The 60,193-nt window shown below is 38.9% G+C and overlaps 2 protein-coding genes across 2 annotated transcripts; one reads left to right on the top strand and one right to left on the bottom strand.

Moving 5' to 3' along the window:
• Positions 1-5,781: 5,781 nt before the first annotated feature.
• On the bottom strand, positions 5,782-47,127 carry cnnm1 (cyclin and CBS domain divalent metal cation transport mediator 1; the record flags this gene model as incomplete). The annotated part of the gene is made up of 10 exons (XM_079841921.1): positions 45,624-47,127; positions 32,550-32,693; positions 29,429-29,569; positions 29,028-29,197; positions 28,761-28,860; positions 25,292-25,437; positions 23,334-23,574; positions 11,912-12,016; positions 10,975-11,085; positions 5,782-5,861 (listed from the first exon to the last, which is right to left on the bottom strand). The coding sequence occupies exons 1-10, from the start codon at positions 47,065-47,067 to the stop codon at positions 5,782-5,784; spliced, it is 2,682 nt and encodes an 893-aa protein (XP_079698047.1). The 5' UTR covers positions 47,068-47,127.
• A 4,605-nt stretch (positions 47,128-51,732) lies between these two features.
• On the top strand, positions 51,733-57,404 carry LOC307142176 (inactive heparanase-2-like). Its single transcript, XM_079842794.1, has 3 exons — positions 51,733-52,187; positions 55,759-55,913; positions 56,382-57,404. The coding sequence occupies exons 1-3, from the start codon at positions 51,937-51,939 to the stop codon at positions 56,642-56,644; spliced, it is 669 nt and encodes a 222-aa protein (XP_079698920.1). The 5' UTR covers positions 51,733-51,936; the 3' UTR covers positions 56,645-57,404.
• Positions 57,405-60,193: the final 2,789 nt, after the last annotated feature.

Here is a 60,193-nt window from a genome sequence, read left to right as displayed (position 1 = left end):
AAAACACGTTTTAAAAGTAAAATACATTGTGTATGGTTTTAAAATGTGTGATTTATAAACTGCACACAGACTAGCACTAGAATTTACTCTTGCTTATTCAAATTATAAGCATGCCAATTTTAAACTTGGGGTTGACTTAAGAAACTATAACTTTTGGTTCTTTGCAAATCTGTAACCATGTAAGTTTGGGGAGCAAACGTTTTTGAATCGGCCATTTTACAGGCACAAATCGCACTTATGAAAGTTGGGCCTTCAATAGATTCTGAGTGATCAAGTGGCATTATCTGAGCACGCTCCATGATAAGCACATTCAAAGAATGTGTTCTGCCTCAAAATAACAACCAGCAAAGGTTATCCTGAAATAGCCCAGGCAGCATTCAAACCTCAACAAACTTTCTTTTCACTCATGTACAGTGTTGGGGTAACGCATTACAATGAACACGCGTAATCAGATTCCTCCTTTTCAAGTAATCAGTGAAGTAATGCATTACATTTCAATTTACAACACTAAAGTTACTTTGTCAAATAAGCAACGCGAGTTACTTTGTTTTCCCATATTGACTGACACCTCTTCTGTCCCCATGTTGAGAAAACTGGAGTAAGTGCAGAGGCGTTGTGTGCGCTGTGTAAACATTTACTCATCTCACTTGCACAAAAACAGATTCAGTATTCCTCAAAATGATTAAGAACAGTGAAATGCAAGCTATTACGCAAACCTGCAAATTGTTAAACAACACAAATATACTTTATGTATTTAATTTCACTTTATAAACCAATGTCTTTGCTGCTGACCTTCGATGATCCATTTCAACCAAACGAATAAGCAAAAATAACTTTTGTTAAAAATCACCTTTCATTAAAGGGTTCAGTGCCTAGAAAAGCGCTATATAAATGTAACAAATTATTATTACAAGAGAAGACTGGCTTTAGTTTGTTGCCCAGCCCTATCTGCGAGAGGTGTCAAAGCTTGCGATGCTCCTGTACATCGCGTCAGGGGTACGAATTTCGAATTGTCGAATTGTGGATACGGCTTTCTGTCGGAAGTTAATTATTTTAGTTTATAAAGTTTATAAAGTTTTAAATATGGATATTTTTCAATTCGCTTCAGAAGGCCTTTATTAACCCCCGGAGCCGTGTGGAGCAGTTATATGATGGATAGATGCACTTTTATGGACTTCATAAACAAAACAACAATTCACTGCCATTATAATGCTTGAATTAGCCAGGACAGAACATGTATTTTTGTCTCATGTGGATGAAAGACAACAACTCCCAGAATGCACTTGCTTCGCTGCCCAACGAAGCCACTCCCAAGCCACAGCTACTGGTTATCATTTGCCCACCATTACACCGCCCCCACGTCGTTTTGTTTTTCCTAGTAATACAATCATTTAATTTAGGTTAGAGAACAGACACTACAATTAAAAACTGAACGTGTCTTTTCAATAAAGTGTGAGTGAGCCGAACGAAATGAACGGCACAAACGCAGCAGGAGTCGGATTTCATTCATCACGAGAGCGAAGAGCTGAGGTAAGCGCGGCAGCCATTCTCGGCGCGTGTCCGGTCTGGCGCGTTTTCAGATCGCATATGGAAGCTTAACTTTCATAGGAATTCTTTGAAAAGTTGAAATACTCACTTCACTCCACAACGCTCCGTTATTAATGCCCGATCCGAGCAGCCGTGCGCATTTACATTCTGTGCGTGAGATCCCTCCCCTGTGGGCGGGTTGAAAACATGCAGAACTAGCATCCTCTACTGGCTGTAGTCTTTAGCCTCTTGCCAAAAATTCCTCAGATGACACAAAATGACGATATTTACGTAATCTGAGAATTTTTTTCCAGGAATATAATGCATAATTCTCTCGTCTCAGGGGGATATGAGGGAGGAAAGTATGATAAATCGAATATACTACCGGGTTTCTACTGATACAAAGCTTAATGCTAAATTGCTGAAGTAACCCTTTAAGGCCAGTGCACCGATGGTGCGAGGACCTTCTTGGAATTTATTTATTTTATTGCAGAAGTAATAGTGTTGAACTTTCTTCTCCTGCATCCTATTCTTCTGAAATCCAGAATGGCAGCACAGCTGAAAGGTTTGTTTGAGCTGCGCCCTCTACTGTACAGATGTTAACTTGCATTTCCTTCAATCTGAAGCTTATTTAATTTTTCTGTGTTAAAAGGCCTTTTTGACCAAAAAACTAACAAACAAGCAAGCCCAGCCCAGATGAGAAAAAGTAACACAAAAGTAATGTAACACATTACTTTCCATAAAAAGTAACTAGCACATTTAGTTACCTTTTTAGAGAATAACACAATATTGTAACGCATTACTTTTTTAAAGTAACTTTCCCCAACACTTTTCATGTAACCGAAGAGGAATTTGATGATTTTAATCTAAAACGTTCTCATGAATGAAAGCTCAGGAAAGCTTGGTTAAGTCAGCATGAAACAAAAGTTGCGATTGTCTTTCCCCCCCTATTGTAACGTATATCTGAGTGAAACTGCTTCTCGAACAAGAAAAAATTTATGGCGGGGCTTGATTTTGTCCATCAGTAATTGATTGTATGGTTGTGGTTGCTATTGGCCGATCTCATGTGAGTGACAGGTTGTCCCGCCCTCATGCCAGTAAACATCCTCAGAGATGTCACTGAGGGAAGGGAAGCTATTTTGATGAAAGATTCCGAGGCCATGTAAATTTAAACAAAATGATGTGCACAGAAAAATCATTTATAACAAATACTGCAATAAAAAAGTCAATTTTGATTTCATGATGACTTTAACAGAGTTCATTGTACTTCATTTGAACAAAAATGATGTTTTCCAAGACAAATTTGATTCAAATTGTAATTTATTAGGAGGCTAGTGGTACTTTCATACTTAAATACCACATCAAGACTTAATAGAACATTTGATATTCTCTTTATATATATATTATATTAGGGCTGTCAAAAGATTAATCGCGATTAATCGCATCCAAAATAAAAGTTTGTGTTTACATAATATATGTGTGTGTACTCTGTTAATTATTATTTATATATAAATACACACACATTCATGTATATATTTAATAAATATTTGCATGTATATACTATATACATTTATATAATCTATAATATATATAAATATAAATGTTTTATATATAAAAATAATATATTTTTCTTAAATATATACATGCTTGTGTGCGTATTTATATATAAATAATAATTAACAGAGTACACACACATATATTATGTAAACACAAACTTTTATTTTGGATGCGATTAATCGCGATTAATCTTTTGACAGCCATAATATATATATATGTGTCCTTTTTTTGGGAAATTCCTTCACAATTCATCAGGTGCTTTCAAATAGAACTTTGTAAACTCTGTAGAAACATATATCTATCCTTTGGCCAACCCAATGTACAGAGAGCGAGAGCTGGAGAGGATTTTCTCCACGTCTTTAGCAAAACCCCACCGTTTAAGGCTTAAATATACACGTCGTTTAATGTGTTGTATGAGTCATATCTTGTCTTGTCAATCAGTAGGTGTGTTTGTTTGGAGGGGTTGATTCAGACGTCGGTATGCGTCACTTAGTCCACCCTGCAATGCAGCACTGTGACGTAAAAAGGGCTGTTCCTCTATCTTTCTCTCTGTCAGCATGTGCTCTCCGTACAGTGGGTTCAGCTCACAGTATTGCACAACACAAAGTGTCCATGTGGCCTGAAAGCAAGCAGGCACATTCAGTTCACTCCAGATCAACAAGATGCAAAGCAACTTTATAAAATGAGCTAACCTGGTTATTGCTATTAAATGTTACTAGGAATAAATATCATGGGGAAAGAAACAGACATCCAGTTTTTTTTCCAGCCTGAGTCTTTGTGCTTTCTGTGGTCGACTCCCTGGTGGTGCCATATAGGTCACTGCTAGCAAAAAGGGAAAAAGAGTCTCGCTTGTCGCCCAACAGTCTATATCACCAGTGTCTGCTGCAGGCATGCTGGGGAAAAGGTATTAACTTGACATACTCTGTAAAAAACAGCCTTTCATGCAAAACACATCCAAGCCTATATAATCCTATGGCATAATGTAATCATGTGACCTGTTGTTGGCAGGGATGAGCTGATTGGTTATGATCATGGCATGCTGGGAAAGTCATGGCAGTGAACCAGTAATGGGTGCTAAGACATTCTTCTGATATTTAGGTGATTGTACACTACTGTTTGAGGTCAAGATTTGTGTGTTGTTTTTTATCTGTTATGCATCATTTATTACTGTTGTAAAAACAGTAAGATTGTGAAATATTTTTACAATTTTAAATAACAATTTTCTATGTTTATTTATATTAACATGTAATATGCTGATTTTGATGATTATCAATGTTGTAAACAGTTGTGCTGCTTAATAATTTTGCAGAAACCATGATTTTTTTCAAGATTCTTTGATGAATAGAACCTTTACTTGAACAGCATTTATTTGAAATAAAAATTTTGTTACATTATAAATGTCTTATCCAATTTATCCTTGTTGAATAAAAGTATTAATGCAAATGAAATTTCCTTCAAAACAAAATTGCACTGACCCCAAACTTTTGAACGGTAGTATAAATATGAATGCCACTTAAAAAGGCTCTTGAAATATGAAGTTTAGAGATTAAATTCACATAGCATGCTCATGAAATGAAACGTGGGTGAGTATTCTATCGTTTTCCGTTTTGAAAGGGCTCAAAAGCAAAATAATAGGCTTCTTGCATGTTTTGGATATTGCTTATGGTTTTATATATCTCTAAGGTGACATTTTAATATCAACGCTTCAAGTTTGTTCAAGTTATGGCTTGCGCATATTCTAACTATCTATATTTCATACAGTAAACACAATGCTGATCTAATAATAATACTGCTGTTTAAGAAAAGCATGCCAATATAATAAATGTTAATTTTAGATAAATAAATCTATTGTCAAACACATGTGCTTGGACCATTAGCACTGGCAAAACTATTCAAATATGGCCTAAAATAGTTTAAAAATAAAAATGAAAAAGCCATATTACTTTGTACCCTGTGCTCTCAGCCAAACAGAAGTGCAGCAATCAAAGCAAAATGATAAGAAATTAACATTAAATATTCCTTCTTTTTAAAATAGAAAATAGAAAAAAAAAAGAAATCTGACAGCACTTACCTAATATAGGTATTTTTTCCTCTTTCAACCATTTAGCTATTCAACAGAATATGGAATAAATGGGTCTGATCTGTCTCAAAGTGCTTTGATATTAATAAATTCATCTTAATTGATTTTCAGGCACAGCCTGACATATACTTCTGACTTAATATGATATAAAATCGCACAATAAACACTTTGTCTCAAGATAATTCTACCGACAGATGACCACGCTTTGTGACGTAGTAAAGGTTCTGCCGTCTCATTGGTAAGATGGTTGGCTTCAGGTCTCCAGGCTTGTGCTTGCTGGCTTTGCCTGGGTCAGAGGACCTGTCATTACCACAGTGACTGGAGATGACATCATCATACACCGCCATCAAAACTGTAGTATGTCACCGGTTAAGTAGCATCTTGTGTGTCTTGCTGCATGTTAGAAATTTCAGGTTTGTTGTAACAGGCATTGAGCGTCGTCCAGTTGCAATGCTGAAGGCAAGGTTTTATGATGCTACATCCTGTTGTGGTGGTCTGTGTACACCGGTTTGTGCTTTCTCTCTCTCTCTCAAGATCCAGAGGAAGGCTGGAGAAGATTTCACATTTGTCGGAGAAGCAGGAGAGCGCGAGAGAGAAGCAACCCCATAGAATGAATGCTAGGTCTTCACTTGTGAATGTTCAGGATTGTCTTCCAAAGGTTTATCTCCATCACGGGACTTCTTTCTTTTTCTGTTGCCTGGAGAGAAGAAAGTGAAATATAAAATGCCTAGTTTTGAACTGACATGAATATCTTAAATGAAAAGCTGTCAGTCGATGGATCCTTTTGTATACAACTGATTGATCGTGACCCTGGCATGGTTGTGTGCAATTCAAAACGAATTAAGACTGCCGTAAAATGTTCAATTAAATCCCTGAATTTTGATTCAATTTTAACTGTGGAAGCAAACATGTTGAATTAAAGGGGTCATTCAGCCTTTGATCAACTTTTCATTCAGCCTTTGATATATAAAAGTTCATCATGATATAAGAATATCCTGTAAGTTTTGGAGCTGAAAACTTCTTTTTTAGTAAAAGAAAAGCTTTTATTGACACCAGGCCCAGCAAACGCTCAATCTCAGAATATGCCAACCCTTGACAGAATAGTGGACCTTATAGTGAAAGACGTATCAAAACATCTCTCACCTTCAGTAAAAATATACAAACACTCTAGTGTAAAAGCATCCATGTTTCAGCATGGCAATAGTAAATCTGATGCTTTTTTACATCTGTCTGCTAATACACCAGATGTTATTGTGATTAATGAGGAGCTCAGTGAGGTTGCAGACACCTTTGACTCTAGCATGGAGGAAGCCTTTATGACCAAGGTCATTAAATACCAGCCGCTCTTAAACACCATCTTAGAGATCGGTTATCGGGGCAGACTACTCGTGTTCATATTTGGCAGCTTAGGACAAGGACACACACATAGGGTGGTGGTAAGAGGGCTTCAACAACTTGGGATGCCCAAAAAGAGGGCCAAATGGCTAGCGAAGTACTGTGCCCTGTCTGCTATCATAGGCAGCCGCCATATATGGCGGAGAGACTTTTAATTATACCAATAACACCTGAGAGATATGCTCTGTAAAGCTCTGCTTTATGCCACTGGGCCATGATTTTGTACATGTATTTAACTGCACCTATACTGTTTATGTCCCTGCAAATCATTTCTTTTAAGTGAACTTAAATAAATTGTTAAAATGTGTGTGTGTGTATGTGTGTGTGTGTGTATGTGTGTGTGTGTGTGTGTGTGTGTGTGCGTGGACTGGTAATCCCTACGTTATGGGGACAAAATGTGCAAGATGGCAATATCCAAAATCCTCATCCTTGTGGGGACATTTTTTGGTCCCCATGAGGAAAACATCTTATAAATCAGACTAAATGTAAACATGACAATGTAAAATTGCAGAATGTCTCCTGTGATGGGTAGGTTTAGGGGTAGGGGCAGTGTAGGGGGATAGAAAATACAGTTTGTACAGTATAAAAACCATTACGCCTATGGAAAGTCCCCATAAAACATGAAAACCCAACATGTGTGTGTGTGTGTGTGTGTGTGTGTGTGTGTGTGTGTGTGTGTGTGTGTGTGTGTGTGTGTGTGTGTGTGTGTGTGTGTGTGTGTGTGTGTGTGTGTGTGTGTGTGTGTGTGTGTGTGTGTGTGTGTGTGTGTGTGTGTAAGTGATGCGCAGTTTGCGGATATATCCTCCGATCGGGCGGGCCAAGTAATACAAAATAACATTGATATTAATTGCGGGTGGATGAGAGATAAATAATTGTGTTTGTTTGATAAAGACATTTTGCGAGCCCTGTGGGCGATTCCGGTTGCCGTTTCACCACATTGGAAGTTTTCAAAACAATGCCCCACATGTACTCACGGGGAGAGCCGAAACTCATTATTATGCAAAACTGTTATCCAATCATAGCAGTGGGCGTTAACTTCCAGGTCTTCAGTGCGACACGCACGTTAAAAACCAAACGTTCCAGGAGAGAGGCTCAAAACCAGGGTAGAAAATAGCCTATTACTTATTCATTATGATGTTTTTGAATGTAAAAACCATGCGAACGTCATACTTTGACCTCAGACAACAGTATAGGCTGTTCATGACCCCTTTAAAATTTGAATGTGAATATAATGAAGTAGAATTAAAATCAAGTGAAATTCAAGAATTTACTAACAGTACATTTACATGTCAACGATGTACTAAAAACTGAAAAGTTGTTCCTTTGTATTTTTCGCAATACACATACATGCACATGACATTAAGTTTTTTGTAGTTTACACAGAGATGATAAAACTTGTACTTTGAAACCCGTTATCAAAAGTTTGCATTTTCATTTCAGGTCCCCAAAACATGTTGTGGTGTAAATTAATGGCCAAAATGCATAAAAAGTTTTCAGTTTTTAGTTGAAAAAGGTGTCGTTAAAACGGAGTTTGATTTGTCAGTTTGAAAAATTCATGTTTGAAACAAAACATTTATTTATTAAATATTATATATATTATATATTTATGTAGTTTTTGACCTGAAGATTTTAAATGAAAAGTTGTCAGTAGTTAAATCATTTTGAAATATTGGTCGTATACGACTGATTGATCATGATCGTGATTTATCAAATAGGACATGATCCTGATAGGGATAGGCCTGCTTTATTCAAAATTGAATTAGGAATGCCTTTGATTTTTAAACTTGAACAGATGAAGCAAACAGAAAGCTTCCTTCGTAAATATGACCAAAAAAGGCTGTGAAAATAAATATGCATTGTTTATCCTTTTGACCTTCACTAGCTATGTTTCCATCCAAAGTTGCGAATATAATTTACGTGCAAAAATGCAATATCGCATAAAACATGTGCGAATAAAGCACCGTTTCCATCCAGTGAGCCGAAGAGAACATAATCGTCACTTCCTGATAAACTACCGATAAAAAATCCCTAAGAAACATGGGAGAAGCCACCATATATAATCATTTTCGTATATAATAAATTATTTGCGTCTCAGAGAAACTTGTGCATCTCAATAAACGTGTAGTCATGCTTTCAGAGGCAGATAAACCAAGAGCGAAATATACTGAGCATCTTTGACAACAGACTTCTGAAAGACCAAAACAGCATTTCAGATGCTGTGCAAACAAGATTTTTACGCTGGTTAATACAGTTATGCTGTTACATCGCGAAAGTCACATGATTTTTTTTAATGCGCATCAAGGAATTTATTCGGTAAATGCGTTTCCATCGTAGTTTATGCGCATGTTTTCGTATCGGATAGAAAATGTATCCGACTCAAACAAGCGCATATGTTTTCATGCGCATCTTGGCGTTTTCATTCAACATTTTTTGATGCGATATCCCAAAATGCGCATAAAAATAGGTGGATGGAAACATAGCTATTGAAGTAAAACAATAGACTGGGTAAACCCAGCCTGATCTGCCGGCAATTTGATTTCGCCCTGCAACTCAGTCTGGAAACCTGTACATTCATTTCTACTGCTTCTGTTACACTTTTGCGGGAACCAATCACAGACTGGCTTGTCCCCCTGGCGCGCTATTGGCGGGTTTAACACGATGACGGATTGAGAAGCGATGGGTCGTTGCCCGTTGATCACGCCTCTTGTGGTCTCATTGGTTGAAGGACTATCCAATTGCGTACAGAGTCGTTTATCAGGCCTCTTGTGCAGTAGAAAATACAGAGCAGACTCCCCAGACCAATGTTCAATCTTAAATTGAGCTTGGTCTGGTGATAGCCAGACAAGTAAAACAATTGAAAGTGGGGGGAAATCACATTTGGAAATAAATGTTTTTCTCCAACTTACGTTGCCACAATTATTGGCAGCACTATAAATTCTTATGAGTAAAATATCTCTGAAGTATTTTTCCATTCATATTTACAATTTCTAGCACACCAGGGTGACTAAGAGCATGAAATTGTCTAGCTATGACTATGCTAGGACTTCTTGTTTCACATGAGTATAAATATGAGGAAACAAAGGCCAAGGTCCCTTAAATCATCCATCACAACCAAAGTAAAACCAAAGAATACAGTTCTGATGTGCAGCAAAAAGTTTGTTGAGCTTCACAAAATAGAAAGTGGCTAAGAAAATAGCTAAAGCATTGAAAACATTTCGGTTACTTATGTAACCCTCGTTCCCTGAAGGAGGGAACCAATTGGTATTCCAATACGTCGGTAACGTCGACGTAACGTCGAACATGACCAACTGAAAGGGAATCCCCATTTACAATTAAGAAGTTCCAATCAACAGGAAATGTTACGAATCTGCCTGAACAAGGACGTGTGTCTATCATCCTAATGCACGGTGAGGAGGAGCGTTCGAGTGGTCAAAGACTCTCCAAGGATCACGGACAGAAACAAATAAGTAGAATAAGTTGAGTCTTGGGGTCAGAAAGCTGCAGAAAAAAATATCAAAAAGCACTTACATCACCACATGTTGTTTGGGAAGGTTTCAAGGAAAATCCAAAAAACTCTTCTGTTGTCAGACATGACTGGCACTTCAAAAGTGACTGGATTCTATGGTCAGATGAAACTTTAAAAAATAGAACTTTTTGGCAGCAAACCCACCAGGTGGCTTTGGTGCAAACAGGGATAAAAAGTACCCCATGCCCACAGTTAAATATACCGTTGGATCTATAATGCTGTGGACCTATTTTTTGGTTGGAGGTCCTGGACATCTTGTTCAGATACATGGCATCATGGATTCAAGCAAATACCAACAGATAAAAAATCAAAACCTGATGGCTTCTGATAGAAATCTTTCAATGGGCTGTGGGTGAATCTTCCATCAGGCCATTGATCCAAAACAAACATTAAAATCAACACAAAAATGTGTCACTGAGCACAACATGAAGCATCTGCCATGGCCGTCTCAGTCCCCTTACCTGAACCCTATCTGCCTGAACGAATCTGCCAAATATATAAATGTAAGTAGGAAACATCACTGAAATTGATGATGAAAGTTTTGCCGAAGCACCAGCCTCCCACACAATTTTTTTAACAGCAGGGATGATGATAAAAAGGATTTTCCAGGAGCAACAAAGGCTTCTGGCCCAGAAACATGTCCTACTTGCGTAAATCACATGGTTCTAAGTGACTTGTCTTTTTTATTAAGCAGATGTGTGGGCTGTAGTTTGCCTGGCTGGTTGCTAGGAAACAGATGGAGTTTGAAAAGGTGTTTGTGTGTGTGTAGCTGTAAACTCAGGTGTTGCGTCATTACGGGGCAGATTCCCAAATTTAGGACAAATTTTCAGCAGAATATAGGGATGGTTGTGTGTTTGATTCAGTTAGGTGCATTGCAGCTGATACACACTTAGTTTCCGGAGCAGTTTTTTCCCCAGGTTCTCATCCGAGCCGCCCAGAGAGTAAGAGCTGATGAGCTGGGATGTAGACAGGCCTGTCTCCATGGGTACGGCCGTAGCATCTGAAATAGATCGGACACACTGTGACAACAGGCCATGATTACATGACAAACTGAGCTGGCAAGCGATTGGTTAGTCTCTTCTCTTCTCTTCTGCATCCAAACTGATTCATTGATTCTCGATTGAGTAATTCCTGTTAACCTCCAGTCATAACAAGCAGAGCTGAAATGGACAGTCTAGCCTGATGTCAACATTCCTTTGCAGGTCATATAAACAGAAACTAAAGCTTATGCATTTCCTCTCCCTGCAGTCTGTCAAACATCCCTCTCGCTGTCAAACAGCTACACCAATGTTTGAAAGTTTGGGTGCATTTACTCAGAGAGAGGACCACCACCCTTCTTAAAAGGACAGTTCACCCAAAAATGAATATTCTGTCATTATTTACATACCCTGTCAAGTCATTTTCTAACCTGTATGCTGTTTCCCCCTTGTTAAACAAGCACAGAAGAAACGTCAATCTCTTACTGCATAAAAGTATTATAAAAGTAGTCCATACAACTGTACATTATTAAAAAAACTATAGTCTAAATGAATCTGAAATATTATGATAACATGAAAGAGTTGAAACCTGAATATTCTTCAAAGATTCCCATTTTGTGTCTATGGACAGCATACAGGTTTACAAAATAAAATAAAATAAATAAATAATTACTGATTAACTGATTTAGTATTTCAAAATTATTTATGAAATAATCACAAACATGTTCACCCAATGCTCATTTTGTTCCAAATACACATTTTTTAGCAGCTTTTATATTCATTTTTGGACTTAGTGAGGTAACCACTGTATAATGGTGCATAATATTGCTCATCCTTCATTTCACCCACCAGTTCCTTCTTTTCTCTCCACACGATTGTCTCTTATATATGGGATGTTATCCATACGGAGGAACACAGAGTCACTGGGGCTCTTCTGTCCATCTGACTTACTTCCTACAGGGGGAGACAGAGAGCCACAGTCAGCTGATCACACAGGAAATAGGAATTTGAAGTACTATGTAGGAGTGTAAAAAAGTTATAAACAATGAAAGCCATTTAAAAGCTTTGAAATCAATTCTAGGAACGAAATGTCTTTTGACAGGAAAATGAAAATGACACAATTTTCTGTCCTATGTTGACACTGGAACAGCATAGGTTCCTACTTTGACTATTTCTGCCATATAAAGCTAGTAAGCAATTCTGAGTACAGTCACATTTCCTATATTGAAACAGGAAGTTGGGGTGGGATGTGGGATGTATTGAAGGCCTTGACTCTTTTTTTCAAACAGCCATTAGACTTTATCCCAGCAAGCAATTTTGCGTTTAAAAGACGTCTAATAGCCGTCCAAACACAGCCTTGACGTCTAAAACAAGAAAACGTCTAAAACAAAATTTGGGCTGTCAAAATGTAATAGGCATCTAAGCATAGCCCAAGAATAGACTAGTCATCAACCGTAGCTACGCACAGGCTACGCATAGAACATGTCAAAGAAATGAAACCAAACTTCTTGTCACTGTTGACTTTGCTTCAGTGTTAATTTTGACAGCAAATTTTTATTTAGTTTTAGTCATAGTCTTTTGACTAAAATGTAGGGTTGCCACCTTTGGTGTGGCAAAATAAGGGACACCCATTCACAACCCCCCCCCCCCCCCAAAAAAAAAAAAAAACACGTCATGAAATGATTATTTCTACATTGACAACTTGACATCTCAATAATAAACTATAAGAAAACATGAGATCAAGTATGTGAACTTGCAACAGAACACATTTTATATTATTTTACATTTGATTATTTTATTTATTTCTAAAGAACTCTTTAGTAGTCTATTTGTTGCACTTTAAAGGGACAGTTCAGCCCAAAATGAAAATTCTGTCACAATTTACTCGCCCTCATGATGTTCCAAACCTGTAAGAGTTTCTTTGTTCTGCTGAACACAAAAGAAGATATTTTGAAGAATGTTTGTAACCAGGCTTCTTTGGGGGCACCATTGACTTCCATAGTAATCTTCCTGTGTGTTCAACATAACAAAGAAATGTATACATGTTTGGAACAACTTGAGGGTGAGAAAATGATGACAGAATTTTCATTTTTGGGTGAACTGTCCCTTTAAGCAGCCATTCTGAACCAGTAATCACTTTTTTGAATTTCAAAAATGTAATTTTTTAAAATTAATTTACTTAAATTATGACTATATTATCATGTAATTATTTGTCCCATTTTTATCTTAATTTTTTTTAAATGTCATAAACTTTATATGACAGGATTATTGGTTATGTATGATTAGCTAAATTATAAATTAATAATTACATATATTAGGCTATAATCTATTAATTAACCTGTCTAAAAATAATAATTCTGTCTGCCAAGCTCTGATAATGTTTGGAATATTATATGAATATATTATCCATAAAAAAAACTATAGGCTACCTTTAGAAGCACAGATGTGTCTGTCACCGCTGTTGCTTTAAGTCAGTCAGTCTGAGCAACTGAAATGCTTCTCACAAAGTGTGCAGCTGGCCTGAGGTTCATCATGAGTTACTGGACAGACCCATTGATACCTGTTTGGAGATCCTCTTGCGTTTAAACGGTGAACGCACGCGACGCGAGCTCGACATGTTTTTAAAAAACGCGCAAGTTTACAGGCACACGGCACAGGGCATGTTCTCGAGACTCCGCCGCTATGACAACAAAGCCGCTAAAACGCAATCACGCACAAATTAGCTCCTGTACTACTTATTGTGAAATTGATTTGTTTATATTTGCTATCAGTATTCTCCACACTGCAAAATCCTTGTGTGTTTATTGAACTATGTGTGTGGACCTATGTAAAATACGGAACAAATCGCGTCCCGTATTGGTTTGATACGGAACGCGTCATTTTGCTTGTAAATACGGGACGATTCCGTATTTTACGGGACGGGTGGCAACCCTACTAAAATGCCATTTAGTTTTAGACATATTTTAGTCACCTGAATTGTTTTTAGTTTTAGTCTAGTTTTAGTCGACTAAATATCATAAGATTTTAGTCTACTAAATCTACAGTAGATTTAGTCTCCTAAAATCTAATGAGTTTAGTTAAATTGTAATACATTAAGCATTTAAGCATTACATAACCGCTGTCACTTGAACTGACATTTTGACATAATTTTGTTTTTGACATTAAATATACACGAAAGAGAGCTCAATTCACTTTTTTGTCTGTTTTTTAAAAACAGCTATATAGTTTTTATAACTTTGTATTTCTGTTTTAGTCAGTAGGCCATGTCAGGTTAAGCTAAAACTTCAAATAAGTTTGTTTATTTTTTTTTATTTTTTATTTCAGTTAACATTTATTTAATTTCAAGTAATGAAGTTTTTTTAAATGGTTTTAGTTAACTTTTATAACCCTGATACTTTATAGAATATGTGTCAAATACTGGTCTTTTCTTCTGACTATAAATTAAATGGGAATGAAATTAAATACAGTTTATTGTGTAACCAAAAACGAATATATAATAAGTGACTTTTAATGATAAACAAGCTCGAAAAACACCGGGACTCTTATTTTGAAATGTCTGCGCCTCTATTGCAGTTGCAGGAGCACATTCAAGTTCAGATGAGATCAAATATGCTTTGTTACAACCGTCTAAAACATATTACTATATAAACATCGTAAAGTAAAAACTGTCATTATTCATCAACATTAGTTCATAAACAATTGCATGGCATAAATGTGCGCAAATGTTCATTGATTGTGAGCTGCTCTGGAGCACTGGTTAGATCAGCACGTTCAAATCAAATGTGCTCATCTGTTACACAGGATATCTACAGGATATCAGTTCTGACTGGATCTCTTCCCTAATCCTCCCTCCCTAACATTTTCGTCTCGTTTATTTGTTGACGAAAATGACAGTTGATTTTCGTTATAGTTTTTGTCATCCAACACTAGTTTTTATTTAGTTATCGTCTCGTTTTCGTCAGTGAAAAAAGGTTGTTGACGAAAATTAAGACAAAAATTAATTATTCGACAAAAATTACTCTCACCCCTCGCCAGGGGGCAGCAGATTGGGCACCGAGGACGCCCCCCGGGCCTTCTCACCCACTCTCTGCCCCACCTGGAGTATTCAGGCAACACTCCGGGCCGCCTCCGGGCCTCCCGAGTCGGGTCTGAATATTCCACCTCGCTGTACGTCTGTGGTGCCGTTGGTCCCGCTAGTTCGGTCTCTGGGGGCCTGGTTAGGTCTCCCCAGGCCGTCTCGCTGGCTCATCCGTACCATCAGACTCGGCTATGCGATTCAATCCGCACGCCGGCCTCCCAAGTACAGGGGCATCCTCTTCACCTCCGTGCGGAGCAGCGATGCCCATGTCTTGCGGTTCAAGATCGATGCCCTGCTGGCGAGGGCGCGATCGAGCCGGTTCCTCCTGCCGATATGAGGTCGGGGTTCTACAGCCCCTACTTCATTGTACCCAAGAAAGGGAGTGGGTTAAGGCCAGTCTTGGACCTGCACATTCTGAATCGGGCCCTGCACAAGCTCCCGTTCAAAATGTTAACGCAGACACGCATTTTCCAATGCATCCGTCCCCGAGATTGGTTTGCAGCGATCGACCTGAAGGACGCGTACTTTCATGTCTCTATCCTTCCTCGACACAGACCGTTCCTACGCTTTGCATTCGAGGGGAAGGCATATCAGTACAAAGTCTTGCCCTTCGGGCTGTCCCTGTCGCCTCGCGTCTTCACGAAGGTCGCCGAGGCAGCCATTGTTCCGCTCAGAGAACGCGCCGTTCGCTTACTCAACTATCGCGACGACTGGCTTATACTCGCCCAGTCTCGGGAGCAGTTGTGCGAACACAGGGACATGGTGCTCAGTCACCTCAGCCCGTTGAGACTTCAGTTCAACCGAGAGAAGAACAAACTCTGCCCCGCACAGAGGATCTCTTATCTCGGCATGGAGCTGGATTCGGTCAGCCGGACAGCGCACCTCACTCCAGAGCGCGTCCGGTCAGTGTTGAACTGCTTGAATACGTTCAAAGGCAGGACAGCGGTCCCACTGAAATTCTTTCAGAGGCTCCTGGGGCATATGGCATCTGCAGCCGCGGTAACGCAGCTCGGATTGCTTCATATTAGACCGCTTCAACGCTGGTTGCACGACCGAGTCCCGAGATGGGCGTGGCAGAGCGGTCAGTACCGGGTCTTAGTTACTCCTTACTGTCGCCAAACCTTCAGTCCGTGGTCAGACCCCTCGTTTCTCCGGGACGGAGTGTCCCTAGAACAGGTGTCGAGTCATGCTGTGGTCTTCACGGATGCCTCATCCACAGGCTGGGGGGCCACGTACAACGGGTACGCAGTTTTGGGTCTGTGGACGGGGCCCCAACTGCGTTGGCATATCAATTGCCTAGAGTTACTGGCGGTACGTCTTGCCCTGGCCCGGTTCAAGAAGTCGCTTCGGGGCAAGCACGTACTGGTCCATTCGGACAGCACTGCGGCCGCTGCGTACATCAACCGTCAGGGTGGTCTACGCTCCCGTTGCATGCTCCGGCTCGCCCGCCATCTCCTCCTGTGGAGTCAGAAGTTTGTGAGGTCACTTCGTTCCATTCACATCCCAGGTGCGCTGAACCAGACAGCCGACGAGCTCTCTCGCCAGTTGACACCTCCGGGCAAATGGCGACTCCACCCCCGGAGCGTCCAGCTGATATGGGACCACTTCGGAGTTGCACAGGTAGACCTGTTCGCTTCTCCGGACTCAACCCATTGCCAGTGGTACTACTCCCTGACCGGAGGTACCTTAGGCACAGATGCACTGGCGCACAGCTGGCCCCGGGACCTACGCAAATATGCGTTTGCCCCAGTGAGCCTTCTCGCACAGACACTGTGCAAGGTCAGGGAGGACGAGGAGCAGGTCTTGTTAGTTGCGCCCTACTGGCCCAACCGGACCTGGTTCCCAGAACTCACACTCCTTGCGACAGCCCCTCCCTGGCCGATCCCCCTGAGGAAGGACCTGCTTTCTCAGGGGCAGGGCACTCTATGGCACCCGCGTCCAGACCTCTGGAATCTCCATGTCTGGTCCCTGGACGGGACGCGGAGGTTCTAGGTGGCCTACCACAAGCAGTGGTAGACACCATCGCTTCAGCTAGAGCCCCCTCTATGAGGCGCCTCTACTCTCTGAAGTGGAACCTGTTCGTCGAGTGGTGCTCTTCCCACCGGGAAGACCCCCGAAGGTGTTCGATTAACGTTGTGCTTTCCTTCCTGCAGGATGTGCTGGAGCGAAGGCTGTCTCCCTCCACCCTCAAAGTATACGTCGCAGCAATAGCGGCGTATCACGATGCAGTAGACGGTAAATCCTTAGGTAAGCACGACTTAATCGTCAGGTTCCTCAGAGGTGCGAGGAGACTAAATCCTCCTCGTTCTACCTCGTTACCCTCTTGGGACTTAGCCCTGGTGCTCAGAGCACTTCAGGGTCCTCCATTTGAACTTTTGCAGTCTGTTGAGCTAAAAATCCTGTCCATGAAGACAGTTCTCCTGATTGCATTGGCTTCAATCAAGAGGGTAGGGGACCTGTATGCACTCTCGGTCGACGAATCGTGCCTAGAATTCGGGGCGGCCAACTCTCACGTTGTCCTGAGACCCCGGCCTGGATACGTGCCCAAGGTTCCTACCACTCCCTTACGGGACCAGGTGGTGAGCCTGCAAGCGCTGCCTTCGGAGGAGGCAGACCCAGCCCTAGCTTTTTGTCCCGTCCGCGCTCTTCGCGCTTACGTTGACCGGACTCAGAGCTTCAGATCCTCACAGCAGCTCTTCATCTGTTACAGAGGCCAGCAGAAGGGAAAGGCTGTCTCCAAGCTGAGGTTGGCCCACTGGATAGTGGATGCCATTGTCTTGGCTTACCAGTCCCAAGACGTACCTTGCCCGTTCGGGTTGCGAGCACACTCAACAAGGAGTGTTGCTTCTTCCTGGGCGTTGGCTCAAGGCGCCTCGCTGACAGATATATGTAGAGCTGCGGGCTGGGCGACACCTAACACGTTTGCTAGATTTTATAGCCTCCGTGTAGAGCCGGTATCTTCCCGCATTCTCGCCCCCAGTGGCCAGCAGCGCTAAGTGCCCGTTCTAGTGTCGGCTTGCATACGCCACTCCCGCCCTCTGGGCCGGATACGTGCGTCTATTCTGCTCCAGTTGCGTTCCCCGGAAACGGCTAACCCTGTGAGTTCCTCCGTCACCCCTTCGGTGTCAGACGTGGCGGCCGTCTGATGCCAGGCCTGCACCCGTATGCTTGTGGAACGTGTGTGTAGGCTGGGTTCCATATGTTGCGGTCCCCTCACGGCTACCCCATATGTGTATTCTCCACGGTACCAGCTACCCTACTCGGCTAGCCCCGTGTCTTTCCCTCGACAGAGCTTCCTCTGTCGTCTCTGGGTATGTTCTCCCCCCCCCTGGAACCAGGTTGGGTCCATTCCAGAGACTGCCATTTGTTGCACTACCCTGTTAGGTTAGTCCTTATGTGTATTCCACCTCTCCTTCCATTGAAGGACGTGGCTCCGCAGCGTACCATCTCCCGAGATGGGCACGCTTTCCCAGCGTTTTCCAATAGTCACACTGAGTGGGTCTTGCAGGAACAGCAGTGACTGTCCTTCCCTGCCTGGAGCCCTGACTCACACTCTAACATAGGAGTGGTCCAGCGAGCTCAGGCAGGATGCTGGAAGGGCCAGCCTCCTGGCGTGTTGGTAGGGATCCCAATTCGTCGGTCAGTTCCGACGTACGTCGAACGTGACCGACTGAAAGGGAACGTCTCGGTTAAGTATGTAACCCTCGTTCCCTGAAGGAGGGAACGGGGACGTACGTCCCGTCGCCAGGTGCTGTGCTTCAGCTGAAGGCCGAGTCACTTATCTCGGCTCCTCAGTTGAAAAGCAATGATGCGGTATTCCACTTCCGTATTTATACCCGCGCTGCGGGGCGGTGCGTGGAATGTGTGAACCGCATGCCAATGTCCATTGGCTCGTTTTAATCACTCGAAGTAGGTCGGTCTCTGGAAACAGATCCCAATTCGTCGGTCAGTTCCGACGTACGTCTCCGTTCCCTCCTTCAGGGAACGAGGGTTACATACGTAACCGAGACGTTCTGTTGACATTAGACAACTAACGTTATGCGTCGCTCCGTTGCTCTGATTGGTTGTAGGTCTATCCAATTGAGGTCTTTCCTGGTTCGATTGAAACACGCCCCATAATCACAGCCCAACGGAGCAGTATCAGACTCAAATTCTGACTAGAGTTGAGTATGACGACGTCAGGCTATGACTTTTGTCCACTGTAGTGGACATTACATTTTTGTGATTTCCTCTGACATCATTCATGTCACAGTTTTAAGTCTGGATGTCTTGTACAGAGCACATTTGGGGCTTTGCAGAAATATCAAATGTTTGGAGGTTTTACCAGGACAACAACTTATGGAAATATGATAATATTTTGTAATTATAATTCAAATTATTTGTTGTAAATCAACATCTCAGGAAAATGTTATGGGGTTTCTAATCAAAATATGACTTTCTGTTACAAAACAGGGCATTGATTTCATAAATGTCCACTGTAGTGGACGCCAGGATCACAGAGTCTTCATATTTATCAGGCATTTTGGAGACACAAGAAGTGAATAGGGAAATAAATTATATATCAATATTCCTATGAAATATTAGATATTATTATGAAAATGTTGCCAATTATTACTCCCATTTTTACACTTCTATTTTCATTACATGTTGCATCAAGAACACATGAATATGCAAATTAGATGCAGTGTATAGATACATTGTATTGAATGGGAAAATCCAAGTATTGCCATTTTAACCACATATTGCATAAAGTAAAATTGTAAATCAATGCATTTCGTTATATCGTTCATAACATAGTTTATAATCATATTTAAACAAAGTTTGGTTAAAAAAAATCCTGAAACTTAAAAATTGATTGAATTAAAAATAAATCCCACTGTTTTTGCCTATACATGCAATTTCATGTCATTTTATTTTTTAAATAACTGGTGTCAACTACAGAGGACATATCATAATATATGAATAAAATATAATTATTTTTCAAAAAAGTTTTTTTTCCCCATTTGTTTCTTATGCTCTAAACAATGTAAAAAAAATACTAAATTCAAAAATAAAAATATATATATATTTCTGGGTCTCAGGAGGTTTTAACAGGTCCACAGAGACGGTGAAATGTCATTTTTATCACAACCTGGGATTAACCACATTAACAGTTTGTACTGAGCGATGAAAGCAATGGAGACACTTTTTCTCACCACTTCCTGGGTGATGAAATACAAAATGATCCTGCATTTCTCTTTAGATGATATCCTTTTGGCTATATCAATTTGAGGCAAGATCTGAGGGAGATTATCAAATGATTTGCTGATTTTGTATGTGTGAATACAGTTGTATCATTCAACTGGTGGCATGTGGGATTTATAATTCTGACTGAGGAGATATTTTAAGCATTTATTGGATTAAAAAAATATATTCATCAATATTTATGGTCAATTTTTTGATGCAGAGCAATAGGCCTATATCTGTATATTTTGTCTATTTTGTTTCGACAGTTTTTATGAATACACAGCCTCGGACAACCTCAAGCCTTCAAACGTGGATGAAAAGCCAAACAATTTTGGATTTTATGTAAAACTGCAATGAATTTCAACTTTGATTGTGGAACTGCTATGTCGTGAAGTTTGCTATCAGTACTACATGCACAGTACATTAAATATTTACAGTAGCCTTTGATATAAAAGCAAACATTGATATGATTTTGTTAAACAGTGTAATCTGATTAACCTGCCTTTGATCCTGTGTACACTTTAAAACAGACTTAATTTATTAGTGGAAACTGAACTTTGTTGTGTCTCTGTTGGCATTATAAATGATTTCTATCTTAAGAATCGGAGTTAAACCTTATCACACATAGTCTGATTACTTTTACTGCTAAGAGGATTAGAGTTCGGCCTAAGCCATCTGTCTTGTTTTGCGCTTGGAAGCTGTAAGAAACCTCTTAATTCTATCACATGTTTCATCATTATCATGCATTATCTGCATCCTCAGTTTTCAAAAACATTATACAGGCCATATGTGCTTTTTTCGAACATTACCTCTCATGCACTGTGTAATATTGTCAGGGTTGAGGTAAGGGATGAGTGAGGACTCAGGCTTTTTATTAATAATAAAATAAAACAACAAAAACTATCTCAAGGGGGGAAAAAACAAGCCTTGACTTAACTCAAGGAGCAGGGAAACACAAAGCACGTTCAACAACGATCCAGCACAGGACTGCAAACACAAGGCCTCAAGAAAAACTGCACCGGCTGCATTAGCCGCTCTCGCGGCAATTTGATGTCATACGTCACGTGGCCTCGGCGCTGTCTCAAGTCAGATGAAATTTCGACCCGGCATGCACTGCTTCAAGTCAGCCGCAAGGGGGTAATCCAGCACGACAATGTATAAAAGGCTCCATTACCTTGTATCTTACACTATAATCCAGTAGAAGCCGTTTTTGTAAAAATAGGCTAACGATTGCGTCATAACCATGCTACTCTGTCGCGCAGTAGAGAAATTACCGTATAGACAGGAGTAGAAGCTCGCAGGCAATCTTTTACTCTCTATGAGGCAATCGGGGGGACGTGGAGGCATAAAGTCAGATAAAGTCAAGGGAGAAGCATGGGGAGAAGCCCATAGAAAGCCAAAAGCAACAGGACAAAATATTTCAACAACGTGATTCAGATTTCACTTTGCACAACTACTAGAAGACTTCCAACTGTCAGACTGGTTGCTCACGTCACATCTACGTCGTCAAGCTCAGTCTGAGGCTGCTCAGCCATCAGGAAGTGAGTGCTTCTAACTGACTTCACTTTTCCTCGTCGAAGCCTATGGGGTCGCTGTGTCCATTTCTTTTACTGTCTATGGTCAGCCGCCGATCGGTCTGCGCATCGCTGTATGAAGTCGAACAAGCCTATAAGCTGCATGTTCACACAAAACATGACAACATAAAAAAGCACGCAGCCAGTGAAAAAAAACAGCCGCGTGCTACACAACACAAAACATAACATGAACATAAGAGCTCACGACAGAAAACAAACAAACGGAGCATGAATGTCCGAATCCCAACACAAAACTGAAACCAAACTAGACCGAAGTGCCACGCCCCACACACAAAACTCACAAGGACAGAAGAGCACAAGACAAGACAAACAATACAGGAGTATCAGGGCTCTGTCACAAACCAAGAGTAAGCTAGACCGAAGTGACAGAACCCTGACAAATAGAGATGTTTGTGAATGTAAATGGTCTGCAAAGTTTTAAAGATCAAAGTGCATAAAACAAGTTCTTGTCTCCTAAAAGAAAGAATCGATTCTGAATTGCTGAAACGAGTCACCAGAAATTCCAGTCTCACTTCCTGTTGAATACCTACGTAACAAACATTTGCATAATGCCAGCCTATGGTTTTCATTGGCTTCCCGCAAACAAAGTCTACTTTAAAACAGCCCCAAACACTGTAGTTTGTAGCTGAGACAGGAAGAGTTTGCGCGTTGTCGACATATTGAGGAGTTTTCTGATCTGCTAAAGCAAATGTTGCACTTCTAAAGGATGAGGACTCGAATTGATACGGTAAAACAGACGCCATTGTTACTGTTCGTATCACTGTGTATCCTATCCAAGCGCTGAGGAAGATCTGGAGCCGAAATTCACATTTGGTTATATTTTGTTTCCCTCACGAGCTGTAAGCAGAAGAGCAATCACAACAGACTGGGCTAAACATCTGACCTATCAGAGCAGAGTAGGCTCTCAAAAAGGAGGGGTTTAAAGAGACTGAATCTTCATACAAACGGTTTTTTTAGACTCTTTGAGACATGTGTTGTTGTTGTTTTTTTACCTTGGATGCACATAAACCTATTGCAGGAGACTTCCAAAACAAAACTAGGAACCTTTAAAATAGCACAATAGGGGCACTTTAAGACGGCTGACATTGATAGTTATGCTTAAATTAGGCTATATTCAAACTGTATAAAACAACTTTCTTACTGTTCCTCAAACAGTGGCTTGACACTGTGGTTATGCAATCATTGCCAGCCTTTAAAGATGAGCTCAAATGATCTGTCATATAAATCTTTTGCTGGCTGCTCATATAAATCTAGCTCAGGAGTAAAAATATATTTCAGTGTCAAATTGTTTTCATATTTATTTGCTGCCTGACAAACAGCCAAACGAACCTGAGAAAGTCAGACTCTATAAATGGAAGGCGAATGCACTCACGGACGATGCGGTTTCTCTCATTGAGGGTGGTGGTGCTGTCCGGCTGTCTGTAGAGGTGGCTGTGCTGGTGGAATCGGGTCAGACAGGGCCGCGGCTCAGTCAGCGGGAGAGCGATGCTGTTGGAACGAATCTCAGGGATTGTCATTCTCTCCCCAGGAGCTTGACTGTCGGCATCAGGTGTTTGGGGAGAGCTGTCCATGCGTGTAGCTGTCAGGGCGTTCTGATAATGGTTACGAGTGATCTGGAATGAATGACATAACATATTGACACAATTTTACAATACATATCTCATGATAATATGTTTCTAATATAGTATTGGAATATTTAAATACGCATTATTTATTATTATTATAAAAAATTATTTGCTTTTCTAATACACTACACTCTAAAAAATGCTGGGTTAAAAACAACCCAAGCTGGGTTGAAAATGGACTAAATTGGGTTGTTTTACAGCAATTGGGTTGTTTTAACCCAGTGAATGTGTTGTTTTAACCCGGCGGTTGGGTTAAATATTTGCTTAAAACAACCCAATTGAATTTTTTAGAGTGTACTGATCAATTGTTTTGATCAATCATTGTTTTGTTTTTGAAACAGCCCAAAGGCTGCATGCATTTATTTGATCGAAAATACAGTTAAAACAGACCTATTGTGAAATATTATTACAATTTAAAAGAACTTTTGGTTACACTTTAGTATGGGGAACACATATTCACTATTAACAACGACTTTTGCCTCAATAAACTCCTAATTTACTGCTTGTTAATAGTTAGTTGTCACAGTTATGTTCCGTCATGGACTATCAGTTGTTTTCATTGGTCACATGTCTTCCTTTGTTCTATTTTCCCGCCACAATCTGTCACCATGGACACTGATCACATTCATCACAGCTGTTCTTCATTTTAGTTAATCATCTGTGTATTTAAGTTCCTGCTTGTTTTCAGTTCATTGTCTGGTATTGTCTGTGCACAAGAACACTGTTTCGCATATTGGCTTGTTGGTATCTTATTATTAAAACCCTGAGTTATCTTCATCTTCTTTGTCTTCATCTTCCTAGAACCTGAGCTTTACATTCGTTTTTTGTAGTGTTTAAGTTTAGGGATGTAGAATAAGGTCACACAGAATAAGGCTTTACTATGTGCTTTATAAGTATTCATGAACAACCAATATCCTAGTAATATGCATGCTAATAAGCAACTAGTTAATAGCGAGAATTGAACCCTAAAGTTTTTTGGTAACACTTTACAATAAGGTTGTATTAGTTAACATTAATTAATGCATTAGTTAACATGAACTAACCATGAACAACACCTCTGTTTAGCATTAGTTAATCCAGCTGTTCATGGTTTGTTCATGTTAGTTCACAGTGCATTAACTAATGTCATCAAGATTTTAATAATGCATTAGTAAATGTTGAAATTAACATCAACAAAGATAAATAAATGGTTTATAAGTGCAGTTCATTATTAGTTTGTTAACTAATGTTAACTAATGAACCTTATTGTAAAGTGTTACCAGTTTTTCTATTTTAATATATTTAAAAATGTAATGTATTCCTGTGACGCAAAGCTGAATTTTCAGCATCATTACTCCCGTCTTCAGTGTCTCATGATCCTTCAGAAATCATTTTAAAATATTGATTTGATAATAAGAAGGAAATTGATGGGATTGGTTACATGATTGGGATGGTAGGAAATGGGAGACTGTCTTTGGTTCACTGCAGTTTTAAGGGGAAAATACTCAGCATTGCTGTTGACTGATGAATTTGTGCAAGCATATTAAAACACCACATAGACATATAAACAACATTAAAACCATGATTTTCTACCACAGGGTGTAATAGATAATATATTTTGACATTGGGTTATGTGAACCATAATATAACCTAGAATTTTCTTTGTGTATTTTCCCTCATCCAGCAGCCTGAAAAACTGAATTTCTCTCAGCATAGTCAAATTTACCTTAATGATCTGTAAGTCTGTGAGCTGGCGAACTGAATAGTCTGGTATATACGGTCCTCCACTGATGCTCAGTTGACCCAGGCTGCCTCCATGGATTGTAGTATCTGAATGATTGAGACCGCTGCTTCGTGATGGTGACCTGTGGACTGGATCAAAGTAATTCAGTTGATTATTGCTTAAATTATTGTCACAGATATTTAGATATTTAGTGTTGGTCTCCCGTTTGCTGCCAAAACAGCTCTGACCCGTCGAGGCATGGACTCTACTAGACCCCTGAAGGTTTGCTGTGGTATCTGGCACCAAGATGTTAGAAGCAGATCCTTTAAGTCCTGTAAGTTGCGAGGTGGGGCCTCCATGGATCGGACTTGTTTGTTCAGCACATCCCACGGAAGAATAGCGATTGGATTGAGTTCTGGGAAATTTGGACCCCAAGTCAACACCTCAAACCATTCCTAAACCATTTTTGCTTTGTGACAGGGCGCATTATATTATAATATCACATTATCACATCCATGTGATGTAAAAGGAAACGTGATCCACCTTCTTCCATTGCTCCGTGGTCCAGTTCTGATGCTCACAATTTTGCCGCTTTTGGCGGTGGACACGGGTCAGCAAGACTGGTTGGTCCCTGACTGGTCTGCGGCTATGCAGCCCCATACGCAACAAACTGCGATGCACTGTGTATTCTGACACCTTTCTATCAGAACCAGCATTAACTTCTTGAGCAATTTCAGCCACAGTATCTCATCTATTTGAAAGGACCACACAGGCCAGCCTTCGCTCCCCACGTGCATCAATAAACCTTGGCCGCCCATGACCTTGGCGCCGGTTCACCACTGTGCCTTCCTTGGACCACTTAGATAGATACTGACCACTGCAGACCGGGAACACCCCACAAGAGCTGCAGTTTTGGAGATGCTCTGACCCAGTCGTCTAGCCATCACAAATTGGCTATTTTCAAACTCGCTCAAAACCTTACGCTTTCCCATTTTTCCTGCTTATTACACATCAACTTTGAGGACAAAATGTTCACTTGCTGCCTAATGTATCCCACCCACTAACAGGTGCCGTGATGAAGAGATAATCAGTGTTATTCACTTCACCACATCATAATGTTATGCCTGATCGGTGTATAGGCATTGTATATTTTTTACACTTAGCTATGGCGGAATCATTCAAATGAATGAGAGCAAAAACCTTGTCCTGCACCACACGGGATCTCTGTGGTTTCATTTTAGATGCCCATGTGATGCCATATCTCATTAGCAAAGAATGAGGTCCTGCACGGAGTGTATTGAAAAGTGTGTTTGCATCTGCGGTGTGGCTTGAGAGAGATGAGAGAAATCTCTCGCTGAGAGAGATGCAGAGAAAAACCTCAGACTTTGACACAGACACTTTAACGCACATTTGTTCTAAATTAATCCCTTCAACAAGGGCTAAAGGCTCCATCCTTGTAGTTATTTTAACATTTTCCTGACGCTAAGCTTGTGCGATTTACATCCTTATATAATAACGTGCTAATTTTTGCCTGAGTGGGCAGACGAGAGTTCTCTCCCACTGTAATTACCCTCTACTCTGCTCTCCAAAGATTTACATAGCCGCTCTGTTTAGTTTTCCGCCTTAATTATCTCTCGATAACGTTGCTAGAGGGGTCACGTATGCTCCACGCTCTCAATGCCTCTCAGAGTTTTTAATTGCTCATTAATATTTTTACTGCAGGAATATCTTGTTCAAGATATTCTGGAAACTCTGTGGATCTGTTCAGCTCCAATGATGAATTCTGACAATAATAAAGTGCCTGCATTATGCTTTTTTAGATATTAGCTTTTTCATGTAGTGTGTAATATAGCTGTTTGTGAATGTAAAAGGTTGACATCCAGGCCCGTGGCAAGGGGTGTGCAAGGCCCTGTGCGAATTTGATGTGTGATGCCTAGATTGGGGGGGGGGGGGGGTTGCTATAGAAATGGCGGTCTACTGTTGCTATAGTGATGAACAATGCTTGTTTGTGTTGTGGATATGTAAGAATTTTGCTTCGCTTCGTATATATAGTTTAAAAGCTGTGTAACTGAACTGCGTACATATTTTTTACGCTTAAATTATGATTTGGTCAAACGTGTTTGCAAAACAGTCTGAATCCACTCGCATTCTTTTGGACTGCTCTCTCACTGAATCACCTGAAGTGATTTGCAATCAGTAATCAAGCAGACAGTTTGGAGAGAACAACCAGCGTTTTTCAGTTGTTTTCCTCTGTGAACATAAAGGATGTCTGACTATTTTGTTGGTTTCTGGAGTTTTCAGATTTAAAAATGTTTAAAATATCTAGAGATAGAATAGGCTACACTTGTTCTGCAGTACCATTGCTAAGAAATCGTCACCTCTCAAGTTCCCACATCCAGAGTCTGCTCTCAAGTCCATTCCAGTCTGGGAAATTCCTGAGTCCGTTCCAGTGAGAGTAATCACTGAATCTGTTCCAGTCTGAGAAATTCCAGAGTCCATTCCAGTGAGAGGAGTTCCCGAGTCCATTCCAGTCTGGGAAATTCCTGAGTCCGTTCCAGTGAGAGTAATCTCTGAATCTGTTCCAGTCTGAGAAATTCCCGAGTCCATTCCAGTGAGAGGAGTTCCAGAGTCAGTTCCAGTGAGAGAAATTCCAGAGTCTGTTCCAGTGAGTGGGATCGCCAAGTCCGTTCCAATGAGAAAAATTCCTGAGTCTGGTCTATTGAAACAAATTCCTGAGTCCCATCCAGTGAGAGAAATATCAGAGTCCCTTCCAGTGAGGGAAATTCCTGAGCTCAAGCCGGAGAGGGATGCACTCTAGCATTTGTGTGTGTCAAGGCCACACACACATTCACTCAAGCCCCTGACCAGAGTCCAGTGATGGTTCCAGCCCCTGACATTTCTAGTGTATTTACTTCTTAGGTAATATCTATGGTTTGACCCATTTCAAAAGCGGCCAGAATCATACAAAATCAATACACATAGTCTCACATTTAGATTAACTATTTAGACTTTTTAGATTGACATTTAGTCTTTTAACTATTAAAGTATTTCAAAAGGTATTTTGAAGTATTTTCAGTAAGGACAAAAACATGAACTTTGCCCTTGCAATGGCTCTGATGCCATCATTACTGTTTGTATCACTCCATTGTACAGAAGTGGAAAGCCTCCGGAGCTGAAATTCAGACATGGGTGTTTCGTTTCCGACACGTGCTGTAAGAGGTAGACCAATTACAACAGATTGGGCCATCTGACCAATCAGAGCAGAGTAGGCTTTTGGAAAGGAGGGGTTTATAGAGACCAATCCTTTATCAAACCGTTTCAGACACTGTGAGAAAAAAGTGGATGCTGCAATGTATATTAGGAGAAAATTTAAATGTTTTTTGACCTTGAATGCATGTAAGGCTCTTGCAAAAGACCTCTAAAGGAATCTTTAAAATAGCATAATAGGGGCACTTTGAATCAGTAAACAAACCTGTGGGTAGGATGGTCATGATAGCAGGTAAACTGTAGTATGTGAACGGGCCATTTTCAAACTTTAGTCCCTCTTTACCGATCTCTACCTCAACTCGACCCTGCAGCCAAAGACAGATGGATCACACATTTATACTGCATTGTTTGCATTAAGGAAAACTGAGCAAAGTAGCATTTTTACTCTACCTACAGTGGGGCCCAATAGTGAAAATGCTTTTATTTTTGCATAGACATTTTGAAATGTATTTCAAAGCTTGTAGTGCTGTACCTGCAATATTAGGATGAAATAATCCACAGGCTTGTTGCGCTGGAAGAGGTAGTGTTTTGGTGATCGCTTGTTTTTCTCATCAAACTTGAGTTCCTGCACAACGCTCGGGTGCTTGATCAGTCGCAGAAGGATCTTTTCTGAGAGATGCGTTGGCTTAAAAGGCTCTACTTCTACCGACAGGAAGGGAACAGAAAGAATCAATGACAGTGAAGCACAGTATTATGTTCCTTCACCATTTATGGATGAATTTTTGATGCTGCGCCAAATGAGTATAGATACACTATTGTCAAATGATTGTGGCCACATACTTTTGGCCCCGTATTGTATGTGCTTTAAACTTAAAACAACTTTCAAATTCTATTAAACTTAAATTGTTCATTAATAAAGTTGACAAAGATTACCTGTGGCTAGAAAGCGGTGTGTCGCGAGAAGAAGCTGTGGTGAAACTTTGACCTTCATTTCACTGTCTGACAGTTTGAATATGGAGAAATCTTGCTGTTTCCTCTCGTGGTGAGACACTCTCCTCTTTGTACGGTTATCAGCTGCCAAGACACAACAGCAATGTATTATGTAGGCATTACCTCAAACCAATATAAGCAGTGAAAGAGAGCATAGAGTTAAGATGTTTAGCCTTGATTTTTTTTGTGTGTAAAATAGGTCAACTTAAATAATTAGCCAGACGTTGTAAATCAATAAATAATAACAGTAAAAGTTGTGCCAAAAAAAGACTCAGACACTTGATTGGAATTAACGTGCAACTATTTTTTTTAGGGTTACGTTTTTTTATCTTTTTATCTTTTTATCTTCAAGAATAATATATCAACTCTCATATTTGGTATTTCAGTTTATTTTGTACTGAAGTTTTATTGCAAAATTGTATTGGAAAGTGTCCCCCTTTTATTGCCATTTCAAATGATCTTTTTTAAATGTTTATTGAATAAATTAAATACATATTTTTAAAACTCAAGCATAACAGAATTGTTTTAAGTAGTAATATGTAGCGTGTTAACTGTCATTGTCCCAGTAGCGGGACACTAGGCATGCTTTTTTATTGTCTTTTTGTATTGTATTGTATTGTATTGTATGTCCATCACATATTTTTGTCATCATGGAAACAGTAGTTTAAAACCTTTTAGTGGGCACAATTTGTGTGAAATCAGCTTCAAATTTGGACACAACTTGGTAAGATATATGGCTTTGATTTCTATCAGTTTTAGAATCCAAATTATTTTGTTAAATATATGTTATAGAAAATATAGACAGTTTGTATAAAAAATTTTTTTTTTTAGTTCAGTACATTTGCTTTACGGTAAACTTAAACTTCTATAAGTTTTCAAAAGTCTTGAAATGGACATATGTATATCAGATAATTTTTTATTTTCTTGGGGGAGCCCTGAACCCCCCTAAAGCTCAAATTTGGGACCTCTGTGATTATAAAACCCTGCTTATGGCCCTGGTCACAGAAGGTCAAAATGGTATTAATAACTATAACTTTGTTCCTGGGCTGTAACTGTGAAAATGTTCAATAGTCATAACTTTAAGTTAAATTAACTTTTCAAGCTAGATTAAGAAATATTCACAGAAAAACGTGTAATTAGGGGTAATGCACTAAGTAACGAGAGTCAGGGCCATAACCACCATAGACATTGAGGGTGACAAGTCCCACCCCAATAATTAGAAAATGGCGAAATGATATTACTGCCGCTGCTCTGCATTACACACCGCTCTGTTTGTTGCTAGCATGACAAAAGTAAAATGTTAAATTTCTAAGTTGGTCTGCCTCAGCGGTCTAACAACGCTCGTCACTGTCAGAATGAGTGAGGTGGCCAATCAAATCAAAGAAGGCGGGGCTTACTGTTCCTCCTAAACATTTAAAGCTGCAATCCGTAACTTTTTGTGCTCTAGCAGTTAATAAACAGAACTACATGCGTCTTGTGGAAGAACATTGCAGCCGGAGCTACTTCTCTCTGTTTATGTCTATGGCGAGTCGCAGGGACTGTGCTCCTCCGCAGCGGTTCCTACCAGACCGGTCTGAAATAGTCCCAATATAAACACTTATTATAAGTGTACCAAAATGATTCAGGGTAAGACAAAAACACGGGAAATGAATTCATGTTGTACATTCTCAACATATAATTTTTGTAAATCTTGAACACAAAAAAGTTACGGACAGCAGCTTTGATATTTGTAATAAACTGTTTTACGATAAAAACTTCGAGCGACCAAGAGTAATATCAAGTGATGCAAACTATTTGACATTTTTTTAATGAATCACCGTTTTAAATTGAAAAAATGACATAATTTATCTAAATCTGAATTTGACGTGACAAAAAACGTTTGGCATTTTTACATATTAGGCAGACAAAATAATACTAATAATTTGTTAAGTTTATATATAGCGCCTTTCTGGGTACTCAAAGCTCTTTACATATCGAAGGGGGAAACTCCTCAAACACCACCAATGTACAGCATCCACCTGGATGATTATGAAAGTGAATGTGTGCATATTTAAAATGTATATTATTTGCTAATAGTTTACTTCATAACTACAATGGAACTGGAACTTTTACCTTTCTTACTTCTTTTTCTTTATTTCCTTAAATCCTTTTTAATCCTTCAATCATTTAAATCCTTCAAGTAAACAAATAAAACTAATACCCCATTCCCAACACAGAAAACAACAACAAAACAAAAAAAAACATTGGTTCCCACGCATGTTTACAGCCTTGACGTGAGTTATGTAATCAGATTACTTTTTTCAAGTAACACATTACTTATTTACAACAAAATATTTCTGTCACTTTTTCCAAATAAGTAATACAATGTTTTCCCCTTTTTTGACCGACCGCTCTTCCGTCACTGTGTTGTGAGAAATCGGGAGAAAGTGTAGAGGCGTTGTGTGCGCTGGGTCAAGGATCATTTCACTTTTGGTGTAAAAGGGACTTTACATTCTCCAAAAATTTAATAAGAATAAGAATAATAATAATAAGAATAATAAGAATAATAAGAAAATAAGAATTTATTTATCTTTGTTATTAAAACTAAAAAGCTAGCTCATCCCAGGTGTGAAAAATCAAAAGTAGCGTAACGCATTACTTTCTATCAAAAGTAACTAACGCAATTAGTTACTTAGGGAGTAGCGCAATATTGTCCCCAACATGTCTCCCCCTATTTTTTAGCACTGTTAATATAATTAAAAGCAATTTGTTAATTGCAGAGAATAGGCTTTGCCAGAAGACAAATAACACAGAGTTATGGAATCCAATTAATGTGGTAATTATTTGCAACAGGGTCACAGAATTATTGACTATGCATGGGGAAGCAGCAGATATCGGCAGGGTTTCACTCAGCCAAATGCTCTGCGATGGCTGTTTAGAGGAAATATTCTTCTTATATTTCACTATTTTTGAAACTTTTAGCTGTTTGAATGTTCATCTGAAGATTTAATAATGATGGCAAGATGAGGCTAAGGATTTGCATGAGTGTGACAGAGAAAATTAAACAGAAATATTAAACACCTACTATAAAGGTCCGTTTCGTCCACAATCTCAGATTTGATGATTTCCTCGATGACGTCTTCCAGAGTGACGATGCCCATGACTTCGTAGAAAGGATCTCCTTCCCCTTCATTATTGACCCTCTGCACGATAGCCAAATGAGATTTCCCTTTACAGTGCCAGAGAAAGACATATAGGAGCATCATGGCAGGATATGCAATTGGCATTTAATTGTATGCTCATTATCCTCATTTAAAACATACTAAAGCTCATTTCACAAAATTGCAGTGCTATTAAATCAATCCATGAATCAATAAAGTTATTAGGCAAAGTGTGCAAAATCAATAGTCACATAGCTTTAGTAAATGAAGCCCTGTCTATTTGTTTTACCCTTTGGATGCTTGTACGTATGTGCGGTTTCAGGTGCAGAGAGTCTTTTTGCTTTGTCGCAGGAGTTTTTGCTTTGTCGCATGCAATAAAGAGTGCTTGAAATGAAGGCTCATGAAGAGATTAACTATGACAGCTCTGAAGATCCAGACCTGACCTTATGTAAACAGAGCTGGGGGATTATGCAATGGGGTTTGGGAATCCCTGAGGCACTGATGATAAAACTGACCAAGATAAAAACTTGGAATTTGCTGCTAAGGCATTATTGTCCTTTTCATTAGTTCATGTTCCCCCATTTCATTAAATTATTATGAATTAAAAATAATCACATTTCCTGTTTTTTATTACAATTTTGGGGTACAAGTTTGGGGTATGTAAATTTTTTTTATTCAGCAAGGATTAATTCAATTGATCCAAAGTCATAGTAAAGAGATGTATAATGTTACAAAAGATTTCGATTTTTAAATAAATGCTGTTGTTTTGAAGTCTCTATTCATCAAGGCATCCTGATAGTTGCAAGACAAAGTATGTGAACCGCTTGCATAATCTGTAAAAATGTGAATAATTTAAGAGAGATCATACAAAATGCAATTTTATTTTTTATTTAGTACTGTCCTGAATAAGATATTTAACATATTTTTTTTTTTACATATAGTGCACGAGACAAAAAAATTTATGAATTTATTAAAATGACCCCATTCAAAAGTTTATGAACCACTGATTCTCAATACTGTGTGTGTTTCCCTGGATGATTCACGGCTGTTTTTGTGTTTTGTGATGGTTGTTCATGAGTCTCTTGTTTGTCCTGAGCAGTTCAACTGTCCAACGTTCTTCAGATTTTTTAAATTCTTCAGTTTTCCAGCATCTTTTACATATTGTAACCCTATCCAACAGGGACTGTATGAATTTGAGATCCATCCTTTCACATTGAGGATAATTGAGGGACTCAAACACAACTATTAAAAAAGGTTGAAACATTCACTGATGCTCCAGAAGAAAACACGATGCATTAAGAGCCGCGGGGTGAAAACATATTGAATTTGAAGATCAAGGTAAATTGTACTTCATTTGTCTTCCGGGAAACATACAAGTATCTTCTGTTGCTTCTGAAGGACTAAATGATTTATATATATATATATATATATATATATATATATATATATATATTTAAACAAAATAAGAAAAATTTGGACCTCTTCACCCCCCCCCCCCCCCCACAGCTCTTAATGCGTTGTGTTTCCTTCTGGTGCATCAGTGAATGTTTCAACCTTTTTTAATAGTTGTGTTTGAGTCCCTCAATTGTACTCAGTGTGAAAAGATGGATCTCTAAATCATACAGTCCCTGCTGGAGAGGGTTCAAATATGCAAAAGACGAAGAATGTGCAGGACCTGGAGGATTTTTATGAAGAACATTGGGCAGTTTAACTGCTCAGGACAAACAAGAGACTCATGAACAACCCTTACAAAACAAAAAAACAACCGTGGATCATCCAGGGAACTTTTGAATGGGTAATTTTAATAAATTCAGCTATTTTTTTGTTCTGTGGAATATATGTAAAAAAAAATTATGTAAAATATCTTATTCAGGACAGCACTAAATAATAAAACAACGCATTTTGTATGATCGCTCTTATGTTGTTAAAATTATTCACATTTTCACAGATTCTGCCAGCGGTTCACATACTTTTTCTTGCAACTGTATAAAGTATCATGGTTTCCAAAATATTAAGTAGCACAACTGTTTTCAACATTGATAATAAGAAGAAAGCTTCTTGAGCACCAAATCAGCATATTAGAATGATTTCTGACTGCAGTAATGATCCTGAAAATTCGCAAGAATAAATTACATTTTAATATATATTTTCACAATATCAACTATTTTTACTGTATTTTTGGTCAAATAAATGCAGCCTTGGTGCACATAAGAGACTTTTTAAAAACATTTAACAATAATTTTAATTGATTTGTTCTGTACTTCCACAACATTTGTGACGTCCAATAAATGAATACATTTATCTACATGTTTATTTAGGATTAACCCCTTGAGATGTACCATCTCAATTTCAATGGATTTGAATGTAATATCATGTTAACAATGGCTATTCAATGTTTAGCAGATCCTTCTGAGTAGTCCCAGCATTAGAAACCACTAGTTTAAGTCTGGTCATTTCGGCAGATTGATTTATCATTCTCACGTAATGTAATGCAGTTTTGCAAATAGTCTGTTATTGAAATTGGGTACTGTTAAAAGCCCACTGAAGTGCCTTGAAACATTCAATGTGTTGATGTAATTTCCACTGAAACAGGAAGACAGGGCAGACATATCGAACAGCTCCTCCCCTTTTTTAAATAGCCGCAGTTTCCTCCTAATATTTAAACCATTTCTCCCACTAATCTCCTCCATATCAATTTAAAATAGCATTCTGTGCAGAATTAAAATGGGTCCGATGCGTTTTCTGGTCTGCACCGACACCGGCGCATATGGTCCACTCTGTGTTATCGTGTCTCTGGACCGGAGCAGACTGTGTGCATGCAGCAGCGGCTCGTGTAACTTGAAACCAGACTTAATTCGCCCCAATGGAAAGCATATTTACACTGTCTGAATCGTTCCCTATCCCCTATATAGTGCACTATGTGCCACTCACCATGTAGAAAATAGTAAATGTGTGAACAAGTACCCAATTTTAGCCTTCAGCGTCTATTTATAATGTAAGGGGCGAGACGCTTCAGATTCTAGAGAATTTGATTGGACAGGAAATCTAATGAGAAGCTGAAGTGCAGAGTGATATCATTGGTCCATATTGGAGGAAGTGTGAGACTAAAGCTGCGTCTCACTTCGAAGGCTGCGTCCTCCAGAGGTTGCATTTGAAGGCTGCATACGTCATTGAGGCAGTCTCATTTAAGAAAAGTAACCATTAGATTCTGAAGTAAGAAAGAAACTACAGCATTTCACACCTCAAAAGGAATAACAGTCAATTTTATCACGGTTACTTTTCTTAAATAAGACATCATTGATGACTTATGCAGCCCTCAAATGCGACCTCTGTAGGATGCAGCCTCCGAAATGAGACGCATCATAAGTTTTGAATGCTTATATCTTCTAAATGCAAATATCTTTGTCATTGTTTTGGAGCACAATAGCTTATAGATAACAGTAAGGCTAACATATTCATACTAAAAGCAAAAAAACTTTGATTCCATTTAATTAAATATATATTGGCACCATATATGACCCTGTTCAATAAACTGTTTATGAAAGTTCATAATCTGAAGCATAATCATACAATATTGCTCATACAATTTTGTTCACTGAATACCCAGACAGAAACAATGAAACAAACAAAACATCCCAGCTGGCATTTCTGTTTATCATTAGATTTGAAATATCATTTCAAGCGGAGAGGATTAAATGATATAATCCTCAACCTTTGATAGAGAGAACCTAAAGCCTTTCTCTCACTGTGGTCTCCATGGTAGCGGTGCACACTGAGGGAAAGGGAAGAATTCTGCAGGAGTCAGGTGGAGAGCAAGGGCAATGCAGCACTCGGCACGATACTCCTCAAAGCTGATGTGCAGGGAACTGCATTACATCACGACGCTATTATATAACACGCGCACACGCGGAGCCGTGGGGTCTGAGCCCTCACGGATGTCCCTGCGATTCCCTCGGCTGCTGTGCCAGCAAATGAACTCGTTAAAGCTGGCACTATACTCTACTCATGTGATGCATAGCAGAGCGGTATGGTGAGGAATGCTAAATAAAGCACAGCGTAGCTGAAAATGGAAAGAAAAACACAGGAGAACTGATGAAGGAAATGCCTGACTGTTTTCTACGTTTCTTCAAAAGAGCTTGTAAAATTGAATGCAAGTAAATACATGATTCATGTTAGGTGATATGGAGATAGATATGTGCATGTATGTACACTGACGAGCCAAAACATTATGACCACTCACAGGTGAGGCATGTCAAGGTCTGGGTAGATTAGATGGTGAGTGAACAATCATTTCTTGTAGAAAACATGTTGGACGCAGGAGTAAAGATCTGAGTGACTCTGACAAGGGCCAAATTGTTATGGCAAGAGTATCTCTGAAACGGCAAGGCTTGTGGGTTGCTCCTGGTCAGCTGTGGTGAGAATTTACCTACAGACGTCTGAGGAGGGACAAACCACAAACCGGCCCAAGGCTCATTGATGCAGAAGGGCAACAAAGGCTATCCCGGCAGGATAATGCACCATGCTACACATTGTTCAAGAATGGTTTGAGGAACATGATGAAGAGTTCAAGGTGTTGCCTTGGCTTCCAAATTCCTCAGATGATTGAATCTGTGGGATGCACTGGATGAATAAGTCTCATCCATTGGAAATGATTGGTGCCAGATACCACAGGACACTGAATTCAGGGGGGTCTTGAGTCCATTCCTTGGTGGGTCGGCACTGTTTGGCAGGGCGTGGAGGACCAACAACATATAAGACAGGTGGTCATAAGGTTGTGGATCATTGGGTTAGGTATGTACGGTATGTGTGTGTTCATGTTTTTCTATCCCGGTGGGGATTTGAATGCAAACTGACTCATCGTGTCATCGTGGAGACCTAAATTGAGGTCCCCATGAGGAAACAAGCTTATAAATCATACAGGATGAGTTTAAAAAAAAGAAAAAATGTATTAAAAAATGCAGATGGGGAGGTTTAGGCATAGGGTTAGTGTAAGGGGATAGAATATACAGTTTGTACAGTATAAAAAACATTATGACATGGAGAGTCCCCACAAAGATGTGAACCAGACATGTGTTTGTGTGTGTATTTGTCTTGTATGCATGATGCATTTGATCTTGAGATGAATTATTTACTTTGTTTTATGTTTTTAGTAATGTTTATGTGTTCAGTATGTGTAAAGTCAGATTATTCATTCAGAATACAGGTAGAAAAAAGAATTACATAGCTATCGATCCAGTAATTTCAATGATTTTTGGGGGCCAAGTACTAAAGATATGTAGGCACCTATTGTATTTGTTACTTTTCTTATTGTTTTATGTTTTGTGCATTGGTGTCTATGGCAACACCTATAATTCTCAAGCACCACCAATAGTTCAAAATTTCACATATTTTCTGAACTAGTGAATGCAATAGATACTAAATTCTTCCATTCATTCCTTGGAGTTGTTTCAGTTTCTACACAACTAGATTTTTTGCAACTTTTAATAAACTATTTTAAATAGTTCGATAGTCTTCCCAATTCTGAACAAACCAGATTATTTTCAGACAAAGCCTCAGCAACCTGAGCAGTAAGATTTTTGGGTTTCAGCACCATTCTCTGCATAAATTCCTATCGAATTGTTATCAAATGTCAAACAGAAGGGATGCTGTTGCTTAAAGTGCTTTTGCATACTGACACAAAACTTTGTACGAATGGTTGTCACAATGTCCTTACGGAAAACCACCTAAATTTGGTGTCAGCTACTGTTCAAACATTGTTATAATTATATTTTAGAAAATGTATATGTTGGTTTGTCCTAACATGACTCAACCTTACAATGGGCATGCCATTTATGTTCTTGGTCCTTTTAAAATATAAAGTTTTTTCATGAAACTCTAGATAGCGCATGCTGATGGGTACTTAACTTATTATAGAGCAATCACATCATTCTCTATATGGTGCAGCTGATTGGTTCCTGCTGTATTAGTAGCCAATGAGCTTGCTGTTCAAATACTTGGTCAACATTTGCTATAGCAGTTTGCAGCGCACTTTCAGAAACCCTCCACCTCCCCCAGCTCCACCTGTATAGATCTGCTGCGGGCATAGGCGTAATTTGTGGGTGGGGCGGGTGCGAAGAATTAGTACAAATTAGCCACCTCGTAAAATATGTACGAATTGCCGTGAGATTGGGTTGAACAAAATGCACACAAACATGTCCCTGCTCTTGATATGCAATCATTAATGAACATCTTTGATTTTAATGAGGAAAATAAATCAATAAAGTAAAATACATTGTACGAGGGCAGATTAGAACCCGGACACTCTTCTACCACCAGACCGGGAATGTGAATGGTGTATGCGGATTTATGTATTTATGTACTAACGTGAAGAATCTCGGGACTAACAATATACTGTATTATAGACGTAAGAATTAAACAAGTTCTATGTTGATACATTAAACTTAATGTGCTATTGTAATTGATTTCTGGACATCGTAATGTTATTTATTTCTCCAATTGTTATTGTACATATCTGATATAGCATTGTACTAGCTTAATATGCAGCAGAAGCATATTGTCATATCGATTACCATGCCAAAATCTTCTGTTGTCATGACAGAAATGTGTTTTATGGGCTTTTGTCTTTATAAAAAAGACCAGCAGAGTTAGAACAGGAAACGATAGTGGAGGCTGACATCCAAATGATGATCAAGATGATTTCTTGTTTCTAAATTAATCACGTTTTGATATGTTTTTTAGTCAAAAACTATTTAAAAATTGTCTTCTTTTTTTTTGTTCCAGAGAAGAAATAATGGTTTAGAATGACATGAAGGTGAGTAAATGATGACTGATTTTTCCTTTTTTAGGTGAACTGTTTCTTTAAGACGTTTCTTTTACATAGCAAATTACCAGTGTATGTTTTAAATTTAGCATTTTATATGTGTCATGTGCTGAAAGAAATCATGGCTTTACTGTTTTTAAATAACTGCTACATTTTGACAGTTTTACCACTCAGTAACAGTCTTCAGAAAAAGGTCATTTTATTCAACTTCACCTTTACCTGCTGTTCAGCATCTGCCTTATTTTACTGACTGGAGACGGAAAGGTTGAGCCTGCATATTTCATTATCCCTGCTGTAATATGTTCACTGGAGGCAGAGGCTTCAAAGAGTGATAGGCTGGGTTATCACAGTGTGAGGAAGCAGATCCTCTTCTCTCTCTTTTTGTCCATATGGTCCCAAGCTGAGACACTGATTGGACCAAAAGGTCACTGCTGCAGCTAATCTGCCCTGATGTTTCTGTACAGACAAGAACTCAGAGGGACTTTCATTTAAAGGGATAGTTCACCCAAAAAATGACACCACTTGATTTACACATCCTTCCATGTCTTTCCCAACCCAAGTCTTTACGCAGTAGGCAAAATGGTGTTGCACTAGCAAATTTATGGCCATTTTTGAAGCTCATTGCTCATTTGGTCATTTTTTTTTAACAACCACAGTGAACTATCATATGTTTTAAAAAAAAATATTTCCATGAAAAAAACAACATACGTACACTGTGTGTATTTGAAATTACATGAGGGTGAGTAAACAAGGTGCAAATAGCCGACCTTGTTGGCACAGGCTATTTACACTAACCGCCATTGTCTGATTGAAACAGGTAAAATTACAAGGATTTCAGGATCAGTTGGTGTGGAGAGTAATGCGGGTGGCTTTAGCTTTTGATCCGCCTTTTTCCGAACTCATTCATCTCCCTTTTCCCATCGCCTATCAGCTCTGAGGGGCATTTATTTAACATAACGTATTTGAAATAAAGTGCCTAACTAACTGGTATTTAAGAGTGGGAATAAAGTGTTTAGGGTTAGGAGTAGGTCGGGGAGGGCTTTAGGGATCCTTTAGGGAAGTAATGTCCCAATAAGGCAATATTCATTTATTATTTTAATAAATATACAATCATATACACTGAATTTAATATTATATTATATACCTCAATGCACTGCGGTGCAAAATAGTGTCTGCCACTATTTGCACTAAGTATAACTATTTACACTGAAAAACTGCTATTTTAAAGCCCCCCTCTGGTGAAAATCAAGCTTTTAATGTTGTTTATCTGTCTATGTGGTGTTTTAATATGCTTTAATAAAAAATAAAAAAACATGTGCAAATTCATAAGTCAGAACCATTGCTGAATGATTTCTCCTAAAAACTGCAGTGAACCAAAGACAGTCTCAAAAAGGCGCTTCGAAATCGCTGGTGTTTCTGACGTCACAAACTACCTTGTAACCAATCACATAAATGTGTGATCGTCAACTAGTGGATCTCTGAGCTGGTTTGAGTGAGTGGAGGCGGGGCTAGTTTGCATATTCAAAGAACCCCATAAACTAAATGAGACAAGGGTGTAGAGTTACAATCAAGCTAGTCTCAGCCTCAGACGTCACGCCCACGGACTGTTAGCTGAACGTCTGATGCATATGGCCCACTTTTCTGGAAACACTTCAGGAGTTTTGAAGTCGTCATCTGTGTTTGTTGAATTCTACAGGATGAGACGAGTGCTGCGTTCTTTAGCGGTCCGCCTGGAAACAAATGCCGTGACGCTCATAATATGTTAAATGATTCTCAAACGACTCGATAGATGAATCAGTCTCTCTAAATCCCTCCTTTCCACGAGCCTACCCTGCTCTGATTGGTCAGATTGCCCAGTCTGTTGTGATTGGTCTACTGCGTAAAGCGTGTATTTAGGAAGCTAAACGCCATTACCATAACTGAACTCCAGCTCCGTGCGGAGGCTTCTTAAAGCTCAGCGATTGTACACACTGTTAAGACAGTAACGATGATGACGTTTTTAGATCAATCCCAGTGCAAGTCTGAATCGATGATGAAACATTGAACAAACTATCAACCCGAACCTTGAGCAGGACATTTCTCAGTGATGCTACTCAGTTCGAGGTACATTATGAGATGTTTCAACTGTAATTCCTCACCATCAACATTAACAAGTGTGCGTCCATCAACAAACCCATGTGTGTGTTTGTCTGTGTTTCTAATTTATTGCAGTGCACATGAGGGAACTGTATCAATAACAGCACATACGTTAGCCAAGCACTAATGTGAATGACTGATGTGACATTAAAGTTTGCAAAACAAATCTTGCTTCATCCTTTATCTTTACTCAGTAAAGTAAAGTAGTAAGAACGACAGACAATCTGCATTAATAGACACAGTTTTAGGTAATAGTGGCCCACAGCTGATTTCAAGTAGTATTTCAGTAAGACAGTAATAACGTGAGTTAGCCGGTTAGCCAGATACCTACACAATATGAAACACAATGCGCGTGCAATAAGTGGACAGGCAATATGCTTATGTTTCGTCTTGACGTAACAACGAAACAGCTTGCGATTGACTCAAGAGTCGACTCTTACTTTTGAGAGACAATAACTTTATATTTATGGTGCACTTTCAGATTTAAAGCATTGCGGGATATTTTCATTCACTTAGAGCTATGTTACACACTACATGAAAGGTCATTTTCAAAAAATCCATAATAGGGGCACTTTAAATAAAATAAGTTGAAACAACACAATCTTTTTTTTTTTTTTTACTTAATTGTCATTTACACTCAATTGTATTACGTTAAATTAACTTACATTTGTAAAACGTCAACATAAACCATTTGTGTTGGGACTGCGTGATTCCTTGCTGTTGCCTTGACTGAAACTGGGAAGGGGATTTCTAGTTCCCAGCATGCTTTGCATAGTGATGGATCAGGAAAGTAAATGTTGAAATTTAGCGCTGTTTAATGTGTTTTGGTAAAGGGAAAGTTATATTTGACATTTAAAAGAGTTTATTTTATGTACATTTTTGATGTTACCATTATTGTGAAGTGAGGTTAGGCTGTGGGTGGCTACGAGACATAAATCTATACTGTTTTTTAATGAGCTGTTATTGTGCTAACGCCAGTGATGAGAAGTTTTTAACTTGATCATTGCATGTTACAAATGTTATACTTGGCATGTGAACAAGTGTTGTGTTGGCCATTAGTTTTTATAGAAAGTATAAATAAATTATACCTTATATTATTATATTATAGTTTGATGGCCAGCACATCATTAACATAGTCTACATATGTTCATCAGTTCTATACCCCTCGCAATCAATCATTCACTGGATATGTACTTGTGTGTACAACAGCTACTCACAACCTAACCACAAGCTCAACTCTTCACCACAATGGTAAGCAAAAAAAAAAAAAATTGTATATATATATATATATATATATATATATATATATATATATATATATATATATATATATATATATATATATATATATATATATATATATATATATATATATATGTTCTACAAACTCTTTTAAATGTTCAAATAACCTTAAACACTTAATCTCTAACAGGTCTTTCCATTTTCTTAAAATCACAGAAAACTCAAGCAATTCTGCACAAGGGCACTTTTCTTTTTTGGTACGTCAGCCGATGCTGTTCAAGTGAGCACCAAGACGCATGCGTGTGATGCTGATGCAGGAGCTGACCAACATAAACTGTGTAGCAGACTGACACAGGCTAGAACGAAATTGTTGAATAAAGTTATTTTTGATTGTTTTTGCTCACAAAAAGTATTCTTGTCGCTTCATTACATTATTGAACCACTGGAGTCACATGGACAATTTTAATGATGTTTTTACTGCCTTTCTGCGCCTTGAAAGTGTTCATTAAATAGCTGTCTATGGAGGGGCCTAAGAGCTCTCGGATTTCATCCAATATATATGAGTTCCGAAGATGAACGAAGGTCTTACTGGTTCGGAACGACATGAGGGTGAGAGATTAATGACAGCTTTCATTTTTGGGCGAACTATCCCTTTAACAGTTATAAAGTAAAATATCTAGCTTCCGACGGACCGCCTTCCGTATTCAACTTACGAAAAAAGCGTAACTGGTGCAACGATGACATCGGACGTAGTGTGAGCATTTTGAACAGCGAGAGGCGTTACACTTTCTTCCTAAATTGAATACGGAAGGCGGTCCGCCGGTAGCTAGATATTTTACACTCTAAAAAAAAAGGCTCGTAATCATAGGGGAACCTTTTTTAGTGCTATATAGCACCAATTTTGGTGCTTCAGTGGTTCTTCAGCGGTTCTTCAGAGGTGCTATATAGCACCTTAGTCAAAGAACCGGTGAAGAACCTCTGAAGAACCGCTGAAGAACCTCTGAAGAACCGCTGAAGAACCGCTGAAGAACCACTGAAGCACCAAAATTGGTGCTATATAGCACTAAAAAAGGTTCCCCTATGATTACGAGCCAAGAACCATTTTTGGTGCAATATAGAACCTTTTTTTTTTTAGAGTGTACTTATTGACTTTATAACGTGTTAAATACAGATATTTTTCTAAACACAAAGCCACTGATTCTCTTCAGAAGGCCTTTATTAACCCCCCGGAGCATGTGGATTACTTTTATAATGAATGGATGCACTTTTTTGGGCTTCAAATTTTGGGCTGCCATCATAAAGCTTGGAGGAGCCAAGACATTTTTTAATATAACTCCAATTGTATTCGTCTGAAAGAAGAATGTCATATACACCTAGGATGGCTTGAGGGTGAGTAAATGATGGGAAAGTGAAATATCCCTTTAAGGGCACTGCCCCAGTGACAAGCTCTTGTACCCATGTAGATACAATTTTTGCACATTTTGTTTTCTAACAGGGAACATCAACAACACTTATACTCCATATCCTTTACAGTTCCCAGGAATGTTTATTTGAATGGAGCGATTAATGAAAATGAGAGCAATCCTCTAGACGAACTTTGACCTCAGTGCTAAGTTTAATGAATTCTCTCAGACAGTTCTGCTGTGTGGGAGAAAATAAATTGAAGCCTTGCACAAAGATTAAACTCAATTCAGGGTTAAAGTGCAGAGCGATGTCAGTCTGTGTTAAAAAAAATCCTATTTTTAGTCTGGGACTTTGCTTAAACCGCCCTGGATTTCTACAGCGGTTATGGAACTGATACTGTTGATGATCCCTTTACCATTTTACTGCGTGTGAACATTTGTGCCCTGCGGGGATGGTAAATCTGGTGAATCTTGTGCCCATCGAGAGTGGTAAATCTGACAGGTTACTGCATTATGCTGAATTATGGCATTCTGCACCCTGCTGCTGCTCTGTGCCTTTAGAAAACGCTATCAATCTCAGTAAGACATCATTACGTAATTGCCACGGTGATGCAGCAAAGGCCAAAGTATGATTTCATACCAGGTGTCAGAACACATCACATCACTGTCTAGGATTTGTGCAAGGCAGCATCAAGAGAAAACTGTATTCATCCCTGCATTCAATGCTTGACATTAGTAATTTATGCAGCTTCAGGACCAAAAAAAGTGTGTCAAAGCATGTTTGTCTGCGTGCAAACAATCCCTGCTGTCGTGGCGAACTGTAAGTAATGATGACAGAATTAAGGTGGTTGCCATAGGAACGAATTCAAATTATTCAAGTCCAGCCTCTAGCCACTCTGCAGATGTCAACTGAGGTTGTAAAGATGAGGCTGATGCTAAATCCTTAATGTGCAATGCCTAATAAAACCTCAAAGAGTCCAAAGTATTTTAAAACTATAATGTCAAATATGAAATATATAGACCACATAGCCAGAGGGCAATGCATCACCAGCAGATTTTCATCTATAATTTCATGAAGTACAGTATGTTCTCCCATGCACAGCCACTGTAGTGTATTCTTAAAGGGACAGTTCATCATATAGGCTACTCCACTCGTGGTTTTGCAACCCTGTATGCATATATTTATTCTGTGTGAAAAAAAAAACAAAATAAGATATTTTGAAACATGTTTTTGTTCATACAATAAAAGTTAATGGGCTGCAATGTTGTTTAGACCTCAATGTTATTTCAAATATCTTTTTGAGAAGAGAGAATTTCATTTTTGTGTGAACTATACCTTTCCTTCTTCTCAGTCTGTATCACTTGTTAGAACGTCTAGAGTGCAACAGAATTCTTACCTTTCTTGAACTGCTCCAGCATTGCATCCAGTTTGGTGTCGTTAAAGACACAGTGAAGCGGGTGCTTGTAGAACTGAGTGATGGTTTTTAACGGGGTGCAGTCATCTGGATCAACAAAGGCCAGATCTTTGACAAACAGAATATCAATAATATTAGACCTTTCGTTCTCAAACACAGGAATGCGAGTGTATCCACTCTGCATGACGTCTGACATGGTGTAGAAGTCCAGGATGGCATCCGAGGCCAGCATGAAGCAGTCGTTGAGAGGGGTCAGCACATCTTCCACCGTTTTGCTCCTGAGTTCCAGAGCTCCCTGGATGATGTTCAGCTCCTCTTTCACCAGGTCATGATACGGGTCAGTAACTCTCAGCATAGCCAGTAACTTCTCACGGGTGTAGAAGTTGCTGATTTCCTGGTGCAGCATATTGTCTAGGAGTTTGCTGATGGGATATGTGATGGGGAAAGTCAGCAGCATCAGCATCTTGGTCAGCCATACGGTTTTAGACGCGATAGCCAGCCCGTGTCTGGACGCTACAGAGTGGGGAAAGATCTCTCCGATGAAGAAGATGAGAAAAGTGCACGCTGCAGTGGAGACGGGCGTCAATCCGAGGATCTGGCACATCCATACCACCAGGAAAGTGTTGGTGAGCACGTTGCACAGCACCAAGGTGCACAGGACGTAGTTGCCGTGTTTGCGCACCGACTCGATCTTGTGCGCGTACTTTTGCTCCTTGTCCGTGCCGCTGTTCTGCAGCACTCTGAGCTCCACCGGGTCCAGCGCGAGCATGCTGATCACCAGCCCGCTGAAGAGCGCGGACAGCGCCAGCAGCAGCACCGACAGACCCGCCTGCAGCCATCCGTCCGCTTGCGGCGGCCGCTCCACCACCGCAAGCCAGAAGTCGCGCGTCCGGTAGTGCTCCCACTTGATCCCGTCAAATGCGCACATGGAGTAATACTTGATTTTCTCTCCTCTCCGGAGGTCTTTGGCGAGCAACTCCACCAGGATGGAGTTTTGACTGGAGGCTGACTTGAAAGAGCCGAGGAGCTCTATGTCCGAGCTCCTAGCGCTTTCCTCCACGCACAAGTTGCGTTTGGGATGCACCTGCCCCTCTCTGCCCGGCTCCGGTTCCTCTATGAAGGCGATCCACGGCGCGGCTGTGCCGCCGAAGCTGCTGACAGTCCGGTTGAACCTCTGCGGGGATGCTGCATAGTACACGCGTAACATGAACCGCGTCCCTTCGGTGGCCTTCAGCAGCCCTTCCTGCACGAAAAGATCTCCTCCCGTGTCCTCCGGCCGGAAGCCCAGCAGCCCGTGGCTCAGTGTGGGGAGAGCGGAGGAGATCAGGAGGAGCAGGGGCAGGAGGCATGGTCCGGGGATGCGGTGCGGGAGGAGAGCATCCGCAGCATCCGCAGCCATGATGCTGAGTGGGTTGTAGAAGGACATTGGCGAGCTAGATCACGTGGCGACGATACACACCCACGGACACACATATCGACTCTGTTTGCCGAGTCAGTGTAACAGCTGGAGTCTCGTGTAAATAAAAATGACACCGCAGTGACGTCATGACGCGTTGCAGCAGGGCTGCAATACTAGGAGCAAACAGGAAATGTACAGTCCAGAAGAACTGCATTGACAAAAGGTAACCATTTAAATGAACTGGGGTGAAATCCGATAGACAATTGCAGGTTACTACTGTTTACAGTGTGGCCAGAGATGCGATATAGCTGCTGAACAGCTGTGAACCTAGAAGGTTGGTGGACAGATGTATAGAACTTTCTTAAAAATGCATTTGAACTATTTTGAATGAACATTAAACACTGTCTGTTAGGTATAATACAAAGTCATATTTTTTAATAATAAAAGTTATCAGAGAAAAGCTCGCTCTTTTTGTATTGGATGACTCTAGGGGGTTTATGGGCCTTAATATTGAAAAATGCTCATATTGTTTTATTAGTAAACCAGGAATACAAGGTCCAAGATATCTGCCTATTTTATTATATTGTGTAATTACAATACATTGCACTGTATTGCATGTCCTCTTTTGTACTGATTTGGACAGTGGCCTTATGAATGCATGAATTTCACTGCATCACAAGTATTGCATTTGCAAAAAAATAATAAAATAAATATTATTCTTATAGTGAATGTAATGCAGAATTCCTCCTGAGGATTTAACATAACGTTTGGTAGACATTGGGGTGAATACAAGTAGTAGGCCTATACTTAAGCTTAATTCACTTTCTGTATTAATAAGCATTATATTAATCCAGTTTGGAATTACATAGATGGATTATATTTTAAAATTACACATTTATAAGAGAGTGTCCCACCATACCTATTTTCACTCTATTTTTATGCCCAATAACATACATAAAATTATTGTCTTTGTTTCAATTTCAATGCAAAAATTGAAATTGAAAGTCTTCACCACACGGTGGCACTCTATCACTCGACTTCCATAACTGAATTCCACTGAATGATGGAAACTTCTAGACAAGTGATATTGTTCTATATGATTGATGGCATAAAATGTAAAATTTTATTTTCGCAAAACGACTTCACAAATATAACATGAGAATAACGTAGGCTATAGAAATGTTACTTTATCGTTTTATAAATGATAAAGTAAAAAAAAAAAAAAATTTCCTTCATAAAATGGCTCTAAATATATTAAAACATGCATACAAAACACATAGACCTCGGTGTGTGTGTGTGTGGGGGGGGGGCTATTAATCATGTTTGTAAATAAGATTGAACTAAGTTCTCAATCACATTTTATAACACACTCTTCATTAATTTGAATTCCGTTTTTCGTTCCCAAAAGCAAGGAATTCGTTCTGTGGGATGTTTGTTATATTACTTCAAAATGTCACAAAACTCTCTTCGCCAATAGCAGGGTGAAACAATAAGTTGTGGTCTCATAAACACTTATTTGTATTCCCTGAGTGTTTGGAGCCAGGCCTAAAGCAGACAGCCAGTGGAACGCCATTCTGAACAGTTTATGGGTAAGATAAAACTATAAGAAAAAGAAGAAATTGGAGATGTTTGGCTGTGTGTGCTAACCACTTTCGTCTGCTCAGCATCACTCGCTTCCACCTCGTAAATCAGAGACAAATATGTGGAGAGTTTTTTTTTTTCTTCATCTTTCTCTCTCTCATATTGCCCACGGCTCGTCAATATTCAGAGGGACCCGTATGTAAAACCTTGACCTTGACGGGGGTCTGCACGGAGGGCTCACGGGACAGTTAGCAGGCTCAGGAAACTTTTAACTAATAAAATATTGATGGTCCATTTAGTTGAAATGTTGCACGTCCTTCAGGAGCCTTTTTGGAAACAGTGGGAGTGCCGTGCTCGGATGGTTTCACTATATAAGACTATATTTTCTATTGTTATGTGAGAAGAAGGAAAATCACAGCACAAATAATATACAAAGAATATATATATATATATATATATATATATATATATATATATATATATATATATATATATATATATATATATATATATATATATATATATATATATATATATACACACACAATGCATTCTTTAGTGCATATTATTTAGTTGTTTAATCAAATGCATGCATTAGGAGATTACTAAAATGGTTGCTTTCATATAATTCTGTTTTATTTCTGCTGCAAATAAAATTTTTATTTTATATTTCGGCTGGACATTAATAGTCTTCCTGAACTTGGTGAGTGGACATTTACCTTTTATTATATTAATAGTACCTGAAAATGGCGACGTGTTGTTTTGTTTTATTTAGCCAATATTAACTTTTACAAATTGCACGACCAAATTAGCAAACATATTTGTAATAATATTGTATAGCTATAACGCAGCATCAGTCATTACCTTTTAAATATTTCTCGTCGCATCGTCAGCATAGGCCTATACTCTTGTCATTTTAATCATTAATAATGCGCGTAAATATGATCTATTTCATAAACAAACTTTTAAGCAGATTTTTTTTTCTTAAGGGCATTAAATAAATAATGAATGTAAATGTTACGTGTATTTTAGCAGGAATTCATTATTTAGGATATTCTAAAAATAGCTACGGAAGCATAGCCTACAGTTACAGTTAAAAAAAAAATAGGAAAGTTTTAAACTTGCACTGTTTTTTTTCCCTCTTAGAAGGGGAGTAACAGATGCACAGTTTCTTGACTACTGTTTTGTTTTACATAAAACTATAAAGAACACGGTACATTCCTGACTTTAAATTCCTGACTGTAAAACCTATTTGACATAGCCTACTTGCATGCACCCAATAGTCTCTAAAACGGTGAGTTCCAGTTTTAGAAAACTACAAATGCACTTCAAAAGATTTTCATATAAAACTTGATAAATCTTGTCATAAATCCGAGGTTAAAGAGAGGCGCCCTGTCTGGTTCACTGCCAAGAAATATACTGTAAAAACAGCTCAGAGCCTTGTTTTCTTTCTGTTTTGTTTTATTCTCTGCAGAACGCGGATGAGTTAGTGGACTGTCGCAAGACGCGCGGAATTTTAGGCCAAAGTCTCAGTCACAGAAGAAAAAAATCGCATGGTTCCCGTTATTAGACATCACGAGCCAGGTGACAGAGTTATTATTGTATATTGATCTGTGCACGTCTCAGATTTAGAATCACAATCACAAGTCAATCACAAGTAGAGATGATCGCATGCCGGATGGTTTGTCATGGCAAATTAAATGCAGTAAAATCGAAATTTTAAAGACTGAACCATATGTTAAGCATTTTAAATTCACATTTCATAAATGCAAAATGAAAAGAAAAAAAAGAACTGTCAGATCTGTGTTGCACCGGAATTAGGCTATATTTAAATGGTTCATATTTATAGTTTACTCTGTACAATTATCGAAAAGATGGAAAACTAATTCGAGCTGGTGTGTTTTTATAAACGAATATTTCAAAAAGATATAGTTTCAGACATAAAGACCCGCGAGGAATTCACGAGATGAATAATAGCTCAATGTATATTTCATGAAATTATTAGGCCTGAGTTTTTTTTTTCTTTTCTTTTTTTCGTGATTTTTTAATGCTACAGTTTGCCTGACACGAGTCCCGATGTGGATAATTACAAAAAACACATTATCATAAAATAAAGATGAACGGGTTATTAGCTAATATTTCATCGGGTGTTTTTTTTTCTTTTCTTTCGGAGACAATATATTTCCCCCCTATAAATGTGTAACGGTTATTATAATTATAGGTTTTGTATTTTATTCTTTAACGTATTTTATTATTTCCCTTCCAATAAGAATACAAAAAAAATATTGTTGACTGGATAGCCTACTTATCAATTAGCCCTTTTCCTTTGAGGAAAACCTCATATTTACACGTTGAATAACTGTATAGGCTACCAATAACTGTGCGCATCAACATATCAATATATCAAGTTGTAAATGGGTCAGCGAAGACGAAAAAACAAAACATTTATTTCATATCACTTGAAGAGTCTGTGCAATGTTCATCTGTCAAACCAGACATAGCTAATATACAATTTTTTATTATTTTTGAGTAAAAGTATTAAGGCAGTCATTAACTATTTGTCACAATCACTCACGCAAGAGGACTGAATCTTAAAATAAAGTGAACAGTTGCTACATGTGGTCATTTGGTCCGTCACACTTTTTTAGACGATTAAATGAAAGTTACATATTGTTTTAATGCTTGCAATTCATTTTTTTAGCAATTAAAAATAGCAGAAAACAAGTCTGAAGTGTTAAAAAAACAAATGGTCCAATTAGAGCCAGAAAGGGCTTTATAGCTTGATTCCATTGGAGAACCTTTTTACTTTTTAATAGTTCTTTAGAAAACAGCCATGGTGTTAAAACAAACAGCATGTGAAGAACCTATAAATGTAACATGAGTAATTTTTGAACTCCAAAGACAGACACAAATGGTTGTGGATACGAAAAGAAGATTCTTTGTTGAACCAAAGAACCCCCGAAGAACCATGTTTGCGTCTATTGATTTTTTCTTTCGTGCAGACAGAGAAATGATGCTTCAGACACCCCAATAAAAGACGCGTCTGTTAAATAAGAGTCATCTTACCTTTAAGAGCCGTTGCGTTACTACAGAGGGCGGTGCAGGGGCAGCAGTGTGATGGAGGCTGGCCCTCGGGCGTCAGTTTACTCCAGCTAACTCCAAAACAGCTGAAGACAGGGGGGCTGAAAGAGACACCAGCGATCCTCGCTCAAGGAGGGGCGTAAAAACACTTCAGGTGCTTTCTGGTCGGGTTTTATAAGGAGATCTCTGCTGGATCTCCCTCACTGCGCTCCGCCCGGTGCTTGAGGACAGAAGATGCCCAGGCAGTTCTTCTGCCCAGTGTTCGGCTCGTCACTGTGGTTGGCACTGATACTCCAGTCTCTCATTTCCTCCGCCGCTACCTACAGGAGACCAGTGTCCGGGGGGAAGAGACAGAGCTTTCTGGAGAGAACCTTGATTTTACTGGACGTGAATACTCGAAGCCCGGTGAAAGTTCTGAATGACAACTTCCTCTCGTTGCAGTTAGACCCATCTATCGTAAAGGATGGCTGGCTGGACTTCTTAAGGTATTGTTTTGCAATCGCATCTTGCGTTTGGTGATGCTGGTGGGTTTGTGTTGATGTAGGAGGCTTGGAATTACCTGCTGGGGAAGTCAGTCTGGTGGAGGTGTTTTGGAACAGGGTAACTGGTTTAAAGCTGGTAGACCATGTCGGACTAGCAACATACAATTTTGGGTTGACCAGATAATGACCAGCTAGAAACCATCTCCCATGTTCCACGCACAGCTACAAGGCTTAAACTAGATTTTCCAACAGGAACACAACTAGACATTATCAATAAATATTCAAATAACTGCCCAAACACCTAATAGGCTACTGATATCTAATAGCATAGGCTACTATTTTTTAATCTAGCCTATCAACCGCTCCATTGAGTATAGGCACAATCCAGTATTTCTTTCTTTTTTTCTTTCTTTTTTTGTAAGTAGGTTACCAACCTCTTTTGCTCTTATTAGATGTTTAAACTTACAGAAGATAAACTCAATATTTGGTTGAACTAGGTTTTCTGTGCAGCTTAAATCATGTAAAACACCACGCGTTTTCGCACTCATTTTACGCGTAAAGTAGAATTCAACATGTTTACTCGCAATGCTTAAAACAACATGTGTTTACTCCCAACAGTGTTGTTGTTGTGGGATGATGTTATTCCATGATATCTCTTAAGAGATCTACTCGACGAGCGAATATGAATTGTATAGCCTATATTAGAGCGTGAAGCCTGAAAATACGCGCAAATTTGAATGGTTGTGTTAATTTGCACACCAGGGCTTGACCTGGAAGTGAATATGAATGTCCCAGCCCCCAGAGGAGAAAAGACACAAAACCATACGGAGAACCGAAATGTAAGTGTCTTTTTTAGACTCTAACAGGTTTGAGTATCGATGTAGGCTAGTGTTTACTCTCGATATATTATCAAACAATTATTAGTAGCCTATAGGCAGAATGAGGTGTTGGAACAAACAAAATCAATAGAATTGAAGAAGTGGCCCACATAAATCTGAACCCCAATCTGCTGTCGTGGCATTATTGTTCGTTTTCTGTCGTGTACAGTGCAAGGTACAGCAGATTTACGTGGTAAAAGGGGGGTTTACATTGTGCATACTTCGTTTCATTCTATATAAAAACAAGGACCAAATAAAAGCGGAATTTGACTTTACTAGGACAGTTACCCACAATTTTAAGATTTATATTATTTTTGTTCCAACTTATTTGGTTTGAAAATAACCTCGCAACAGATTTGAAGTAACAGTGATATTTGTAGTTCTAATAAGGTTTTCAGGTAACACTTTATTTTACAGTGTCCTTGTTACATATGCTACATGTAGGCTACTTAGCATAGTAACAGTAAATCATGCATAATTACATGCAACTAATACTACCCAACCCCATAGTATATGTTGTTTATTAATATAACTCAGTAGTACTTAAATATATAATTACACTGTTACAATGACACCTCAAAATAAAGTGTAATCGGTTTTCATAATGGCTAATAATAATATCTTAATGCTATATATCTAAATATATTGCAGTTAGGCTATTATCACCGTTATTCTGATGTAAATTGCACTAATATTATTTTTCTTTTAAACTATGAAATTGTAGTTGCCATTTTCCTTACTTATGCTTCATGCTCGGTCTGATTAAGTGTATTAATTCACATTATTGGACGTGACAGCAGATGAGCGAAATGTGTGTATGCCGCTCCAGTTTTCTGTCTGTCTCCAAAATGTATTTTCGGCCCACCGACCACAACACCGGCTTCACCGATTATGGATAGGCTAGTTCGTGGCAATTTAGCTTGTTTTTCTGTTTCACCAAAGCAATTCACATAATAGGCTATATTTTATTTTATTTCACTACTATTTTAATTTATTTTATAATTCTTTTATTTTATTTGTTGTTGTTTTTTAATGTTCTGGACACCCATAGGCGGAATATTTGCGCAATTACAGGCCTTCTTTTATGGGCACCTTTTACAGCTTCTCTTTTTTACGACTGGTACCGTATTATGTCTCATTATTTGGGAAAGCACTAAAAAAGAAGCTGGCATTTATTTATTTAGAAAGAAACGAGCGTGTAGCACCACAGACTGCAGCTCTGTGAAATAATCTGCCGTTGTTTTCAGCACTGCGGCCTGAAACACAATCACATCTCATGGACTTCAGTCCTGCTGCGAGTTTCCGTATAAAAATGTTAAATCCAACGCGACAGCCAGGTCACTGCAGGCAAAAAGAAGTTTATAATTAATTAGGAGATTTGAGATAGCCTTTATTGCTAAGAAAATGATCCTTTTTCTCGTGCCGCATTACAAACTTCACATCGTCAGACGAAATAAAACACAGTAGCCTAGCTAGCACATAGCATGCAGTAGCCTATATGCGTGTTATAATAGCCTATGTAATGTTTTTGTGTCTTTATAGAATTTAAAGGGATAAAGGTCATATTTTAATTTCTTAAAAAGAAATGAGTGAATTCAGTTTATTTTCCATCTTCCCTCCGATGGTCTAAAATCATGAAGAAACCCTATCTTTGTGATTTTATGCATTCAATATGTTTAATCAGGCTACCGACATAACTTGCTTCCAATGGTAAAGACTTCAATACTTAATATGACTGAATCAGAACGACTTGCACACCTGAAAGTCATTTTTAAGGGTCCTGTCAGGCACAAACACCTCCTTAAAAGGGAGTGTTCACCTAAAAAAAAAATCTGTCATTAATTACTCACGCGCGCCTCATGTCGTTCCAACCCCGTGAAACTTTCGTTCATATTCGGAACACAAATGAAGATCTTTTTGATGAAATCTGAGAGCTTTCTGTCCCTCCAAGAGCAGCTCACAACTACATTGATGCTTCAAAAAGTTAATTAAAAGATTGTGAAACTAATCCATATTTTGAGTGGTTTAGTCCAAATTTTCTGAAGAGGCACGAACGCTTCAAATGATGAACATATTAAATTTAGGCTTTTAGTCAAATATAAACATTCATCAACTCACACATCAGTTGTGGTAAACGGAAGCTCAAGCATGTTCACTGGACGTGCGAGAACCAATGAGGTTCGTTCTGGTGTGTTGAGCTTCCACAAGAACCAATGAGGTTTGTTCTTGCATTCCAAGCAGGTTTGGTTGAGCTTCTGTTTATGTTTGCTGATCAACATTTATATGCGCATAAAAGCCTAAATTCAATCTGTTCATCATATAACGCGATTGTGTGTCTTTAGAAAATTTGGACTAAACCACTCAATTAATTTGTTTTACGATCTCTTTATGAACTTTTTGAAACGCCAAAGTGGTTGTTGCGTAGACTGTCAATGGTGGGACAGAAATTGCTCAGATTTCATCGAAAAGATCTTTATTTGTTTTCCGAAGATGAACGAAAGTCTTACAGGTTTGGAACGAGGGTTTAAAGTACAGGTTTAAAGTAATTAATGACAGAATTTTTATTTTTGGGTGACCTATCCCTTTAAGGTAAGCACTGCTCATTTTATCTACACAGCAATTTTGTAGTATGTATAGCCCTGCGGGTTTCTCTGAGAATAGTTGGATCTGTGATCTACATCTTTCTGTATCCACAGCTCCAAGCGGTTAGTCACTCTGGCACGGGGACTCTCTCCAGCTTATTTGAGGTTTGGGGGCAAACGGACTGACTTCCTCCAATTTCATAACCTGAAGAATCTTGCAAAGTTTAGAGGGCCTGGACCGGACTATTACCTGAAAAACTATGAAGACGGTGAGGTCTAATTTGGTCATTTTCAATTAGGCAGGTATTTTGTGTAAATTATTGAGATAAAAAATAGTAATAACTTGCACCTCAGAGAACTTGGAAAGTTTTCTGAAATATATTTCAGTATATTTATACTATATTCCAGAAATATTATGTTTGGAATCACGATATTAAAGCTGTGTTATTCCATATTATGTGGACAAATGTGCATGCACAAACCTAAAATATATTTGCATAAATATTGATGCATTTCATTTATTCAGTGCACGCCTGTTGAAAAGAAATGGCTTTTTAATTCTGAAGGCTTTTTATCAATAAACACAGAACAGAAAGAAATATATTTTGAGTATCTGGTAAACATGTCCACAATGCAAACCACATGAATACATTGTTCTTTTAGTGGTAAGTTGGCCTCTTGATGGCCAGATATATACAAAAAATAACTCCAAAAGCATTCTCGCGGTTTCCATGCAGACATAGTGCGCAGTGACTTCGCCCTGGACAAACAAAAGGGTTGCAAGCTGGCCAGCCACCCAGACATGATGCTGGAACTGCAGCGGGAAAAGGCGGCTCAGATGCAACAGGTCTTGTTGAAAGAACAGCTCTCCGACATCTACAGCGATGTTACATTAACAGGTAGGAGATTACAGCAACATGCAGATACTAAGCTAATTCGGCTTTGTTTTGTGCCTAACAAATGTATTGAATGGTGCATATTGCTATCTTTAGTCCTGTAGATGGTTTGATGTAATATCTCAGGTGCTTTCTGTGTTTATGTTGTTAGAGCTTTTCTGAACGATGTTGAGTTGTTCTGTCTCATTGACGTCCAGGACCATTGGCATAGTGATGTAATGGTTGCTGCTTGTTCCAGAAACGCATAGGTTTAAAACGATGAGACGGTCCAGCACACAATAAGCCAAGCATATGGTTTTATTGATCACTTTCAACAGCTGTGCTTTGCCTGTTTGTAAATCCAGTGTCCAATTTCAGATTTCATAGTCACACACACAGACATTGTCCCAAATGTTCAGATCATTTTAGGGCGAATAATTGTTTGAAAGGCAGAAATCTCAGAGGACCTGTCAGAGACCTTTGTAGTACCGAAAATGTCAGATCAAGGATAGAATGAAGCTGAATGATGACATATACAAAAGGCTAGTGGAAACAACAGCTGACAATGATTTCAGAAAATGACACTTTGCGAAAGCACCCGCTGTAGTTCTGACTTTTTTTGTAACGCTTTATTTTACAGTGTCCTTGTTACATGTACTTACCATAGTAATAACAGTACATTTTGCATAATTACATGCAACGAACCGTCAACCAAACCCTAATCCTATAGTAAGTACATGTAGTTAATTAATATTACTCAGTACTTAAATGCTTAGTTTTATGATCTAAGCTATTTTTATTGTGGGGTCAAAACATATAAGCCTGAAAAATTTGTTCATCTTAAAAAATAAAAGTTACTCTTACATTTACAAAGATTTCACAGACAAAAAAAGAAAGAAAGACAAGTGTGACAACTATCAAACTGATGACAAATATGATACATAGGCTTTACGGGGTCACTTTAGGAGACATTAGTTTCATTTTATTATTAATTTCTTTAGGGATATTTAAGTTCACTGAGTTCACCTTTAAAGGGATAGTTCACCCAAAAATGAAAATTAGCCCATCATTTACTCACCCTCAAGTCATCCTAGGTGTATATGACATTCTTCTTTCAGACAAGAACATTTTGTTATATTACAAAAGTCCAGGCTAATCCAAGCATTAGAATTGGATTCATAGTTGCTCTGTTTTTGAAGTCCATAAAAGTGCATCTGTCCGTCAAATAACCTGCTCCACGCGGCTCTGGTGTGTTAATAAAGGCCTTCAGAAGCGAATCAATGCGTTTGTGTAAGAAAAATATCCATATTTAAAACTTTATCAAGTAAACTTTTGGCCGACCGCCTTCCCTGTTCAATTTATGGAAAAATTGTTGAAAGTTCACTTTCAACATTCAACACTTTTCCACGGAAGGCGGTCGGCCGAAAGAGAGCAACTATGAATCCAATTCTAATGCTTGGATTAGCCTGGACTTTAGTAATATAACTCCGATTTTATTCGTCTGAAAGAAGAATGTCATATACACCTAGGATGACTTGAGGGTGAATAAATGATGGGCTTATATTCATTTTTGGGTGAACTATCCCTTTAACACTGTTCTTTCACAAGCATAAATATAGGAAATGCAAATAATGCTACATTCAATTGTAAGAAACTAGCAATGACTGAATGCGGAGAATGCAGTGGAAGAGGAGCTCAAACAACAGGCAGCATCGTGGAACTGTAGCAACTTGAGAGTTTCAAGCGCCCTGACCTCGACTTGTCTCAGATGGTTTGCTTTAACTAAACTGGACTAAACTGTAGCGAGTGTAGAGGTGAAAGCCAGAATGACCTTGGGCTTGTCTCACCACGGTTTGTTTTAACTGGCAGGGGGCTTTCGCGCCTATTACTGATAGCTCTAATGAGGGAGGGTCAGAAAAGCCGACCTGTGCAGAGTGGAAATGGATGGGGCAGGGCATCTCACTGCAATTCCCCTGCCACCTGCCAGTGACTGCGCATGGGGCGTCCAGATTGCTAACAGACCCGTCTGTGTCATGCACCCAGGTGTCTTCATTCTCACCAATCAGTCATGCACACGACTGCCTTTTTGCTACAGCACACATGCTGAGATCCATGGAGAGAGAGATTCCTTTGCTAAGTGTGTTTAGTCCTAATTCCTCTTACAGCCGCCCTGTCAAACGCAGATGTGCGTAAAAAGATGTTTGGAAAATACGGGTGAAAGTTAGAAGAGTGCTTTTTGCTGAATCTGGCATGAAAATGATAACCGTTTAGGTATGAATGAACAACATTCGGGTCTATTTGACGCCAAGAGCAGGTCAGAAATGTTCTTATGAGCTTGTATATCAATATTAATAAGAAAAAGTGCGGCGTGACCTGCTTTGGAACTCGCACAGTGCCTGACATAAAATTTAGTACAATCTTTCCACAGTAAATCTGCTTTAAACAAATAATCTCGCTCCGGTTGACTGTACCTGATAGTGATTTGAGTTTACATTGAGATTACTGCAACGATTATAATAATAAAACAACGGGGGGAAAAAGCACGTCTGTCAAGGAAAACCCCAAAAATGTCCAGTAATTCCGTTCATGGATCAGAATTCATTTATCAACAACAGTGTATGAAATTACCACACAGTTCTAATGCAGCCCTTTACTGTATGACCCAAACAAAATATCACACATGACCCAACCAAAACAGCTTTTTACAGCATATTCTTTTAGTGAACCACCCTCATAAATATGCACACAAGACACTACTGTCCAGATTCAAATTGCATGCACAAACTGGGTTACACTTTATTTTAAGGAGTCATTGTTACAGTGTAATTATATATTTAAATATCATCTTACGAAGACATATTATTGGGAGATATATACTGACATCTGTAAAAAGTGATCAGTCGACTTAACTTTAAAAAAGGTGATTATTATTAAGTAATTAACTTAATGTAATTGAAAAAAATAAGTTATGTGAAATTGACAATTACACATAACTTATTTTTTTCAATTACACATGGTTTATTTACTTAATAATTTTAAGGCACCTTTTTAAGTTAAGTCAACTGATCACTTTTTTACAATGTATAGTAGTCTGCTATACTATTATAAAGATCTCACTGATTTATATTGCAAACTTTCAGAATTTCATCTTATGGTTTGGCCATTTAAATATCAGAAACGGCACCGAATTGCATATTTTTGCTCAGTTTGGGCCTCTTAATGAAATTTAAGTGATTTTTCCTCTTGGAGAGCGAGTTCCATATTCCCATTAGATCATACTCTGAGTCATAAAAGCCTGATGTATCAAATATGTTACTCAACAAAAAACCCATATTCTGTTTTTTATTTTATTTGATCTACCAGTTCAATAAACTGTTCCATTTAAAAAAAAAAATTATTAATGATTAAAATGATTTTTTAAAATGATTTTATAGGGTTAATTGATGAGCCGCCACATTGAGATCATTTGAAATACTATTTGCTTTATTTGCAAATAACATTTTTTTCCCCATGCAATTGGTAACCATGTCTTTGAGGGTACCTTTTAAACTTTAAAGCTTTGGTTGTGGTTAAACAAAATGCTCCAACATAGGTGTTTCATTTTCTAAAGACTTTCCACGAGAATCCACACACAACACAATTAAACATGCAACATGGTTAAATTGATGCAGAAA

The sequence above is a fragment of the Gobio gobio genome, assembly GCF_949357685.1.
Source record: "Gobio gobio genome assembly, chromosome: 18".
NCBI classification, from domain to species: domain Eukaryota; kingdom Metazoa; phylum Chordata; class Actinopteri; order Cypriniformes; family Gobionidae; genus Gobio; species Gobio gobio.
The sequence above is the reverse complement of the archived record's forward strand: the minus strand, read 5'-3'. Positions and strand labels throughout refer to the sequence as shown.

What these genes read in the sequence shown, in the direction of transcription:
- LOC307142176 (XM_079842794.1), top strand. Translation starts at nt 51,937, where the DNA reads ATGCCCAGGCAGTTCTTCTGCCCAGTGTTCGGCTCGTCACTGTGGTTG. An exon ending in GGCTGGCTGGACTTCTTAAG is followed by an intron (nt 52,188 to 55,758) that starts GTATTGTTTTGC and finishes CTGTATCCACAG; the next exon opens with CTCCAAGCGGTTAGTCACTC. An exon ending in CCTGAAAAACTATGAAGACG is followed by an intron (nt 55,914 to 56,381) that starts GTGAGGTCTAAT and finishes GTTTCCATGCAG; the next exon opens with ACATAGTGCGCAGTGACTTC.